At 39.7% G+C, this 72,089-nt stretch overlaps 1 long non-coding RNA gene across 1 annotated transcript; it reads right to left on the bottom strand.

Moving 5' to 3' along the window:
• Nucleotides 1–43,913: 43,913 nt before the first annotated feature.
• LOC127479154 (uncharacterized) lies at nucleotides 43,914–47,869 on the bottom strand. The gene is made up of 3 exons (XR_007907475.1): nucleotides 47,804–47,869; nucleotides 46,178–46,284; nucleotides 43,914–44,136 (listed from the first exon to the last, which is right to left on the bottom strand). It is a non-coding gene; the product is annotated as an uncharacterized LOC127479154 (long non-coding RNA).
• Nucleotides 47,870–72,089: the final 24,220 nt, after the last annotated feature.

The following is a 72,089-nucleotide window of genomic DNA, read 5'->3' as shown; positions in this document are numbered from 1 at the left end:
GTAAAGTGGATAATAATCTAAATCAGGTGTAGGGAAGCATCTCTGTTTCCCTGAGGAAAGATCGCTGCATCCTTGGCCAAATGGGGGCCCAGCCTTTGGGTCTGCTCTGCTCCTGCAGGATGAGGTGAGAGCCAAAGAGCTTTTTGGAGAGTTTCTGGAAGTTGCTCATGTATTACTCTCCTCTCTTTTAATTAATAAATTAATGAATTCAATGTTGATTTTGCACTGCTCTTTTGAGAAGGCATGATAAAGAGTAATCACGAATGGGTTGGTGGAGGGCTGAAAGTGGATTAGGATTCACAGATGATGAGGAAGGTGCCCACAGGTGGGAGGTGACACAACCGGGTAGCAGAGCAGAAGTGCTTCACTGCTGGGTGCATCCCTGGCCTTCTGGGCAGCTTCTGGTTTTATCATTGCACCCCCCTAGACTGACCACACTTGAACAATTCTGTTGAGCTTTTTTTCTGTGAACTGGTTGGATTTCCATTCTGGACCTATTTGAGCCCCTTTGTATTTTACATCACTTTTGCTACAAGTCGTTTGAGCACAGCTCCTCACATCCTACCCTTGCATTTAACATGAACGTAATTTAGCATAAAGGTGAACTTGATTTTATCATTTCATCAGGGCTCTACACTGAAATTTAAACATGATGTGTGTTTTTGCTGAATTCATTTTACCTGTATAATCTCTCATTAGAATGGTATTGCCTTCCAGAGGGTCACTGCAGACTTGCACTGAGATCATTTTGTCACTGCAAGCTTGTGTGATAATGGGATTACCATAGGCATGTTTTGAAATTGTTCTAAGATTGCTGTGAGGATGTTAAGTCCATGTGCAAGAGTTTGCCTTGCTAAGAGTAACACAAACCAAGCTAGAAAACCTGAGAAATGTAAATGTGTTACAGGAAGGAATACACTTGACATATCTTGCTCATGACAAGAAGCCATTTGTGTTTCTAGAAGTTTTGCAACAGGCATAAAAGTAAATGAGGAATATGTGATAGAAATTAAATATTTATTACAGGTCAGATTTACATATATACATGAAAATACATACAGAGAAATGCAAATGGAGTTACTATCAGTGTCTATAGAAGCAAATGCTCATATCAATACCTACTTAAACAGCTGCATGTGGCACCACATTTCATCAGAGCAATAATGGTGTCTGTCTGCTGGGGCTGGCCAATTGGAATAACAGGATAATTTAGGTTGGAAAAGGCCTCCAAGATCATTTAGTCCAGCCTTTGACTGATCTCTGCCTTGTCAACCAGACCAGAGCACTGAGTGCCACCTCCAGTTGTTTCCTGAACTCCTCCAGGGAGGGTGACTCCACCACCTCCCTGAGCAGCCTGTTCCAATCTTTAAACACCTTTTCCATGGAGAAATTCTTCCTGATGTCCAACCTAATCCTCCTCTGGTGCAACATGAGTCTATGTTCTCTTGTCCTGTTGCTATTCCAAAAATTGTGTCATTTTTTAATTGCTAAGTAAAAATGTCCCACTACCATCATTAGCATCAGTATCCTGGTATATATGTAGTCATGTATGATTTCTTGTTTGAAATGCTGATAACTATCATGTGTAGAAGTTCTGATCAAATAGAAAGTGAAAGAGCCCATAAAATTAATGTCATGGAAATAAAGAATTATTACAGCATACTCAAATTTTAAACAAGTAATGGAAGTATTTAATTTCTGCTTATCATTTCTGATGCTGTTTGTATTCTTAAGGCCTATTTAATTAAAGAGAGCTTGTGTCTCCTTTTGGGAAAATAAAATAACTCCACCCAGAGAGGTGTATTATATTCTATTCTAGTTCTGTCAGCTCCTTGGTTTGGTTTTTTTTTTTTTTCCTTTTGATTACAGGGCATATTTGCAATGTGATGTAGTGTAGCAGTATTATTTAAAATATGGCTATTAAGCTTACCTACCATTCTGAAAGCTAGGCAAACCTCAGATCATCCTGAATGCTTTCCCATCCAAACCTTAGCAGTGACAGATTAGCTTAGCAAAGGACCTTGCCTGGCTGTCCCAGCTGGCTTCTATACTCATTTCAAAAATATGTTTTCATCAAAAGCTCTTCAGCTGACAGCGGAGTTGGGGGGCAAATAAAACAGTAAAACTCCTGGCAATTTAATTTTTCAATGAAAGCTTTGACAAAAAAAAAAAAAAGTTCATTGTTAAATCCTGCTCATCTTCAGCGTTTTTTCTGAGTAGCTTTTTAAGGAACCTTTAGCTTTTATTACCAGTTCCAGCTCAGAAACCATCAACCTTTCAGAGAGCTCAAGGGAATTCTCAGCTGTCCCTGAGGACACTCCAGTCTACCATGGTGGGTTAGGGTGGGTCATCACAGCATGAGATACATCTGGGATGTCCATACATGGGGATGGTGAGTCACTGCCTGGAGTTGTGGGACAAGGGCTTGGAGCAGCAGGCACTTTAAAAGCAATGCTGCCAAGGGTTGCAGTCATTAAATCATGGAATAATTTAGGGGGACCTCTGGATATCACCTACTCCAACTGCTTGCACAAAGCTGTGTTAAAATTGTAAAATACCTGCATCACTATTTATTGTCTGATCTAATTTCAAAATTGTCTCACCTTTCATTCAAGGGTAGAAATGCACCTTTGAAAATGAAATTTTGTAGTGGGTTTGCAAAAGGGCAAGTTGGGGTAACCCACTGCAAAGCTGCTGGTCAGATCCACAGATTTCCTACCCGGTCTTGCAGCTTTGTGCTTCCCTTTTAGGAATGCTGCCTGTCTACAGGACAATTGGTTATTATTTACATGGAGGCACAAGATCCTTGTAAAAAAATGCCCATCAAAGCACCAAAACAGTCATCAGCGTGGGCTCATTTTTTCTCTTGGTATCATTCAGAGCTCTATACAAGTGTTTCCCATGTTGACCCTTGCTGCAGAAATTAGAAGAGCTTAGTTATTAAAGCAATGTGGTTTGAAATTGCCTTGGTAGTTGCTAAGCACATCTGTGATTACAACAACTTAGATTTGCCTAAAAACATAAAGCTTTGAGTGAAATATTAGAGAATCAAGGGAAAATAAGGCTTTTATGTGTAAATGACATATGCTGGACAACCAAAATAAAAAAACCTGCATGTGGTTATGTTCTGGGCTCCCTTTTATTTTGCAGCTCTGAGTGTACTGGATCGAGGTCTACAGTTGCTGACCACTGCTTTGATTATCTCACTGTAGCACATAATGCTTTGTACCCGGAGAATGTATTCCAGCAAGCTCCTAAATTGTATTTGGACAAAGAATAATTGAACACTGGACAGAATAACAAATGCTATGGTCAAGTTTGCTTCATGGGTTTATCGTGTTGTATTAACATGATAGAAATATGAATACTTAAATCTTATCTCAGGTATAGTTTATAACTGCATTAATCATTTACCGTATTATATATTTTTCATGTCACTAAGATTGTGAGGAAAAGATTCAATTTTCCCAGTGCAGTCAGTTGAATGTGGTTTAGATAAGTTAAAGGCATTGCATTAAACTGTTTCAACATGGCTTTCTCTTATAGATCCTAGAAAAGGATGGAGAACATATATCAAACAGTAATAACTTATATTTAACTTTTTTTTTTAAAGTCATATAGCAGTGCATTTTCCATTTTCATTAAAATCAGATAAATGAAGTTACTAAGTTTGCCACTTACAGGTAAACGTATTCAAATTGATACAGGAATTTTACCTACTATATTTGCTTCAAATTGTTAAGGGGAAATGCTGTCCTATCAATTAAGGTAGCAGTTTGATAGACACTGAAATTATCCAGAGATATCATAAAGAGCAACAACAAATACCCTCAATACACCCAACAGTGTTTCACTTTCATTATATTTACTGGTGACGTGGAATATGAACCTTCCAAATAGGAGTGTGACTCACCTGCCCGCATTTCTGAGATTTCAGCACACCACAAAGCATTCCCACATCTTACTCCACATAAAAAAGGAATATGTACCAGCATATGCATTATGCACTGCTAACTGCCTTTTTAGATCGTTATATGAACATTGCACATTCATTGCCCATGAATTATATGCAGATTTGAATTTGCAAGAGAGATCCTGATTCATTTCCTCGAAATCAAGAGGTGGCCAAAGGAAAAAGGAGTGGGTGAAGTGGTGAGGGATGTCGGAGAGGCTGCAGGTGCACTGACCTCTGCATGGAAAGCCATAAGTGGAGAAGGCAGCACTGTGTGCGTGTTTGTAGGAGCCACTCATCAGTCTGAAGGTGTTTGAGACAGATGAATATTAAGCATTTGTGGTGCTTCTTATTCCCACAATGACATTTGGCCCTGGGGTTCCCACCCTGAGCAGCTCCATCCCCGTGGGGAAAGGGAGAGGGGTTCATGTCTGCCAGGCTTGGGGTCAGGTTCTGCACCATGTCTGGGACCCCCAAGTGCAATAGGCACACTGAGGTGGGCACAGGCTTTGGTAGGCACTGGCAGGGCATGAGGTGTCTGCAGAATGCAGGTATGGGGGTCCCTGCACAGGCTGGGGGGTTCACAGTCATGGCACAGGATTGCTGTGACTGGAGATGAATTCATTGCATTTCAGCAAACTTTCACAATTGCTCATAGCCATGGTTTGGAAAGTCCCATCTAATACAAAAAAAAAAAAAAAGAAAAAAGAAAAAAAAGACAATTACACTGCTCTAGCTGTCATGCTTTGCCATCATTCATCATTATTGCTTTTCAAAAGTTTTGTGCCTGGGAAACCAATTGAAATACCAGGGTCCTTATGCCGTGACAGTTCTTTTGCTACAAAATTCCCCACAATCATTTGTATCTATCTGATGCACTTCAACATCATGCTCTGTCTGCTTTATGACTGTAAAAATAAGTAGGATATTTTAAATATGCTGTACAACAATAACAACTTATTTTCTGTTCAGATTTTCTCTAACTGAGAGCAGCTGAAAAAATCTTAAAGAAGTTGTATGGAAGATTCCCTGCTATGGAGGATTTATATGCCTAGACTGTAAGTGGTGACTGAAGTGTTTGCCAGCACTCAATTAGTAGTTTCTATGTCATTACTGGATTTTTAGAGGGTTTTCCTTAAACTGCTTTGAATTACAGTGTCACAAAATGCTAAATCAATTACATATGTGTCCTTGTAGCTACCCCATAAGGATACCTGCCATGATTTTTTAATGGCACTTTTAGACTTCTTGTTTACTTCCATGAAGTGAAGTAAAGGTCATAACACAGTGCAACTTATTTCTTAAAGTTTAGAAAAAAATCAAAACAGCAGGCCATAGAATAGAAAGGTGAGATTCAAAGACACAAATCACTTCACAGTCACAAAAATTGCCAAAAAATAGCAGCTTGCAGCTGTGCACAGCAGGGACAGAAAACATTAAACACATGTTAAATAACAAATAGGAGACTTAAATATAGCTAAAAGTGGACCTTATTCTGAATAAATCATGTAAACTGCATCTTAATGGTTCTAAGGAATGTAATGGATCATGTGAAATATGCTAAATTTATATTGTTAAAAAATCAATAGTTAAACCCCTCCCTTTCAAAAAGGGGACTATTGAGTCCATGAGTAAATATTTTGTCTTTCATTTTCTTTCTCTATGTACAGCCGGATTTGTGAAAATTCATTTCAGTTAAGGGCAAAGCAGGACTTGCATTCAAAGCAGTTTGGGTTTTGGGTAAGAAACTATTTAACATTCTCTTTACAGAGGCTGGACTTTTAATGAAATTGTCCTTTTTCCCTTTCTTCTGTTACAAATGCAAAGAATGTGGATTATCCCATTTTTTTATATACTCCTGGTAAAGTGTTTGAATTGGTCCATCCACCATCCTGCATTCATTTGTGGTGTCTGTGAAAGGGCAGCCATTGCTCAATGGGCACAGAGAGCCTCATCCTGCCTGGGAACGAGCAGGAGAGCGAGGGGGAGAGGAGGGGAAAGAAAGGCTCTCTTCTTTTTATGAGAAGCATGAAAAATAAATCACCAGTTTGAGTATTCAAATCAATCCTGCTGGCAACTATCTTTCCCTTGAAATGTTTGTTGCCTTCTATTTCTGCCTTCTGAATATTTTCAAGCCTTTCTGCTTGCCTTCCCCACTGAGGGTCACGTTTTAGTTTCCCTGTATATATTTTTCTTGAGATTAATGTACCTTAATGACATCATTGTGTGCGATGATGGGAAGGTCCCCAAGTTTGCTTTTCTTCCCATCTCAGTTGCACTTCTGAACAAATCAGCTCTCAGGCTTTGATGTTTTTTCCTTTAGGGCTATCTTTCTTATAGGCAATATAGCTTACCTATACATTTAGCAACTCTGCAGCCTCTCATTAGATGCATTTTTGTCATCAATAATAAGTTCCCAAGGAGCCTAATGCAAGGGGTAACGGATGCAGTGTGGAATGGAGCCATTGTTTGATAATGCAATATCTCTCATAACAATGTAAATAAGAGGCTGAATACATTTCAGGGTTCCTTTGTGTTCCACGTTATTAGATGGTGCTCTATTTCCAATCTGAATATTCATAATATGCTCCTAGAGTGCAGCATCGAAGTAAGTGGCTTTGAGGAAAAATTATTTTTTTTTTAAGTGGAAGGGAAAAAAAAAAGAAATGAGGAGTGTTCTAATGAGGAACAGTTGAGTACTATGATTTAACATACTTCTGAGGTTTCTATCAGCCTGGAGCCGTTCTTTCTTGGCTTGTACACTGTGCATTTACATGGAGCTCTGTTTGGATGAGTGCCTTCCAAAGTACTAAATGCTCTAATGTACTGAAAAGCGATAAATATGGAAAATGCACACATGCATACACACACACAAAGTGCAGATACATATGCGAGCACATATACACACCTCCTTGCAGGCACACTCACCTGCCCCCATGCAGATGTTTACACCACCTCTGTGGATAGATGGGGGACATTTCAAAGGCAAAAAATAGTAAAATTGGACACAGTTTATTTATTTATTACCTGGCGTTGCATAATACTGATGTACTGCTTAAAGGGATGTGCTCCCACCCCTTCAGCGTGGGGCCAAAGAATAAGAATAGAGAAAGGGAAAGGAAAGCTAAGGGGAATAAAACCCCATGGATAAGACCCATGCAAGTGTTGTCACTTCCTCCCCGACCTGCCTGACCCCACTAACCTGAAACTGAGGCAAGGTTTAGGTTTAAGCAGCACAGGCTGTTTGTTGCTGGGTATGGGGCACTGTAAATGCAGACAATAAGCTCTGGAAGTGTGTCACTGTTTACCAAAGGGCTCTCTGCAATGACCCCATGAGCTAACGACAGTGTTGGGAGCAGAAATGGTAATTGTGATTTTTATAGCACAGTCTTTGTTAATTTCAGTTTATTCCTAAAAAAAAACTTGGACCACACAAAAAAAAAAAAAAAAGGAGAAATAAAATCCTGAAAACAAAGCTGAATAGGTTAATGAAACGACAATAGAAAAGTGTCCTTAATGGGGATACAATTGCTGCCTGAAATATTTATTACTTACATTTATTTAGATCCTTCATGAAAAAATGTGTCTGTTTTCCTATACTTTGATTTTTGCTCTGAAGTTTCGAGGAGTTTTTGTGCTTTTTCATCTAATATTCCTCCTCTAACTCTCCCAACGTGATTCATTTCTTTAAGATCTTGTTTTATTTTTAAGTCATCAATTACTCAAACTTTGTTGGCCTATCTATTCTCTGCCATCTGGACCCCATACCTTATTTTAAAGCATGTTCAAATAATGACAACCTTCTTTTCTCAATTAATTTATAGGCTGTGGGGACCATTTTTCATTTGTTATCATGCACTTCCATTTGATCTCTCATATCTTTCTTCTGCATCTGCAACCATAGTGTATAAATCTTCCTCTCAAGCATTGTCATGGTGCCCAAGATATATAGGTGTAACTCCCTATTAGTTCCACAAAACTGACCTTAATTTCTAAAAATGGTATCAGATGCGAATAAAGTTTGGTAAGATGATTTGTTTTGATTTACTTTGTACCACTTATCTTGGAGTTTTCTTCCTACTTTTCTTTTATCTAATTTAGACAGTATAGTCTTGCAAGCACAGTTGCATGTTTATCCATTACCTCCCTGCCAATGCTGCTCCTTAGAGAGATGGTGCTGTAAGATTTTGGATGCTAAGAATAATAAAATGGCATTTTTCAGTAACCTGTAGTAAGTACGCAATTTCTTTTTGCATTTAAAAATGGTAATTTAGTTTCCAATAAAATACCAGGATTTTGTAGGGCTGATTGAGGTGACATTAGTCGGGTAAAATGAACAGAAACAGACAAATCCAAATAGCTTTCATTTTATTCTGCTGTGTTGACAAATGATAAGACTTAAAAATCCAATTCTCCCACCGAGCACTTACAAGAAGCTGCTTTGGGCTGCTGAAGGGCTGTGGCTCACAAAACAAAAACCCCTTTTTTTGTTAGTGTTATGAGGTGGGGGGAGCAACAGAGAGTGTGTGTGTGCCTCTGTGTGTGTACGTGTGTTTTGTTTTACATAAACAGACCTCAGTCCAAACTAAGGATTGCTAATTAAGCAAAAACCATGACCAGATGTTTATTAACACCTCTCAGGTTCCTGGGATTTGGATAGTGTGCAGTTTTCATGGACTAATTTGAGAAGGGAAACACCTTTATTGGAATAATGGCCAATTATAATTGCCTACTTTGCCTATTTTTCTTTTATCCGGTGTACAGGGGGAAAAAAATAAGCCTAACCTATCATCCCTGTGCCGTTGATATTAATTCTGCACATTATTGTGTACATAATATTAATAATAAATACATAATAATGTACAGATGAAAAATTCCTCAGCCATTTGCTTTACAGCAACTTTTTTTTTTGTGTGTGTTGTTATTAGTTTATCACACGTCAACATTGTTAACCTATTTATATGTAGCCTGCCATGAGGTTTGCCTCTGCCAAAGCAACGATGCGTCACTTTGATGCCAAAAAGCACTGAAACAGGAAGAGTTGCTGTTGGGTCCCAGCATGGTGACTTCATCACAGGCCTCAGCTTCAAACTGTGGAGTAATAAAACTGAATAGCACAATATAAAACTCCATGTTTCATAAGACAAATATTGCTTTACGCATTCATGTCCCTTGTACTATGTTAACTGTAGGAAGAAATGGAATACAGTTTTAGTGACCCCCTGGGACCTATAAAGGCTATTTCTGAGTCTGAATCTTGCTGTTTAATTTAATCATTTATTATATTAATATTCAAATGGGCTGCATCTTATTAGCTACTGCAAAGATGTTAGTATGTCTGAAATAAATACCTAATTATGCTTTTGAAGAGAGAGGTTCTAAAGACTTTTGTACATTTGTGCTAATAGAACAGTTCATTTGCAGATTTTTTCTGCAGAAATCAGCAGTCTGAGCGTTTGTTTTTTTCTTCTCCTTACTTTGAATAAAATAAGAACACAGATCAAATATACCATTGTGATGCCTAAATAGCACATATGAGTTTTCCCCTTTGTACTGCAAGACTTCATTCTCCAAGCGAGTGAGTTATACAGTAGCAAACTGACCAGTGCCCTCAGCCTCTAGCTCAATAACACATTAATAAAAATAACTGCTTTAACCAAATGACCATGAAATTAAGTATGTTCTTATTCAAATTAAACAAATGGCTATGCTTTTCAAAAACATTTTTGAGCCTGACATGGTCATGTTTAAAATACATTGATATTTTATTGTTTTAAAAGCCCATTATTTTTTTTTTCCCTTGAGTGCAAACCGGAAAAGGCGAGACTTTGAATTTCACGTCTTCAAACAATGGACAGCAGCTTTTTGCAGAAACATATTGTGACTCTGCATAAAATGGGTGGCAGGACACAGGGACATGGAGGAAAAAACATCAGTGGATTTCCAGTGCAAGTTCATCTGCAGGATCTCCAGAAGAAACCTTTTACTAAGTCTGCACAAGGATGACTTGAACTGCAAATACTATGTACGTAAATGGTACTAACATATTTTAAAGTAAATGTGCACAGTGCACTTAGACCAGTGCAGAAAATTAGTAATAAATGCAAAAGTTACAGTCTACAAAACTCAGAATGACAAGTTACTATCTTTCAAAGGATCACCACAACCAAACTTTGAATATTTTTTTCCAAGTCTCTAAATCCAAGTTTCCCACTAATACAGAATTATTTCTTTCATAACTGTTTTCTGGATAAATGATGATGTTAATAACAGGCTAAAGGACAGAGACTGCTGGAAGCTGAAGTCCTTATTTTACCCACCAACAGCCAACCTAGTGAGCTGCAGGACAGGGTCTTCCAGGCTGACCTGCAAATGGGCCTTCCCTCCCTTAGCTGTGGCGGTGTGAGAGCCTCTCCAGAGCATCTCCTGCAAGTGGGGACAAAAATTGTCACCCTTTCTGCTACTGGGGACATTATCAACCTTCTTGAACCCAAGAGGGAGAGGTGAGTCATCCTCCATATTTGCTCGGGCAGGTTTTGTCTAATGCTTTTAAGTCCCACTACTGCTCGTGGGAGTGTTGCCTGCAAAGGCTGAAACCAGACCACACTCTGCAGCTCATTCCTTAGTTCTCCCAGAGCTGTTGGGGCTGCACCTCATCCCATTCACCTCTGTGAACTCCTCACTGTATCCAAGTCATCCTTAAAACCCTCTGTTTTGCTACGGAGAACCTGTGAGACGCCCCCATTGCAGGGGATTTGGATGACAATTATTCGGTTACCTGAAACCATTGGCAGGAGTGCGAGGAGGATCGATGTACATTAGGGCATGCAATGCATAACATTTTATAACCACTATTACCTTAGTGACCAACTGAAATTATTAACAGTGGTCATCTGAACCACCCTGCATAAAACAATAGCCTTGGTAGCGTCCTAATTAATCGCAGTAACGTTTCCCTCAATGAGTAGCTGACGCATTTCTCTGCTGAAAAGTATTTAAAAAGATACATTTTTATCCACTTTTGCCTCTTTTTTTTCCTGCAGAGTATGTAAAGATTAGATTTTCCCCGTTGATTTAACGAGGAGAAGCAAAGCTAGGGCATCAATAGTTAACCTTATATTACCCTCTGCTGAACAGACACAGTATCAGTGTAGGGGTTTAACTACCACACCACTAAAAACACATATTCCTGCAGTTTTAGACTAGCTGTAAGAATGCTGTGTATATGTTTTCCTCATTATTTGGATGTGCTGTTTGAATGTTGTGATCAGTGATTCAGAGCACATGATTCATCAGGAAGACATTTGCTAGGCAGACATGTGAGGAGCTGTCTGCCTCTTCAATCTCACTGACAGAGCAAAAATGCTGATTTATAGTAAATCATTAAAATCTGCTTATTATTGCACTGCTTGTTCCTCTTCTCCACTTCAAGCCAGCATCTTGATCTGCATCATGTCTCTTACAATTTTATACTACAGCAAGCAGTTATTTAAACAAGAGAGAAATGATCCTTAGTCTTTATTAGTGCATATGAAAGGATATTTTGTTTAAAGAAGACTAATTAAGAAAGCAGACTCTATTTTCTTGCTCAGTTTAGGGAAAAATAAAGATTTAAAACATGTAAGTGCAAAGAATTATTGCAGTAAAACATTATTTTAAAAGGATTATTGAATAGCTTGCTTTTTAAAAAAAAAATAATTGTGAAGCAGCAGCTCAACCACCACCAAAAATATTTGGAAGGAAAGAGATATTGGATGATTATTCAGTTTGTGATAGCTCTCAAGGAAGACACAGCTAAATATTATGTGATTATTGATGGAAAGGGAAAAAAAAAACTTGAAACTAGAACCAGGTTCCTGTTGGGTACAATGACAATGGGAACATTAAAATAATCTTCAAGAAGGGGGGAAGTTTTTGTTTACTTTGAAAGAGGTGGTTTTGTGAAATAATGCAATATGTAAATACGTTGTCTGATAGAAAAACAAAGAAACAATACAAAAAGGTCTATATTGTGTATGTGTTACTTACAGTAAAAATTTTAATTTGATGCCTGGGGACAGAAATTCTTGCCACTGAATTACAAAGAAGTGAATAAACTGACTCAAAATTAATCCATACAGATCTGTCCCCTTAATAATACTAATTCCAGAGAACAAAGCAGTGCATAATGCATTTTAAATTAACTTGGAAAATGCATAATTTATATTTGTTTTATTTCTTAATATTTGAACACAGGTACATTTTAGAATGCTAAGGACAAGAAAGGAGAAGGCAGATTTTGTCCATATATGCTCAATTTAAAAAAAAAAAACAAAACCAGATAATATTTTTCAAGCTCTCTTAGAAAAGGACTTCAGCTGTGAAATATTACAGAGAAAGGATAAACACAGTTAGGAGAGAGAAAATGATTTTTAACATGCTGTGAAATGAATATGTTTGGTTAAAATATAAAAAGGGTCCTAATTCCTAATAAAACATTCTGAAATAGATAATTACATATTAGTTTGGATCAAAAATAATGTCCTTACTCATGAGAAGCAATTGAGAGATACACGGCGGGGTGCCCCGTCGGGCATGTCAGGCAGCTGGAATAGGGGATGTGAGAGGGCAGGGGTAAGGCTCTGCAGGGAGACACTCCATGGAAAACACACAGCCTGCATGGGAAACGACAGGACCTGAGCCTGCTCCTTTATTAATGGTTTTTGCCTACACATGTAACGTTGTCACCTGCCCTTTATAGACATCGTATTATTTACCATATGGGTGTGCAAGTAGAAAACCAGACATCCTGTGTCTAACCTAGAAAAGCCATGCCTGTAAGTCAGACATGCATTGATCCTTCAGCTGCTGGAGTGGCTCAAGGTTTTCTTCACCCTTTCCAGCCCAAAAGGTGAACCTTCACTTCCCTGGGCACTACATTACCTGAGGAAGGGGAAACAATTTCTTATCCTGGTATATCAGTCTCCTTCCAGGCTTTTGGACAAACTCATCAGTGTTTCAGTGCCCTACTGGGCTATAGCTGAGATGCTGGGTTTGGAAGTTAGTTGTTCAGTTTCAACTAAAGAGAAAGGAAGGAAAACAAAAAAGTGTTTTCTGCTACACTACAAACATAGGTGCAGATGGTAATGTAGTACAAGGAGAGAGCACCTGGATTTAGATTCTTAGTCTGGAAAATTAGTCCTCACTGTTTTCCTCTCTCCTCTTCCATTGTAACTTTGGGTCTAATAAATTGGAAGGGTGTTTTTGGAGAGGGCCAAAAGGCAATCTGTGTGCCTTTTGCCTATGCATATGCAGAGATGGGGCATGCCTATCTGGCATCACTTCCCCTCTGGCTTAGCAGTCTGGGTTGCTACTGAAAAGAAGGACCAGCTTTAATAGAGACACGAAATTTTGCATGCATTTCCATTCCTGTATCAAAACTATGATGCTGGGTGAGGATGGAAACCTGAGTGAGAACTGAAAAAACTGGACCTGCTTGACTATATTTACTTGGGGAATGTTGGCTGACCCAGATTTAAAACAGTGGTGGTACATGTGCAGCTGGTAATCAGTAAATATTTTGAATAATTTTGCTGGTGTAAATGTCAGTAATTAATACTGCTGATTGTTAACTCTGTCTGAGTGGTTTTTGTAGGAGCAAACAAAGGGTAAAAAGAATCTTTTATGGAGATTTTTCTAAATAAACTTTATGACGTTCAAAAGAGGTGAAATTTGCCTGAGACCAGACTTGCTTACAACACAGAAATTTAGCCCCCAGTTGCTAAGTTATAAATCTTTCTGCCAGATTGGGTAGAACATCACATTACCTTGAACTAAATTTGTAAAGAATGACCATTGTCCTCACAGCTGTAAGAGAAAAATGTAGAGCTTGTCCCAAACCATGGGTTTTAATAGGCTGTGCACATGAAACTAAAAAGTGAGGAGATAAAACCCAGCCAACACAAATTTATCCAAACTGATTACTTCCATAGTGACAATTTGTTAAAGAATGACTTTACTAGAAAACTAAATTGATTACATTTTGCACACTTTTAATATTTTAACTACCTGGGAAAAAAATCAGCTTCTGTTTACAGAACAACATTCCTAGTTAATTCCTTCCTTGGTGCTATGGTTGCGAGTTATTTTCAATAACTCAATTTACAGGCTAGCCTTATCGTGGGCTAATGCAAATTAATGCTTTGAGTCATAAGTGTTTCCCTTGGAAACAGTAATTTCAAGTTAATGTCTCTTGATGTGAAATGGAGTGCAGTGTCACAAGCCCTCTCTCACCAACCTACAAATTAACTTCTGTTTCCTCTGTACAAGAAATATGGGTGGCATCCTGCTTTGCTTCCTGTAAAAAGTTATAGCCATACACACATGTGTGCATATGTTTTTATGTGTGTGTGTCAGGTCACTCTCTAATGCTCTGATTACCCTGGATTTTCAATGGTGCAACCAAAACTGTGTGAAAAGGCCATGCACAGCCATTGGAAATAAAACAAAACCCAAAGCAATAAAATTTACAGCATGCTAATAAAATGATGATTCATGAAAGACAAACATTGATCCCCAAACCAGCCCTATTTGGGCAGGTTGGTTTGTACCCAGGGATTGGTAGGAAAAAATTTGTAACTAGCAACTATGAAAAGTGAATAGGGAATTAAAGTAAGAAAGAAAACAAAGAAAGAAAAAAAATAGAAGAGTAAAAAAGGTATTGCTTCACTGTGACCTTAATGACAAAAAAAGTCATTAATTACTTTTTTTTGGTGACACATTTTAAATGAATCAACAGTTGAAAAATTCTGCAATCCAGCATGGCTTTGTCTCCTGCATATATATTTGATTTTGTATTTCAGTCCAATCTTAGCACATCCTGCAGAACTGCAGCCTTACAATATTGCACAGAGAGAAATCACAGCACTTCTCTCCATCCTTCCAGCCCTTTGCTCATGTTGGAACATGGGCTCTTTATTCTTGTAGCTGAGTGAGACTAAGACCACGGTAAAGTCTGAACTTACTAGTGGTGAATTCAGTCACCATAGAGTCAAACTAAACTAATTCTGTTGCCTGGGCAGTTTGATGGGGGCTTCCCCTAAAGCTCTCATACTATTGAACAGTGATTGGGACTGCTGGTTGTTTCTTCTTCTTGTAAAAAAAAACACACCTTTTTTTCTTTGCCTTCTTATTAGTCCTGAAATCAAACCCCTGATTTTATTTGAATCTACCTTCTGGTATTTATTTAAAAATAAATATTAAAACCCCAAATCACTATCCCTTCACTTTTCCTTTGCATAAGTTAAGTTAAACAAAACAAGTTTTGTAGCAGAGAAATTATAAAATTCCAGTCTTAAATACAGAACATTTTTTATATTTGTGTGATCCTGAACTTGTTTTGGAGATACCCAGCTCTCTGTCCCACCATTCTTTGACCTCCACAAAAATCTCACAGCCTTCAGCAAACTCAGTAATGCTACTTCTTTTCTCCCAGCAAATGGAACTAGTCTCTAGATTTCTAAGGAAAACAAAACAAACAAGTTAAAATAAAGGTGGTAAATAGCAGTTAATGCAGGGTGCCTATTGAGCATCAGCTGAGACAGTCCCACCAATCCTGAGCTTCAGACAGCAGACGGGTCAGCAAACTTTGGGACAGCAATGAGGAATTACACGGTGCTGCCTCACAGCACCAAACCCTGCCCAGGCTGTGGGTCTCTAATGCCCAGAAGAAGGAACTTGGCGTCCTCTGAAATTCATGGGTAGGATGTACTCAATGAGAAGAGAAAAAAAGTCTAAATTGCATGCAGCTCTTGCTCCTGAGAGAAGTGGCTGTGCAGGCTTGGAAAACACCTTCCCTCATCTTGAGTACTGGCAGGAGAATGGAAGCAGAAGTGCCCATCAGCAGCCACAGGCAGATGTGGCATTTCAGGGGAAGGGGAATCCAGGACAATAATAAGATCTAAGATAGAGAACCAGGTAGAGTCCTGGAAAATTAAAGAGAAGGAAGAAGATGCAAGAATGAAGAATGGAAGGCAGCTGAACAAATACGGTGGTAAAAACTAGGGAGGAAAAGGAGCAGTTTGACTGATTTTTAGAAGCTAAGGTGCTGATGTCTATAGGAGGAGGAAAGGAATCAAGACAGAGGGGAGGAAAAAAAAAGGAAATAAAGACAGTCTGGGCTGATAGAAATAGCAGATACACAGAAAATGAAGTAAACAAAGTGTGTCTGAAGAAACAGCAGCAGGAATGGAGAGCACAAATTCCTTCAGGAGGAGGTAAAAGTGAGAATAGCTGTGTGCTCTGGACAGAAAGGGGATTGCTTGAGAAACCACTGGCAAAAGACAACAAAGTTCCTACGCATTAATGCAGGCTGCTTAATGATTTTTTTCCTAACGTTTGAAGGAAACTATAGGACTCAGAACACTAAACAAAGAAGCAGAAGAGAGAAAAGCTTTAGTTTAGGCTGTGCAGGTGAGCTTTAGTTTTTGGAGTGTCTTGAAATAGCTTATACTAAATAAAACAGCAGAAAGTATAATAGCCTGTTTACAAGATCAAGGCCCAGAAGCAAATCGAATGAAAGGTTAATAAGATCAGAGTTCATAAATTAAGTTTTAAATTCTCTTTTTCTTAAAGAGAAAGATTTAGATGAAAGATCATGCAATCTATTTTAATTGTAGAAATAATTAGACGTATGGAAGAGGAGAGAGGATAATATGTAATCAGTGAAAGGACCTGGTCCTCTTGACCAAGGAAACGCCCTTCCAGACAAAGTCAAAGACATTGCATATTCAGGAATCAATAAATTTTTCTTTAGTTAAAGAAGTCTCCTATTGTCCATATTCATTTATGTCATCCAACTTTAAATGGTTTTACTTCACCAAAAGAAGAATTTTTTTCCTTTTTTTCTCTTTCATATTGTCACAGATATTTCATTCTGACCAAAATGCAAAGATTCAGATATGAGTAAAAAGACCAGAAAGGCTACTGGGGAAGATTCCATTTAGTACTTTGATTTAGAGACTTGAAAACAACTGAAAATATTTATTTTTCTATTTCCAACATAAATAGTGTAAGGCTTAGAATTATATTCGCAATCAAATTTATGAAGTGCAAAGATATCACTTTAATGCAGAAGCATCACTTCTATTTTTCTGAAGTGTCTCTTTTTTCGTTGCATTTGATTTCATAAGAGTGTGCAGAAAAAGATTCTGCAAATTCAGCACTTAAGAGAAATGATAATCAGACAGTATCACATTTAAATCATAATGTTGGATTATATTGCAACACCTTGCTTTTCTCACAACTCATGACAATTCCCTAGGGACCTTCACTCTTTAGAGAAAGTAGATTTTATCAGTAACAATCCCAAAAGATTCTTGCACTTTGGAGCATTTTTTTTAAGACAGTTTACACACAAGAATATGGGTGCTGATGTGAAGATTGAGACTCAGCTAGCAAAAATGTTTTTCTTTTCACAATTATCCTCTTGGATTTCATTCTGCAGAAGGCTGAAACAGAAGTCTTGGCAAAATTTCCATGATCTAACGGGAGAAGAAAAGTGGAAAAGTGACTGCTGTCAGAAGGGTGGTGTTGGACCTGCACAGGGCAGAGGGACCTGCCCGCTGGTCACTGCCACCCTGTGCCAGGAGAAAGTGCCATGGAAATACCAGAAGCAGGCTGAAGAGCAATATTAATGGGCAAAGTCGCCTCCTTCCTTCTTTGTCGATGAAACTGCTTGTTCGAGGGGTTTTGTTTTTGAACAGAACAAACGGTAACTAATCGGTAAATGTTGCTTTGCATGTGCGTATATCACTGGGTTGCTCCAGCTCCTGTAATGTGATATCATACATCAGAGTCAAGAGGGATTAACAGCTCTGTCAAGTGTCATCAGTAAAAACTCTCTATGTACAGTCAGCTCCTGTGGAAACACTTCTGAGCAGGCTAAGTTTAATTCAAAGAATTTTCAAAAACATCTCCAATTGTCATAAATAGGAGAGTCCCTGGAGAAGTAGATGTTAGTTCTACCAAAAGCAGTAAAACATCTTGAGAAAAAAAAAAACATAAATATGGGCAAACCTTACTCATAGAGGATTTGCTAGAGGAAGATAAAAAAATTTACAGTGGATGTCATTCGATATTTTAAAATACTATCATGTGTGTCATTAAAAAAGAAGAATATTCCCTTAAATGTCTGTTATTTAGTTTTGAAATGAAAAATATCAAATAGTTAAACTTTATTATGTGTAAAATTGTTTTTAGATCATGATGTAAATGTTACATACAAGAAAGCAAACCTTAAAAGCAAGGAAAAGCAGCTTGCTGCAGAAAGATCCAAAACACCAAAGCCAAACAGATGTTTTTAAGCTAATCTGATGGCAAGGGCCACATGCCATCATCTGTAAGTGAGCCCTTATGGACGGAGGCCAGGATTACTGGGGGTTATAAGTCCTGGTTTGCCTATTGAGAACCACGTGGAGATCCTTGAAACGCCGTGTGAAAAATGCAGATGCAGTTTCCACCTAACGAGGAGCCCTGCTTTGAGCTGCTCAAGATCCTGAGCTGCTGAGAGGCCCGAGGTTGCTGTGGCTTAGGGAGCCCCACAGCCTCCTGCCCAGCCCACCAGCCTTTGGTTTTTCCTCTCCACGTTACACAGAAGCAGGACACAAACCAGAAAGCATTTGGGTGCAACTGCAGGACAGCCCTGACCCTCTTTGCACTCGCTCTGCTGCTGGCTGGGGAGGGCACTGTGGCCTTCCCCCAGTGCTGCCATGTCCCCAGCCATGGGAAAATCCACCCTGTTTCCAGGCACACTTCAGCTCCTTCTACTGCTTTCCAGAAGAGGTTTTCAACCCACACTGCACACAATATATGTCGGGACGTAACTTCCTGAAAATGGAAAGGGTTTTCTTTAAAATACTGAGGTCATGCCTCTTAGACTCTCAAAGGAGTTGAGCAGTACACCTAATTAAATGGTGTAAAGTAGTGTATTTGCTTACTAAATTTCTTCTTTCAAAATAAACTAAGAGAGCATTAAAAGGAAAACACCCTGTGACCAGTTCTATATTTTTCTGGACTATTTTTTTCTGTTATTCTTGAAAATGACTGGGGTGGGCTACACTGCTGTAGACATATGTGCATATTCAACTTTAAATATTATTTATAGCATCATGGCAAAGAAACATCTCACCATGTAAACAAGTCTCTCTATAAATCAGACTTTGAGCAACCTGGTCCAGTGAAAGGTGTCCCTGCTCATGACAGGGGGTTGGAATAAGATGGCCTTCAAGGTCACTTCCAATCCAAACCAGTCTGTGATACTGTGGTGAGACTCGGTAAGATTTATCAGGATCTTGGATTATTATTTATAAAGAGAAAAGATATTTTCTTACTTGGGAATAAACTTTTAATAACAGAGCTGTTGTTGCTGAGCAGTGTGAGAGATGCCCTCAACTGCAAGAAATTTGGACCACCTGGTAAGGCCCTAAGGTTTGGCTACACTGGGCTGAAATATTAAGTATCATCTATCAAAGTCCATAATTAACTCATCTGCAAGTTTTTTTCTAACATCCTGTACTCTGTTGAAGTTTAAAAAGTCAATCTCTATGTTCTTATTAGCTTCAAAGAGTTTAATTACTGTATAAGGAATTAAAATAGTATTGAAGTTTTAGCTTTCAGAAGATTAATTAATCCAATACATAATTAAACTTTAGGTGTATTTTTAAGGGAAGACATTGCTTAAGCTACATGAATTCAACCTTTGGCACCAACCTCGTGGCCCTGTGGACAGAGGACAGAAAGGCTCTGCTGGAGAAACTGGAAAGCACTGGCTGGAGGACAGGATTGACACTGGATACAGGAGAGACATCAGGCTAAGTTTCCAGTCATATTAAACTAAATTATGGGAAAACCTTTCTTTGGATTTTTGTTCATATATTGGCACTTATTAGGTTAAAAACCATCAGAGGTGACCCATGCAGTCTTGCCTGTGCTACTGAGCAGTTCAGTCCTTCCTGTGCTAGGTCCTGCCACTGCCGAGAGTGAGGAGCTTTGGTTTCCACTCACTAAGTAATCTGACTGTAAAATCCTCATAGGAATTGGGTACTGAAGGGTCTGCAACTCAGTTGAGCTGTCTGGGGGCCTAAGCAATCAAAATGTCCCATTTGCACCTTCTTCTTCACACACTGGGGTCCAGTATGTGTGAATGCCCTTGATAATATTCAGGGAGGTGGGCATAAGCATATTTTCTTTAAGAGGCACATATCCATGGTCAGAACGGTGTTAAAATGTTTGTTTAGCCAGGGGAGACAGGCTCCCTAAATTGTCTTTGTTTCACAGCATAATGTATTATTTCAACTTTTAATGAAAACACATGGGTTAATGTTATTTAAAATGCATTTAGGATAAAGGCTGCATATGAAACAATGTCAAAAGAAAAAAAAATTAAAATCATCATAAACCCCAGCTTTCGCTAAATTTATTTAAGAAAAAAAGACTCAATATTTTCTGTTTGGAGGATTTTAATGAATAAATGTTATTCCTATTTATTATTTACAACTTTCAAAATTTAATGAATAGTCCTGGTGATAATTTCTTTATTTCTATATTTATAGAATTACAGAATTTCATACATACTGAACTGTGTTATTATCTACACATGTTCCGCCTTTCTGTAAATACAGAAATTTGGTGTTTGCCAGTAGAACTATTCATTACAATTTGAAAGTGGATAAATAATGAATAGTAATGCCATTTCTTCATTAAAATTCTACAAAAGGGAAATACATACTCGTTATTCCTTTCATGAATTCGGCCCATTGAAGGTTCATAAATAATTGTGCTTCACAATTGTGTCTAATTAGCAGTGAACTTAATCCAGTGCATCCAAAAGCCTGAAGCAAAGGGAGGGATTTTTTTGTTGTTGTTTTATTTCTCACTCTTAGTGGCAACTGCCTGATTTTTGAATGCACCTTTGCTGATAAGGCAAAACGGTGCATCTTCAAAGATCAATGTTACACTTACTTTTTGTTTTACCCCAAATTTCCCCTTTTAAGTACCAGATTCATAAACACTGTGCCCATCGAACTTGAGGTTAGCTCAACAGGAGATCAGCAATTAGCAATACAGTGTCTAATAAATGAATCTCAAAAAATACTTCTCTACATCTAAGTTCTCCTAGAGTGCTTTTGTTCCCTAACATGAGCTTCCCTGCAGAGCTGTGCTACTGTAGGCATGTCTTGCCATGAAAGAGTTACTCCTGGAGTGAGCTCAAGCCTCGGCATCTGCTGTGGAAACACCCTTAAGGAAGGGTTGTGCAAAAGGCACAAGGTTGAGTCTTCCCTGCCAGGGAGGACTGGTAGTGTTTCAGCACATGGACAGAATCACAGCTCTTTCTTTCCCTGCACTGGCTTCAAAGTCAATATACAAAATAAACTGATCGCATTGTTAGCAAGTGTTTCCCAGCAATGTGCCCTGAAGAACTGTTACAGAATGATTTATATTTAGCCGTCTCTCTTCTCTATATAAACTATTTTACTGTGGAGCTAGACATACTAAATGTCCCATATTCTTCAGCTTTCACTATCTCTAGTTTCTCTGATGCTTATCACATGCCTCACATTGAGATTCTTCGGCAGGCTTGATAAAAATCCTAAATATATTCGTTGTTTTCTTCTCCCCTAACTAGTCAGTCATCAGTAGTGCTGTTGGCTTTGTTCTTTGTACATTTTCAAAGGAGCTGAAGCCCATACTCCAAGTGATTTGATGTTATCTGAATCTTAAACCATCACCAGCTATGAAACATCTAAGTCTGTTATGAATAGTCGTTTAAACAACCAGTACTTCTTTATGAGACACCAGCAGGTTATTTGATTATATTACAATCACATGTCTTGCAGTTGAACTTTACTGTTGCCAATGAAAAGCAGAGGAGAGGAAGAAGGAAAGGGAAATGAATCTTTGCTTTTCTTAGTGTCCTTTGTATCTCATACTACTCATACAGTGAGGACACCAGACAATGTCTTTATTGAATTTATGCCATCAAACTATTTAACACAAAACTTGATATATTTTTAACTGACCTTGTCTTAGAAAACAAAGACAGAACTCCAACAGTTTTCTTAAGTGAAAGCCTCTAATATCATAGCGTCAATAAAATAAACATCTCTTTTGTTTTTCCTCCCTATCCTTTATAAAGACTAAAGGAAGATCTAAAGACAAATTCTTTGAGGGAACAAATTTAACTAAAATAACACTGTAGTCTGGTCTTAGAATTATCTCAGCTCTTTCCAAATATAGAAAGTAGAAAAATAAATGCTGTTTTGTCATCATATTTCACCCCAGAGAAATTCATATCCTCCAACAAATAAAACTATGAATTAAAATGATCCTTCAATACAACTGCTGGAGAAAGTTACCTAGGGAGGAGTTGAGGATTAGATATATGGACTGGATTTTTTTCCTAGTTCTGCCACCAGACATGCAGAATGACACTGGACAAGTTGGAGATTTTTTAGGTACCTGCTCTTCCAAAACAAAATCCATAGCCATGAGTTAAATCCTGGTGACTTATAAAATGCATTCAGAGAGCTAGGCACAGAGAATAATAAGTGAAAAGCTGCCTAATATAACATAAATCTAAAAAACATACTCACCCTTGGGCATAATAAAATGGGCATAATAGTATTCTCCTACTCACTGAGTGCTCTCAGCATCCATTTCCAAATGCATAGGTTTGTAAAGACCACAGAAATAGTTCTGGAGACCCTCCTTTCTCATCACTCTCAACAGACCTGGACATTGCCTGTCCCTGGCACAAGGTGTGGGTGGGGGCACAGGCCACAGAAAGTGCTGGCAGTTTATTGTTCTTGCAAGTTATTGTTTGAACTGAAAAAAGTCAGTACTTCTGTCTGTAAGAATGCAGGAATATGATCTTATGAACGAGTTGGGATGAGAAGCTTAGTGTTTCCCCACAACTTTTCCCTTGTTTCTCACACTACTGTTTTTTCTAAGTCTGGGAATTGTCTGGAGTACCTCAGAAAGCAGAATTCAGCAATACTGATACAAAGATGTTTGTCTTTCTGTCAGGCCTCTGAGCAAAAAGCGTTGACTAAATGCTTGGCGATGTCTAAATTCTCCGAGCAAGAATGTGTATGTCTTCCCTCACACGTCCTTTGTGCCCACAGGCATATACAGCAATACAGTGAGAGACCTGCAGAAGTGATTTCCCATTTGAGCACGCTGTGACCTGGATGCACATGGAGGTATATTGTTACAATTTCTGCAACCTAGGTGCAGAGGTTTGAAAATATGCCCCCAGTGACCAGTCATTAGTGAAACTGAAATGAGGACAGCTCCATGGAAGAGGCTTTCTGAATGCCTTGAAATATACTCAGCATATTTTAAATGGCTTTAATTCTACAGTACTTTTAATATAACCCTTTAAACATGAGGGAACACAAAGGGAAGGTTAATTGGAATGGCTAATTAAACATAGTGAAGTTAAAGAACTGGAACACTGGGATTTTGTTTTGATATTTAGCAACATCTCATAACCCTAAGGACATTGATTTAGCCTAAGGTCTGGTATCTTTATAAATTGCAACATAGCCTGGAGACCCAAAGGAGATACAAAAGGGTTGAGTGCTTGTAACAACAGATTCCCAAAGGAGCCCTAATAACAATTATAACCAACATGATTATTTGCATTAGTTAAAAAATAAATCCATCTCTCAGGTTTTAGTCATTTTGTACTGATCAACTAGGATATGAAAACAGTGAGACAAAATTTGCAACTAAAGCACACCCGATCCTAGGATCCAGAGGACAGGAATTCACATCTCACAACTATCCCTGTAGATGTGGATCTGCAGCCACAAAATACATTTTGCCCTGGAAAATCCCATAGGAATTCAAAACATTCCCCAAATCTGCCAATGAATAATAAAAAAATAGTGATTTTCTAGACTTTTTTAGTGTTCTTCACAAGTGTTAGAATAACTTACAGCTCGGAAAATAAACAACATACTCAAGTCATAGCTGGCAGAGGGAAATACAAAAGAGGGGATTTCGTGTCCAAGCCTGTTCCTCACCATAGAAAGATGCCTGTGCCTTGTGCTCTGCCACGCTGATGTGTCAGAGACAAATCCAGAAGAGCAGAAACTGCCAAACAGCACTGAATTTAGAAAGAGTGGAGCATCACCAGCAAGATCCTAAACCTTACGGTTTTTCTGGTTTTGGCAACAGGATCTTCTCTGCACACTGTCTGGTACAGGAATGTGTGATGGAAACCTGCCTGGCCAACGTCATAGAATCATAGAATGTTAAGGGTTGGAAGGGACCTTAAAGATCATCTAGTCCCAAATGCCCCTGCCATAGGCAGGGACCTCCCACTAGACCAGATTGCTCAAGGCCTTATCCAACCTGACCTTGGACCAGGGTTGGAGCATCCACAACCTTCCTGGGAAACCTGGCAATATGTCTCATATTATTAAACTGGAAGTGCAAACAAAAGCTGTTGAATCTCTGATGCCTTTTCTTGGTGAGCTCTCTTTCCATGAGGGCTGACCTTACTAGGCAAAATAAACCCTTGCTTCCATGAAGGTGTCCAGATGGCCTTCAAGACACAGCTACAGACTGCTGACTGCTAAGAACAAATCAATGGGGCTGTTTGGGTTTTTCTGCTATTTTTGTTTGTTTGTTTTGCTTAGAATTGTCTTCCACGCACCTATTGCAGGGACATGAGGAGCTGGATGCTTTCTTGAAGCATTTTCTTTTCTTAGCTCACAGAAGTTCCCACAACAGGGCACAGCTGACTCAGAGTTGTTTGCCTGCCCCATTCCTGATATCACCATTCAACTGCTACAGTCTCCTAACGGTGCATGGATTACAATGTCTGCTGAAAAACATGATGTCTCAGCCTTAGCTCTGGTGCCTGGGGAATTAAGAGCACTCTTAAGGATTAAAGTGAGATCCCAGCCGTACTTGCATTACCTGCACGAGGAAGAATTAGGATCTATGCTACTATTAGTCACATGGCTGATGCAAAAGTGTATAATCTTTTTAGGAATGCTGACTTCTATTAATTTAAGGATACAATGATCAGATTAGTAGAATATTAATGGCATAGATGCATATAAGATTAATGAACTAGATGAGTGTGGTTTTAGTTTAGTAGCTGGACTGATGGAAAACAAGCAGAAATACAGCGTGCACACATAAAACCCCCAATAAACAAACCCCAAGCAATTACCTGCCACGTGCTACATCCTTGCCCCACAAACAGGATGTGTATATTTTGCCCAGACTCAGGAGTTAATTGTTTAGGGTTAATTTAGGTTTAGCCCAGATTAGGGTTAATTGTTTGCACAGGACAGAAAGATCTAAAGAAATGAGGTAGTTTCTAAACTAACAAGGCAAGTGGGGGGTAAGGGCATATTTAAGTAAAATTTTATAAGGATGAGCAACCTTAAAACCAGCAGGGTTGTACCAAGTTCCTGTTATGATTGTCCACACAGCAGCTCTGTGGTGCCATCACACCACACCAGGGCTGTGCACCTGATGGCCAGTAGACCCAGGGACTCCTCCTGCCCATCAATGTCACCATGTTCACCCAATACCTGATCCACACACTTCTCTTTTTGCTCCTCGCTCAAGGTGGACTTGAGGCATTCCTGGATTAACTTGTAATCCATTACAGGTTGCTGTCTTTCCAAAGGCCTTCACCCTCAGGAAGAAGCAGCCTGGGAGCAGGCAGGTAAATGCAATCTCCAACTGCAGGTTAAGCACATGCCTCAGATGTGTCTGTATCTCAGGGAACGCAATAATAGCTGCATACCTGGTTTTATCCTGCAAATGCTGGTGCTGACCCCCTCCCAGCTGCCCTGTCAGCCAGTTCCACACCCTTCTCTCCCCCGTGAGTCCCAAGTGTGACGCTGTTGCTCATGGAGAACAGAAGGAAGTCCACGTGGGGTTTTGTGGTCTTGGAGAATATTTGGATTTGGGTCATATCTGTGAGGCTTGGCACCATCTCTCCAAAGAAGATTTGCTGTCAATCTACCTACATTTAGATACATAATTCCAATTTCATGAATATAGAGGCAACATTAAATGACCGTGTAAAGCCGCAATCCAGCTCTGAAACAATTTGCAGCAAAAGGTATTCAGGCACCAGATAAAGCTACAAATCCACTGCTTTCATTAATACCTAGAGAATGCTCGAGAGCAGAAGAGGCCTTTATGCACTGTATGAAATATTTAACTGGAAACATATTACCAATAATCAAATATTATGCTCGGAGAAACCTAAATGCAGTCTAAGAATTTGGAACTTACTGCTGAGATAGCAAATAGATTGTTCTTTGTTTCTAAAGGTCTTGCAAAGTTTTGTCATCGCTTTTCAAAAACATCTGAGGGAAATGCGAATCCTCCCTGGAAAATCCAGCAGCAAAGGACCACTTCCCAGCTGTCTTCGTTGCCCATTTAGAAAAAAACAAAATGGTTTCACAATGATTGCTTTCACTTTAATTCACCTCCCACCCCCCTCAATTTCATCAGGAGGAAATTCTGCTCCTAAAAGGGTGGTGTAAACCCAGAACTACTCTGCTGACTTCACAGAGGTGTAAATGAGAACAGAACGGAAACAATTGCTTTTAAATGAATTAATCAGAGCAAGTTAAATAAAAAGCAGAAAATTCTGTCCCCATTTTATATTCAGGTCAGAATTTTGGGATTTGTTCTCCTCATTTGCCAGCGTTTCAGAACTAGGAAATAATATCTGAGAATTCTTTTTTCTTTCTTGACAAAGAGCGCTAGTCAAAAATTGGGAACCAGATGGCTGCTTATATATTTCTTTTTTTTTTTTTATTTACTGCAATACTAAAGCCACCATAAAAAAGCAAAGTTGAACAGACAGAGCTAATAATATAATCATTCAAAACACCTGCAAACAGTGCAGATGGGCAATTTCTGTCTGCAAAATCATCAGTGAAAGACCGCCTTCCCATATGGGCAAATCTAGCTGCCTTAGAGCTTCCTAAGCTCTGTCCCTTACCTTAAGAAAACCTGCATTGAGCATATGCAGTCTTTTTATAGCAGAGCAGAAGTGTCTGTATCTGCCTGTTTATTTTAGTTAAATATAACTTACAGCACTTATAGCCCTCTATCAGTGTATTGGATTTGCCCATTGTATGTCCCGAAAGGGCAGAAACCCTGAAGTAGTAAAGCAAACAGCTTTTATTCAGGCAGAACGTTTACAATTGTTAATGTATATTAATGAACCCCAAACACACAAGTTTTATTCCTTTCTGCAAGCAGTTACAGGACCAAGGTTGCTGCTGCTGGGGTGTGCGAGCACATATGTCTATCTTATGTGTGTGCACGTGTTTAATATCGGGTTATGAAATTATTTTCCCCTCTCATTAAAAAATAAAACCTCCTTCTGGCATCCTTCCGGCATGTCGTCTCCAATGCTAGCATACATTGAGAGATGGGCAGCAATGAGACCTGGGGTGTTTTGGAGCTGATGCTGGTGCTGCCATTGATCACCAACCAGGATGGGCTGATTATGTGCTGCACAATCCTTTTTGCTCCCCAGCTCCTCGTCAACTGAAGTGTCAAACCCGCTTCAAGTCTGGCCACGGCTGAGCTCCCCAGCCTGATGGGAACCCAAACCTCTGTGACCCTGAGCTCCTCATTTCACCCATTTAGGTGAAATACTCACCTCTGATGTAGTGTTATTTTTGAGCAAGCATCATTAAGAAAACTCCCCACCCAAACTTCAGTGTTTTACATGAAAGTCTAATCCGAAAATTTGATCCTCCTTTGGGATGCATGATGTTGAAAAAAAAAAAAAGTGTAATTAAGCACTGTGGCAAGGATGTTCCAAGCCAAGCAAATCATTTGCACTACTACTTTATTCAATGAATTCACTCTCTGTTGTGTCTTTGCTCTCTACAACATAGAAAGAAACCACAGACCTAACACTTTTTTTTTTTTTTTTAAATACTAGCTGTGGACAAAAATAGAAGGCTTAACTACATTTTTACACTGCTGTTCCTGTTAGGTGTGGGCACCCACACCAACTGCTAAATAAAAAATGTTTCTTATTCCAGAATATATATAAATTCAGTTTGAAATTCCCTGTTGTTCCTTACAAATATTGCTTTTCACATATTTCTTCTGCCCAGAGCGATCTCAAAAGCAAGTCCAGCTGAAACACAAATGGTCAGGAAATCATAACATGATTAGTGTGGGGGTTTTTTAACCTCCTAAAAACTCATCATAAATTGACTGCACTAGTGAGTGACCACAGCCAGGACATGGTGGAGGGGGGTGAATGCAGCTCTCACCGAGGCACTGACCTTCTCCAGGCATTTTCTGCATTCAGGGTCCACACATGAGGTCTCTCTGGAAGGAGCTCATTGCTGTGACAGGGCCTTAAATTTCATTTTCTTCAAATATGTGCACAACTTTGAAATTTGCTTTGTATAAATACTTCCTGGCAGTGAAATGCAACTTCTCAAATAGCCAGTGAAGGAACGCAAAAGGAGCAGAAACCAGGCCACAAGGAATGCAAACATTCACAGAAAATATTGTACATTATGTACCCAGTTCTGGTGAACATCATCATCAGGCCATTTCACCGGGGTGCACAGCCTTAGCTGCTCACGTTGGTGTTTTAACACAACTATTATAAAGGTAATATGTCATAGGAAGGGAAGTAGGGGGGAATCCAGCTAAAGAGAGTCTCAGTATCTGCATTATATATGAATATAATCCTGCAGAAAAGCCAAATCTGCTCTCCTAGCAAGAGCTTGGGAGAGTACAGCTTTTACAATGCCAGCTCATGTAGGAGGAAAAGGAAAGATGTAAAGCCTTTGCCAGGGCTTCCTATAGCGCAGTAGCTCCATTATTATTATTAAGTATCTTCCTTTCAAAGTTTCCTGGATTTCCTAAATGTAACAATAATTTTAATAATTACAAACCCGAGAATACTACTTCTATGGCCAACTGTGTCCCCTGTTTTCCTCCAAGCTAAAGCTCTGCTTTCATGTAATACATAAAAGAGCAATATTGCTCTGATGAACTAAGACACATGAAATATCTAATTAACATTAAAATATTGTCTCTTGTCATTAGCTTCATTTGCACTTTAAGTGTCAGTTCTTGAGAGAGAGGTTCAGAAGCAATGACCTGGCCCTTGAATGAAAAAAAAAAAAAAGGCAAGGCAGAAAAGAGGAAAAAAATATACTGTAGTTACATACAAGCAGAGCTGCTTTCCTTGGTATCCAGGCTCAAAGGAAGGCTCTCCATAAATAAGAGAAACTCTTTTCTCTCTTCTTCTTTTTGTTTCCTGACTAATTGACCTCCTCCAAAGTGCTACCGAGGAATGACTTTTGGCCACAAGAGGGGGCAGGGGCTGATGGGGTGACAACCACCCCATCCCTTTCCCTGTGTACCCACTTGCCCAGCACTGGCCCGTGTGGCCCAGCCAGCCCTGCCAGGGCTTTGCTGTTCTGGCTGAGACCTGGCCCTGAGCCCTGCACTCACCCCTCTGGAAGTGCCCTAGCCAAGCCACTGGCTGAGTGGCACCTTTGAGGGGAAGACATCCTGGGAAGCTGCCCTTGGGTCACAAAAACCAAACCCTCCCCTTGGCAAACAAGCCAGCTTGATGACTCTAATTTATTTATTCAAACAGATAACCTTTTGTGATCATCCTGATGGGAGCAGGAAGGCAAAGGAAGATCATTACTTTCATTTTAAACTGACCAGTTTGTTAATCAGGTTTTGATTATTTATGTTGCTAGGAGGTTTGTGCCAAATGAGAACTGTGTTTATTTATTTATTTATTTGCTTGTTTGTGTGTTTGTTTTGTACCTGGCACCGAAACATGCCAGATCCCTTCACAGCATTCCTTCATTGCAACATCAGGACACAAGCCTCTCAAAACAGCATGGAAGTGGATGTGGACAGTTTCCAGCCTGACAACTCGAGGTCAGGTGGAGCTGCACGTTCAGGGCTGGATTTTTTGGCTTTCCTGCACTGTGGGAAGTTTGTCTCATTAGAGGGGAGGGCTTAGCTGAGATACTTGGAGCTGAGATACTTGGAGCAGACGCTTGCCTCCAGCCGCCAGCAATTAACGTGTACTCAGACAGGGGGGTTTATCTCTGGTCCCTGTCTGGTAACAACTTTTTAAATTAAAATCTCAGGGGTCTTGGGCAAGCAGGGAATTTTTACTGTGAATAGAAGGATTAATATAATTTCTACAATACAACACCAACACCATAAACAAAATAAACTTTCCTTCTGTCATCTCCTTAGAAAGACCTGCTAATTCTTTTGGACTGTGATTACTTTTCTTTTTGTTCTCAGGTTGGTTTGTGCAATCTATGAATAGCTCTTCAAATTACTCCTATTTTTGGTCTTCCCCGTTCTTGGGGAGGCAGGAGTTCTGAGAAGAAACACTGCCCTGTCCCCATTTCCTTAACCAGGAGAATTCCCATCTGTGCTCATCCTTAGGGCCAGGGTAAGCTGCCTTTAGGGGTGTGCAGCCCCCTGCACCTGCCAAGTACTGCCACCCTTTCCTTCCCAAAGCTGGAGGAGAGCTGTCACTGCTGCTGCTGAGGGCAAGGGAGAGCAGGAGGAAATCTGCACATCATCTCTTACTATAATTTGTAATTTCTGTGTGCTCTCCCTTTTGCCTGGACACCACGATTAAATGCCAAAACATGTAAAACTAATTGCATCAAGGTAATTCCCTTAGTCAGCACACCTCTTGGTTGCGTTGCTGTTATTCCTTGCCATTTGTAGGTCAGGATCTAATGGATGAGCTTCACCGGCCTGCATATTTCTTTTTGGAGTTCATTAAAGCCTGAAGCAATTGCACCTTAACATTTCCATGCAATTGCAAATTTGACCTCTGGCAACAGGCCTCGCGAATCGATTCATTTCCAAACCGGTTATGATTTGTCGTCACTGAAAAGTTTTGGCGGGGGGAGCTCCCACCTCGGAGCCAGCCAGGAAAGACAACTCCAGAGCAGGGCTCTGCCTGAGCCACAAGGACAAATGGAAACCAGGAGACAGTTCTGACACTTATTAAAAACAGTTAATTATTTAAGAGACATCAAGTTTTTCGCATGTTAAAAACTGATGGCAAAACAACCACACGCACCCTATGTTTGGTTAACACCTAAAATTTGACTTTCACCCTCTGGTACCAAAGCAAAGAAATTCACAGTTAAAGCTACATGTCTGGGCAATACTCTGTGCTTAACTCACACTGTTTTTACAAAGGGTCTGTGCACAATTTTAAGTGCCATATGTCCAGGGTAAGGAAGAAAAACAACAACAAAAATATAAATATCTACTACTTTTTTTTTTAATAAAGGGATTTAAATCTTGCAGAACATAATATAGAGTAATGACTCCGTCTGATTATAGGTTTTCATTTTCCCTGGTGGTTCAGTTAATGCTCTTTTAAACTATTATAACATGAGTTAAATGTTGTTGAGCTTTGTTTCGTTTTTTTTTTTTAATCTGTTGAAATACATTAAATTTGTGGAACACAGACTCCTAAATCAATGATGATGGCATATCTAAGGTGCAAGTTGGATATTTAAGGGATTTCTTTGGTTACAAATAATTAAAATTAGGCATTTTTACATCTTTTTTAAACTGAAAAGTCCACTTCACTTGAAGTCCTGATTGCAAGTCTATAAGTGCAAACATCTAAGCTGAACAGGAAATTGCATTTATTTTTGGGTATAGCACAGCTGAAAATCTGCCTCAATCACAGAACAGAAGCAGACTGAGAACAACTGCAAGAGCAGATCATGAGTTTGGAAAGACTCTTGATCTTAAAAGTCTATGTTATTACTGCTCCAAATATGTGAAGATTCAGCTCTCTGCCACAGGGATTTTGCTATGTTTTTGTGTGAAGGACCAAAGGTGTCTTTAATACAAGATCACATTCCTTGTGTAGGAAGGTGCTTACAGAAGGTGGTCATCTCAGGTAACTTCAGCCAGCACAGCACCAGAGAGCTTTCCAAAATACAGATATATCCTGATCAAGATTTTATTATTTAAAACCAATGCTTTAGCACCCTCCAGAAAGCAGCCAGCTGCATATGCACCATTCACCCTTCTGCCAAAGTCCTCCAAGAAGTAATTTACTCCTCACTGTTCAAAATAATCAATGACAGTATATTACTACCTTCCTCCACATGTATTAGTGCTGCCCTGCCTTCAGTTTCTCAGGCCTCAAAGCATAATTCCACAAACAGCTTCCAAAAATCTGAAATGTGTTGAGCAACAGCAGATAAAAAATTAATAAATTCATATACCTATTTCTAAAACATTCACTATGTCTGCATTTTACTGACCAAACAAGCTCCCCAAATGAAGTTTTTGCCCCTTTTATGTTTGTTCCAGGAGAATAAATCAAGTTTCACATGACTGAGTAAAATAGTTCATCAAGAGAAACTTCCTTTAATGTGCAGCCATGACAGCATTACAATTATTTGAAAATGATAAAGGCGAGCCTTGGTCCATGTCTGTGAAACCACAGAGAGATCTGTCCTCCCTGATCCACAGGAAAATTATCAGCACTGTGGCTTTTGTTAAGTCTTTTCATGCAAGATGTCATTTTTCAGGAATGTACAGTAGTTATCTTGTAGTGAATGCAAACAAAGTTATGAAGTCTACAAATTAAAGTAAAGATGAATATCTTGTTCTCTGGCTAATGTAATGTACAACATTCTACATCTCCATATCAAAATTTCATCTATTTTAATATAAAATAATTATACCAGATAGGATTTCCATCTCAGGCTGTGACAAATGTCTTATTGCTACACAAGGCAGCACCTCTGGTGGTTCCCACCACCATTCAATGGGCGAGAGGAAATGAACCCTGCAAGCTGCTGGGGCCTGGGCCATTCAGATTCCCTCCTTTCAAATTAGTGCATGGCAGCTCTTAGGTGCAAAAACATGGCATAGATGAGGTGGTTTCAACTGTTCCAGCCTGGTTGGTTTTCATTCTCCTGCTGCCCCCACGTGCACTATTATTTTGTGATAGTCCTGAATGGGGACCTGCTGAGGAGAGATTTCCTCCTTATTCAGAGGGCAAAGAGAAACTCCTCTGCAGACTGCTCTGTCAGCTGGGCCTCCCTCCTCCCAAAGCCTCTGGGTTTGCCATGAATCATTGGCATGGAACGAAGGCAAGACTCCTCATGCAATTAAACCTGTAGCTGCCCCAGGACAAAGGAAGTGTTGCCCTCTCTGTGAACATGTTGTGCTGCCGCTCCTGGGAGCTCCTGGCTGCGGACCAGCAGAGATTTGGGTGCATACACGGAGCATGATGCAGTGCCATGAAATCCTGGCACTGCCTCCCTGAAGCCCTGGAAGCAGCACAGCAATCTCAGCAGGGCAATCCACTTTGGCTGGCTTCCTGGATGCTACACTGACACTGCAGATACTGCTGTGCCTCACTTGCAGATCCTGCTTGTTCAGAGCCATCCTGGGATCCTCACCTGATGCTGTCAGGGGTTGTAGAGGTGTGTTTTGCACAAACAAAATCACTGTATTTTGCAAACTGTCATTTTTGGACATTTTATGGCAAGAAAACTCGATTTTACAATAACACTTATGATGTCAGGTAGACACCAGAATCCAAATTCCTATTGTCATTACTACCCTTTCTGACTTACTGTGCATCCCTTGGTCAGTGACTTAAGGAACTTTCCCCATGTCCAACGGAGTTGATGCCAGCCAGCTCCAAGAGAGACCCATGGGTGGCCAAGGCTGAGCCCATCAGCAATGGTGGTAGTGCAACAGCAGTTGGAGAGAGGAGTGAGAACATGTGAGAGAAACAGCTCTGCAGACTGCAAGTCAGGGAGGAAGGAAGGGGAATAGGTGCTCTGGGTGCTGCAGCCCGTGGTGAGGCAGCTGTGCCCCTGCAGCCCACAGAGGTCCATGGTGGAGCAGAGATCCACCTGCAGCCCAAGGAGGACCCCACTGGAGCAGGTGGATACCCAAAGTAGGCTGTGACCCTGTGGGAAGATCATGCTGGAGCAGGTTCCTGGCAGGACCTGTGCCCCATGGAGAGATCTGTTGGCTGGACTTGTGACAGCAGCCTGTTCCTGAAGGACTGCACGTTATGGAAGGGGACCCATGCTGGAGCAGGAAGAGTGTGAAGATTCCTCCCCCTGAGGAGGAAGGAGCAGCAGAGACAACGTTTGATGAACTGACCACAGCCACCACAGCCTCCATTCTCTGTCCCCTTGGGCTGCTGTGGAGGAAGAGATACAGAAAATTGGGAGTAAAGTTAAGCTGGGAAGAAGGGAGGGGTGGAGGAAGGTCTTTATTTCTCATGATCCTACTCTGATTTGATTGGTAATAAATCAATTTATTTTTTCCAAGTTGAGTCTGTTTTGCAGTTGAGGGTAATGGGTGAGTGATCTCTCCTTATCTTGAATCATAAGACTTGCTTTATATTTTCCCTCCCCTGTCCAGCTGAGGGGGGCAGTGACAGACTGGCTTTGGTGGGCACCTGGTGTCCTCCCCAGGGTCAACCCACCACAGACTTGTAAAATGGATATATCTGTTATCACTTACATCAAAGGCAACATGTGGGGCAGCAGAGGGATTTAGAGACACTTAATAACTGTACAGTGGTGACAATACAGGAATGGTGCTAGGAAAGAAAAAAGTATTACTTTGGCAGGTGAATAATTTGTGCCCCAAAGCCATTGAGAGCAGGAAGTGACCTCTTGTGTCAGCTTAGCTATCTCTGTTCACTGGGCTCTAAATACCATGAGAATAAATAAACAAATGACAGGTAGAGCATTTTTAAATTTCAGAAATTTCTGCCTCACTTTCCCATGGACATGAATTGAGCAGTTTAATCACAACTTGAGCAAAGGTAATACCCCCTTTCACCAGCACTACCCAGTTAGCTCTAATGACAGCATTTTGAGACTACGTGCAGAGAAGCAACTCATTCATCTTCAATCATTATTTTGAGTACCTCTAGTGCATTTTCTCTCATTCTCTTCCTCTTCAGTATGAACCCTCAAGTGCTCAGCGCTGGAAGTGCTCTTTCCAAAGGCAGCACAAATGCCATGCAATCTGCAGGATGTGGTTGTGACATTGGTCCCCCAAGAGAAAGCACCAACTCATGAAGAGAAGTCAAGTCAATGCTCCCGTCTCTGAAGGAAATAACTAACTCACTGTCATGTCACTAGCAAAATCTGAAGGCACTGAGATTTGAGAAGTGGATTTCTGAGTACCCTGCTTTGCCAGTACACAGTATTTCTGTCTTTCTTTTTTATTAACAGCAACTAAATGAACCTCAAAAATTATCCGGACTGAATGACAACAAAACAAACTAAAATTAGTAACAGCATACTCATTGCCTAGGGCAGCACCGAACTGATGGCTGATGTGATGGTGACAGACAAATCCTTATTCCCATTCTAAATTCTGTCTACTAAATAAATAAGTAATGCCATCAATAGCATTTCCAGCAACTGCATTCACCTCCTGCAACTTTTACACTATTATTGTATTGCTTGACTAACTCTATGGCATAGTTGGGTACCTGGGCTGACTCAGAAGTAGCACTGCAGCCAATAAACTCATGACAAGAGAGATTGGATCAGTTAGTGTGAAGCATTTGATGGATAATATCTTATATTAATCCTTAGTAGCGATCCAGTACTTGTCGTGTCTTTTATTCTTCATCCTTTTGCAGTGTGGAAATACTTTCTGGATATTCCTCCTGTATCTCCTTGTTTCTCTCCCATTTTTATCACATCAGCCCTGATAACGAAAAGAAAAAATATGTATCTGAATAGCAACCTATCTCTACAATAAGACAAGCAACAAACAATGTAACAGGTCACATCAGAAATAGCTAGAAGGAGAAAAAATACGTCTGGATCTAGGCAAAGTTACCTGAACCTTTCAAACTTTTTAGGCAGAGAAGCTGAGTTGTCTTTTTTTGATATCTTTGAAAGTCTCAGTGACTGAAGCCTTGTTTTCTATTTTTGTATATTAGAAAACCCTTTTATAAAGCAGGGTTCAATCAGAAGTGTTTGTACACAATATGCTTCTTCCAGTAACATGAAAAATGCCACTTGCCACCCGACAAGTGCTGCAGAGGGGCTTCAATACCACTTCTGAATCATGCCCTATTGTCCCAGAATAAAAGCCACTATGTGTTACGTGACTTGATGCTAGTACTTCATATTTTTAGCAACCTTTTCAGTACTATCCATTTAACTTCCCCTCTTACACCTCTGTTTTTCTCTGGTTTCAGGCTCACCAGTACCAGCGTTGTTCATCCCGGGAATTGCTCCCCGAGTAGCAGGAGAGCTGAGATCCAGTCTCACAGCTTAGCTGTGCTCCCTCTTGCTCAACATCCATCAGGATGCAGTGTTGGGATCCATCCCCTCTAAGACTCTCCTCACATAATTAGGCTGCAGCACAGTCCCCCTGGGGCATTTGATGAGTACAGTCTCCCTCTCTGAGCTCCCTTCTACAGTTGCTACTTCCTGGAGAGGTTTTCTGAAACCCCACAGCGGGGGTTTAAGGCTCTAAGGTATTGCAGAACTTCTTTTCCCAGACATTGAGCTTGGCACACTGTCTGTGAAAAAAAATAGTCAAAATTAATACATTCAAATCTTACAGAAAGTGATTTAAGTCCAGCACATGCTTTGTAGCACACTCAGAAATAACATTTCCATGCAGATATGGAAATTCCTCATAAAATCCCCTTATGTTTGGACAGAGCAGTGCTCTCTGTGATGGAAATGCCCAGAGCTCTCACCTTCTAGAGTCTGACTGTCCTGGTGAGACTCAACAAATGATCACTGTGTTCTTTGTACTGCAACTTGGCATTGTTTTCTTTTTCTTTGTCCAGAGCCGCCTTCCAGTGCAGCCATACAAGGTTGTATGGTAGATACACCTGTGATGTATGTTCACGACATCTACTACATCAGAAAGAACTCATCAGCTGTACATAAACAGCTATATTCCCCAGGCTATCAGGATTTTCAGAAAAGGTTAACAAGTTCCAAGGCCTTCAACTCCTGGTGCTTCAGCTAGGATTATTGAAAGCAAACTGGCTGGTGTCCAGAACTTCCTGAGCGCACAAGGTTTTGCAGCTTTGCAAAATCAGTTTGCAGCATAAAAAAACCTTCACTGATTGTGAGATCACACCAGGCTGTAAGTAGGCTGCATGGTATTTGAGAATTTAGCAGCTGTATTAGCCTCACCATAAAAACTTGAAAGTCTTCATCTAGACACACTGTTAGCACAGTTAGATGAAACACCCTTTCACAGTGGATAGAGATGTTGAGTTTGTGTCACAAAAGTCCTCAGTTAGATTAGAGTCCAAGCTGGTGTTAAAGATAGATACAGATATAGATAGATACACACACACACTCACCCTCTCCCACTCCTTTTCTGCATCAGTTTGCACAAGTGTTTTGGATCACCTGTTTTGCAATAACCCTAAAGGAAATCCATGAGGGCCACACAATTGATAATAATAAAATAGAAAACCCACAAAAACATACACCTTCTGAGAAGAGCCAATGGGTAATTCACCAAATCAGTTTATTTTAAGATTATGTGAAAACTCCACTTAAAAGCTGTGCTGTAGAAGATATCTCAACTGCACTTACTTGCACCCTGAACTTGGAGATAAAGGAATACTTCCAGATACAGAGTTCAATTCCCAGTTGCACATAGAGATGATGCTTTCTGGTTTTAGTAGTATCTTCATTACATTCTTGTTCAGCATGAGCTTATCTGCTTATATGTACCTGTTTGGTCCTGGAAAAATAAGTTTTGGATTTTGTTTGTTTAATTTAAAGGGAAATTAAAGGGCTTTACAAACAATGAAATCAACTAAAATGAGATTAAGGTGGAGACCAATTAGAAATTACTCTGCCAAAAGACACAAAAAGATGCCTCTATGTTTCAGTTAAGAATACTACTTTTTCCAGACAATGAAGTATTAAATACACAGATTTTGTAAACCTTCATGCTACTAAACTTTTTAATGCTAGGAAGTCAAATCGATAGAGAGCTTTTACTTTCTCTTCACTCCATTCTACAAACATAGCCAGATGGATTAAGGTGAAGGAATAAAAACATGCCATGAGGATGTCATTACTGTGACTCATACCTGAGTTACCCCAAAAATGAAGAGTTTGGAGGAGTTGTCCTTGGAGCACTGCCTTGGACCTTCCCCAGGAATAGATCTGGTGGAAGAAAGTCACAAGTGAGAAGTACCAAAAGTTGATGTGGCATTGGGATGAAAAATGGACTATTGCTTCTTCATGCATGGTCCTTGCTCATGGGCCCCAGGGGTTGCAGGGGTGTTTGCAACCCCATGCAGGTTGCCTCTCTGACCAGAAAACCTCACAGGACTTTTTTCTTTTCCTAGTAGAAGAAATTGATTGAACCCATCCCCTTTTCTCATTCCACTTTTGGAAAGGGAAAGAAACACTGAACTTTTCTAGCTCTTATACCACTGCTGACAAATGGCAATCGGAGAGTTTTACCCACGGTAACTAGAAGGGTGATGAGGCATGAGTGGCCACTTGTGCATATCAGTAGTTTTGAGATAGCCTAATCAATGTTTATTTGCTTTGATTCTCCCTAGTAGTGAGAAGAGGTTACATGGGTAGACCAATGAAACAATTAAAAATGTGTTTAGGCATAGAATTTTGAAGATTCATGACTTTATACTGGCCAACAGCAGAAATGAACAATTATTTTGATATTTGGGGTGGTTGCATTGGTAACAACAATATTTAAGGTGAACTTCAAAAGATGGCTTTGTCTTTCTTGTCTTTGTGTTATATTTCATTATAATGTATGATTACCTCTCCATAGCAGATCTCTTAGAAGGGAGCAAGAGCTATTGTCAGATTAACTAGAGCCATATGTATGCAGCACAAATCTGTATTATGGAGGGAGTCATGTACATGGGAGGGTGGATGGATGCCCCAAAGAAGAAACAGAGTGAGAAAACAGCTGCTGAGCTGGAAATCCAGGAATCTTTTTACCAGCTGAAGTATTACAGTGTTTGATAACAGAGAATGTGAGTTTGCATTTGGGCAGAGGCAGGCTCAGTGTCATGCTTTTGGGCCTGGATCATGCAGAGTGATGCAACAGTCCACAGCAGTAGACCAGTCCGTGGCAGTTTTAATCTGTAGGTTTTCACATGCTGTCAGGAAAGCTTGTGCCTTGTACAGACTGTGTGTCAGGGCCACACATCTCAGAGGGCTCTGATGGGAAATTGAGCATGACCAATGTGCCACTGGACAAAAATGGTGCCCAGGACAGCTGCAGTGCACATCTCAGAGCCCTCCTTTTGGGGCAGAGTACTTACAATGAAACTCTGTGGACAGGCTTGCCCTGAGAACTGCTCAGCCTCCAAGGCACGTCCTGGGTGCAAGCACTGCTCCTTGTCAAGGATCTGGCCCTGTCTAAACCAGGCTAATTATTAAGTCGTCTTCTTCCCATTAACTTGTGAGGAAAATTACCCTTCTGAGTTTGAATGACAGAACAGCATTAAGAGTATGCACCTTCTTTTTTTTTCTTAAATCAACCAAACAGAAAATTCACAATGAGGATGATCTTGTAATTACACACACGTCAGAACAGAGAGCATGATAGTTTGCTCAGATTTCTTTGAACGTTTCTTTAGAAGAATTTGGGAGGAGAGAGGGAGGGAAATGTTCATTGTAAATCAACTTTGGCACGAAACTTTTGTAAAAAGGTGCCCAACATGCATTACATTCTTTGTTCTGTGTTTTTCCTACACATAAAGCCTTGACAACCTGCTATTCTATGATTGATGCACTTATTTCTTCTAAAGTATCACTAACCAAGCATATCATTTTTATACAGTAAGTGTATATTCAATTTCCTACAGTTTGACTGCTAAACAGGCTCAGTGGTAAAACAAATATATACTGCCGCAGTGCACTGTTCAGGGGGACCAATGGAAAACCTTGGAATACTTTTCATTCCTGTTCCCTTTGCTTTTAGTGGCAATGAAATCACAGCAGGGGCACATGCTAACTATCCATATTTTTATAAAAGTTGTATTGTCATTGGGTGAAGTCTCCAACTACTGCAGACTTTGTACAATGTTAATGGGAATATTATGATTCATATATTCTTGCACAATAAGGCAGAATGACATATCAGGTTTGCAGGCTCTCCTGACAAGGTATGAGGTATTTATCTGGGTTTGTATACCACAGGCTTATCAGCCGAGTATCTGAACGACTATTGACATCATTATCATTCATGTATTCATAAAATGTGTAGGGGTCTCCCAGTTACATTCTACGAAGTATAGAGTTGCTCCTTCTTAGTGAAAAAGCAAATATAAACTGAAGAAAAAGAATTCAAACTCCTGTAGGCTTAGCATTGGATCCCTGGCACTCCTGGACCGGGCGGGAGGATAATGGATCTATGAGAATTCCTGTATGTTTATGATGTACGAGGCATTTCAGCTGACATTGAATCAGGTCAGTGGGTCCATTGGACAGGATGCAATGTCAATGGAACTGTTATGTATTATTGATGTCAGTCACAGAATAGATAAAAACATTAGCAAAATAGCTTCCATTGCCATTTCATTTTTTTCCCCTGAAATGACAAAAGGCACCAGCCCTTATTAACACAAGAGGCCTCCAGTGTTTCTGATTCTCAAACAGTTTTGACTTGGAGCAAATCTAGAAAATGTGAATCTACTGACAAAACAATGTTTTTACTTACAAAGAAAGGTTTAACTTCTTTTGCTTACAGTTTGATTTGCAGAGTAAGTTTTGCCTGCAAAAGAGAATGCTCACTGTAGGTCCACTTCTGCAAATTGTTAGGCATATGAGTCTTTTATTCTCTACACTTTTGCTTATCTCTGACCATTTTTCAGTAACAATGTATCACTATACCAATGGATTTATAGAACTAATTCTTATTTACATTTAAAGCAACTTAAAACTGCCTGGTCTGTGACACTAAAGCACATATTAGCACTTTTTCACATTGCCAAAGATGTGAAAAGACTGTCATGCAAATCACACCCAACGGACTACGCATATACTTACAGTAAGAGGACATGTAAAAATTAACTTTAAAGCTTTCAGCATGGATTATACCTATTTTACCTAACCTTCATCATCTCATGTTTGCATTGTTCCCTAGACATGCAAACCACTTGGGCTGCTACCACAACTGACCCTTTCTTAAGTTAGAATCCTCAAACCCCACCAAAATCTGAGCTGCATGTGAAACTCCATGTTAAAAATAGCTCTGTATGAATAAATATTTATAGGGTTTAACACCTTATGAGGAGGGAAATAAGTGCTGTGGGGCATGCCACACAAAGACTACACAGTTTCTTTGCATTCCGGATCCTGCCGATCCCTTTAGTGACATTTTAAAACTTTAAGCAAGTAAGTAACACCATAAATTTCAATAGGGCTGTGCCTGCACTTAAAATGTTTCACAGCTTCAAATCACGAATCATACACGTGCATTTGCCAATGAGCTCCATAGAGGGATAGGGAAAAATGTCTTTACCTAATTTACATGCTCAAAGCTGCTTTGTGTGTATACCTTTGGCAGGGTCACCTGCAAAGACTTACATCTTTGCTCCTGCGCCCATGGAAGAGAGTTTTGTTCAGAGCAAAATTTAGGAGAATATAAAATCAAATTTTAGTAAAGATTATGATCTTAAACAAATATGATAAAGGAAATGCACTCAGACAATGATGTGCCTCTTTGTTATTCCTTTCTAATGAAGGGTTCGTTTGATCCTTCACTGTGGTATAGATTTGTCCTATTGTTTGATTTCACCATGATGTTTAGAACACCCTGTGCCAGTTGGAACTTGTGGGTACAAAAAACCAACCAGAAACTCCAATGTTAGACACTGTCAGTAAGGTCACTGGCCTCACCTCTGAAGATGCAGGAACTTGCAGTGTTAATGATACAACCTGATTGTTGCTTTGTTGATTTTCACAATAATCCTTTTTAAAAAATATTTTCCTTGCTCCCATTCCTGCAACTTAACTTTGCTTCCCAGTGCTTTGTTTTGAACTAGGAATGCTTATAGGGTCATTAAATCTATAACTTGTGTACTGAAAGTGTTGACAAAGATAGGCTACCACTATTTGTGTTATCTTCAGAAGTGAAAGCATAGTTATAATCTTTCTCTCCTCCCTCCCAAAGAGATATCACTAATTAGTGATTCTTTGATTCCACCATCTCTGAGCAGAGACTACTACAAGAAAGGTCATCAGGCCCCTGGCAGAAGCATTCAACCTCTTACATGTAAGTGGACTAGATTTTACAAAATATTGTGTCTTTTCTTTGAATAATTTACTTGAATGGTTGCTGTACCCATCTTGGGTACCCAAACTCTACAGTTTATTAAATCGGGTGTCAATCCCACAATTCTCTACTAGCTCAGAATCAGAAGTAAACATCAATCAATAATTCTTTGGATTCAGTGGGCATGTGGCAGTGCAATGTGCTTGCTCTGTTCCCGCAGTCAGAGCTTGATTGAAAGGATGCAACAATCACAGGGGTGGTTTTTGTTTTTGTCTCATCCTCCTAACAATGCAGAAGCTGAAAGAAACTACAATGGGTGATTCTTCTAAATCAGTTCAAGACTGTGTCCCAGGTGGGTAACACTTGCCTCTGTCTGCCCTCTCCAGTGATTCCCCACATCCCCAGCAGCCACAGACAGGCTGAGCTCATCCCTCAGGAGTCAGGCTCATCCCTCTGGCCCCTGACTGGCAACACAGTGAATTTCACATGCACTTTCTTCAGGAACATACACCCCTATTTAACAGAGACTGCACACTGTTCCCTTTCCCAGGTCTTTCCTTCTCTGATAGCAAGTGCTTGTTGCAGTTAATCTAAAGAGATTCCTCCTAGGCTCTCTGCTCACAAACCCTCTTGTGCTGTAAAACAGATAACTGAAAATTTTTATGGCTAGGTTCTTAAAATATTTTTAAACTTCTCCTTCCTCCCTGCCCCAAGCCTTTTGATGTAAGGACAAAAATCTCACACAGTGCCTACCCTTATCTCCCCAAGAGAAAACAAAGAGAGTTAAAGGCAAATGTCTTCTGCAGAGACTGCCTTTTCTGTGCTGCTCTCCCCACTGTGTGCCAAATAATGGCATCTGTTCCTGCTGTTCTTTAGTTCCCCCAATCAGCGTGTTTTCAACTTCCTGTGAAAATTTGTGGTTCTTAAATCCAAAGGTCATGTTTAACACTTAAGTTCAGTCTGGAAGGATTTGGATTTGTTTCTCTTATTTATTTATTTTTCCAGCTCTGCTTTGAGAGTTGACAAAAGGCTTCCACCCGCTCTTTGCATTGTGTGTGTTTTACAAAGTCCTGCATACATCTCTGCAATTCAGATTAATACTCTGGGAAATATCCATTCATGTATTGATAAGCATTAAAGGATTGCTGTTTCTTTGCCTTCTGGTGAGGTTCAACATGCTGTTAGCAGCACAAACTCCTCTCACACTGGCTTCACTGTACGATCAGTCTGCAGTGTATAGGAATTCCCTCCATCAGATCTACAAAAAACTCAAGCTGCATGTAAACAAAGCCACACTTCTTCTAAGCAGAGGTGGTCAAAGAGCCAAAATTCTACAGTTATATATAATGGTTTTGTGAAAGAGGAGCTGAACCCAGATCACCAAATTAAAAATTTTTCTTATTTTTCTTATTGCTGAACATTTTTTCTGTGCCAAGGAACTGGGTTGCTCCACAGAGCACTGGGCAAGAGTCAGAGAACAGGACTTGGGGTCCATGCAGCCTGAATCCACCACCCCTTCAGCCTGAAACTATCTTCTTCATCTGAAAATTCATCCTGCAAATGCCACTTTGAGATAAAGAGAAAAAAAAGTCCTGAGAGGAGTGAGGATTTAATGATGCAGGTTTTTAAAATGTTTTATGTTTCATTTCTGTTCATTTGAGAAAGGGAATAAACCTCACCAGTCTGATGCTCTGTGCTGGTTCCCAAGATTTTCTCTGCCCTTGATTCCCAGGAGTGGAGCCTTCATGTCCTTTAGTCTGCACACCCTGTGGATCTGGCATGGTCTCTCTTGTTTGGTCCGAGATTCAGATGCTATTTCTGGCCTGAAGACATTTGTTCTCAATTGCCTACACAGTTCAATAGGATTTTAAGGTACATTTGTTAGGGATTATAAAGCACCTAAAGATGTATCAAGTGGAAGGGTCAATACAAGATCAGGCTGTATTGTGTTACAGCGTGTTGCATTATGCTGTATGTCTCAATTCACTATTGGAAACCAGATGTGGCAGACAAGCCCAGCCTATTTTTTGAACATTTGTAGATATCTTTGAATTATGTCATCAATGTTTAAAGATTTCCACAAAGATTTCAAGAAGTTGATTTTCCTAAGTCTTCCAATCACTATTGAAACCTCGAATTCTGTTGGGTAATTGAAACACTCTATCCCAATCCAAAAAATCATAAGTGTAAAAAGAACACTTACATCTTTCATTTGTAATACACACAGAGAGAGGAAGGTATGAATTTGCTACCTGTAAGGTGTATTGAATTTTTAATCATCTATATATTTATGGTAAAGAGTAACACATTACTTCTAGCACACAAAAGCTTATGGCATACGATTATCCTTAATTAATGGGTAAGTGCAAAGCTTTATTATTCAATGAAACTGATTTATTATCTTAATTCTCCGATGTTCTGCTTCTATGTTTCCATTGAAACCATTGTTTGCACCATGGTAACCAGTAACCACCATATGTACGTGATCTTTTTTATGACCTGTACGTAATTAGATTTTATTATTTTCTTAAAGCCAAAGTGCTGCCTGGGCTGTAGCTTCCCACACCTACAAACGAGGTGCTTTGCTTCTGCAGGAGTCGGGTCGTGGTTCGGTGTGTCATTACAACCCAGCGTCTATTTTTTCCCCAGAGGTCCCGCGCACATCCCTCCTCTCCCTTTCCCAGCACGACGCTCCCCTACCTGTCCCTGTCTCCTCTGCCTGGCACAGCTAGTTAACTGGAAGGACGTGAAGGGAGCTGAAAGCCAGTGGGTGTCGGAGCTGCCTAGTGGAGAGATCCCCAGCTAATTGCTAGTCCTAACAGGCACAATTAGCTGCTACAAGCCCTTTGAGATGGCCCTGGGCTTCTCTCAGGTAACAGCCATCACTAGATAAAGGCTGAAGTACGCTGCATTTAGAGAGACACTTGCAGACAGGGATGTCACAGGCTGCCAATTATGCTCTGCCTGTACACAGTCACTTCCAAGAACCAGACAAGACACATACACCTGAAGTTAAAGGGACAAGATGTGTACTATTTTGAACTACACAAGTGTGGGGCACGTGAAGATATAACCCTTCTCAAATTAGGTCGTGTCATCTTTTCAATTATCAGTTCTTGATCAAGTTCTGCAGTGTTTTTGAACATTTACTCCCAGCAGTAAGTCCTGGAAAGCTCAGCAGGAGTGGGCTGCTTATATTTTTTGCTGTATGTGATGTTACTTTAAGCAAAGTTTCACCATCACCACACAGACAAAAATGGCTTGACAGGCCTTTGCTCACCAAACAGTGATGCTCTGCCCTGTTGGGACTGCAATCCATCTATTCCTCACAGAGGAGGCAAGACACATTAGTGTATGTAAGGATTTCTTCTGAAGTTAGTAATTGCCCCACACTTCATTAAAAAAATTACCTTCTCTGAGCATCTCTGGCAGTACATTCTTCCTCTCAAGCAAATGAACTTCTGTACTAAACAAAGCAGCCTAGAAAGATACCTGAAATTGCCCATTTCCTTCTAATCATTCTCAAAACCTAATATGGTTCTTTTTTCAGAGTATCTACCACAACCCAGGCCACCAACAACAGCATCCTGTGGAGAATCATTATAGCTCAGTGCATAAAAATTCACATGTTTCAAACTTGGAGACTATAAGAATTTCAAGATCTAGATCTAAGTTGTGGTGAGTAATATTAAAAAACAATTTCCAAGACATATAACAAGCACAGATCCTCGACCAAATTTTCATATAATAGTAACTTGTTAGTCACCCAGTTCCAGACTTGAATACTCATTTTAAAAGATATTCAGAAAAACTGTGTACACACAACTTCCCTCTGAAGAAAACTTCTTATTTTGTTGCTCTGAGAACTGAAAACATTCCACTGCTTACCTTGAGAAGGTCCCATATCTCCTGCTGTTCTGTTAAAACATCAGAACTCCATCATGTTTATATTAAGAGCACATTCTCATAGTATTGATCAAAATCTGTCAAAATACCTGCAGCAAATAAAAGTAAAATCGAATATTAAGAGATTTCTATTAATTTCTTATTTATTTAAATAGCTTAAACATTTCATATTTCTTTCTTTTTTTTTTTTTCAGTAGCATCTTAAAGACCATCTTCCAAATCATATCACATATAGTAAAGCAGGTTAATATTCAGAAGTCAGCTTCCCCAATTTCAACTGATACCACATAGGAATGGCTCTTTCTGTTTAGGAAGCTAAACCAAAATTGAAGACATTAAATATAAATTTCTGGTTTCTAAGACTCCGTTTAAATTTTCCCAAGAGCTTTTTGATCTTAATATGGAAAGTATGCAAAGACTCTAATTACTAATTATGGAATAGTTAAATTCTGTTAAAGGATAAAAATTACTTGACACCGTTGATTTCACCTCCCCAGATTTAACAATGAAGCTCCAAAAGAAGACTCATGGGTTTTGTTGAGTCCTATGTCCATCTGCTTTCCTACATGGAAGGAAAGGGAGACCACTGAATGGTTCAACAAAATATGTCACCTGCTCTTAGGTTCTTCTCTTAATGATCTTCTGATCATTGCAGTGGCAGATTTTTGGATCAGATTTCAGGTAAAAGGACCCAAGTGTTGCTTCCAGTGTTCACTTTAGATTCCAGATGCATTTTATTAGTTTGTTTGTTACAAACAAGTTTGTTTTCCTTATAAGAGTGGATGTCTTTGAAATATATGCAAAACCAACATGCTAATATTTGATGGCAAACCAAGTAACGATCAAAAAGCTAAAAGGGAAGAATGAGTGCTCTATTATTAAACTAGCAAAATAAATAGATATACATTTTTTCCCTTCTTACAGATACATTTGCAACCAAATTAGTCACAAGATCTCCTCCAGTATAAATAAAAAAGGCTTGCACTTACCTATTAATTAAGAATAATGGAATGCCATAAGCTTTTGTGTGCTAGTGGTACTGTAATTTGTTACTCTTCACTACAATAAATATATAGCTGATTAAAAATGCTGTGCAGCTTACATATATTAAATTCATACTGCACTGTGTATTGATTCCCTCTGCCCATCCTGGTAGTCCACTGAATTCAAGGAGGGTAAGCTTTGACCCTCTCAAGCAAAGTAGAAAAGCCTCTGGGAAGGCAGAGGGGTTTAGGAGCACAAATCTCACAGGCTGAGCTCCTCGGTTGTCCTGATCCAATTCCCCCAACTACTCCTGCAGCCTTTCTCCACCACAAAGGGACAACAAACCAGACCCAACTGCTCTGCCCTGCAACAGGGTTTTCCACCTCACTCTCAAGCCATCAGCTTTGGGGGTTTTAAGGACCAAACACAGCTCTGAGAAAGCAGATTCTCCTTCCCAGCTCCAGGGTTTGGTGCATTGCTCTGGTGTCCTGTCTCAAGCTGTGAGTTATCCAAGGGGACTATTGCCTCCAGCTTCCCCCTTCTTCCCATCCTCAAAAGTCATGGAAAAAGAAAAGGCATGGAATACATCCGGTAAACTGCACAGAAGTGGGGAAGAAAACTTACCAAAAATAGTGTCCTGGTGAAAATGAATTAAACTTCTCAAGCAAATTCACTGAACTTGTGATCTCCTTGTGAGAATCACAGGGTTTATTCATGACTGTGATTCTCAAACACACCCCTACCTACAGCTTTGTGTAGCATTTCAAACTTTGGGATCTTACAAATTGAAGAATTAGGCCTCAATCACTCCAAGAGTTATTACATCACAGTAAACAATCCATTTGTCCTTTCCATGGTGACCACCCCTGAACTCAGAAATTTAAATGTGTAATTTAAAACAGATGTTTTTTTAAATACATCCTAATCTATACCAGGCCATGTATATGGCAACAACCTAAACCATTCTGCCATTGTACCAAATTAAGCCCATCCAATATATTCACATTTCAGATTCCATAGAAATCAAATTCTCGTTTTAAAAAGTCTAAGTCCTCACCCATGTGGCAGAGAAACCTCTATACATCATCTTGCTATAAATGAGTATTTGCTGGGCTTTTCTGTCTGAAAAACCAAATACTTACAATACCACCTGTGAGAAACTGAATTTTTCACCCTTGTGTAGCCCTGTTCATCTAATTAGGGTCAATTATCACTCTGTACATGTTAACATTACCTATTTAATTGCTAATAATCTTAGCAGATAAGGAGAACTGAAAAGTTGGCTCTCCTGAGAGAAATCAGAATTTGCTCCCCGAGGGAAATGTAGAAGGGAAAAAGATTGAAAAAAAGGAACTAGAAAAAGATATGGTTAAAGAAGAAAACAAAAAAACCATATTGTCCCACAGAGTGATAAGAGATGTAATGATCACATACTCCAGGGATATGTTATGCTGATGATCAGAAGTTCAGTCCCATATGCTTTGGGCAGTACTGCTGTGGGTTGAGTGTATTGCCTGGACCATGGTCAGCCACAGTTATCAGGATCTGGCTCTCTGGACATGACAAATTTGCCTCTCCTGACAATCACAGAATCCACTCTGTCAACTCCAGAAGACTGTGACATAGAGCCAAGTAACTTTCAGCATGACCCTCTGTCACAGCGCTGAACACAGAAAATGCACCACATGCAACTGCATTAAATGTAGAATTTTAGGTGGCAAACAAACAACTAAAATCTCCAAAACAACAAAAAAAAAAGGTAAGATTTTTAGATTAACCATCTCCTTTTATAAGACTGGTCATGTATCTTTACAAGTCAAAATGCCAGTTTTACGTATTAGCTGTAACCAAGTGCCTGCAACATACAGTGTCTGATAAGAGTGTGATGGAGCATCTGCCCAGTACAAACCCTAAAAGAAGTGATACCCACCTATTCTCCAGCAATCTGTCCTACACTTGGACTTGACGGGTGTAAGCACTGACCGTTCTGGATACAGTGTGGTTTGTGACACCTGATAGGATCTGAAACCAGAATGGTATGGCTGTAGGCCATAAAATAAGATATCAGAAAATAGAGAGCCAAGGAGATAAATTTTGTGAGTCCACCTGATCAATCCAGCTGAGCAGAGTGCTGGTTTCCTGAATCCCAGGAAGCAGGCATGTAAAATATCTGTTTCTTGATGGGCCTGGCAGATGTGATGCCAGAAATAATTCGACTCTGATTTATTTTTTGTAGCTTTATCTAGTTCCCTATATTAAACCTACAATCCTAAAATAATTTTAGGGCCATTTATTTTTATGTCTACAAACAGTAGAGTTACCCAAATGTTAAAAGCCTATGCTCATAGGCCCATAAAAGCACTGTTGATTAGATTGCAGTATTTCAGTTTTTAGTTATCAACACTGACACTTTTGGAAAGAATTGAGTACAATATACTTCTGTACACATTGCAGTGTTTTTAACCATTTAGTCAGTACCACGTACATCAAATAGACACCATAATAAAACAGAAATACATTAAACATACATCTGGAAGCACTTTGTAACTGACTTCTGCTTATGAAAATGACTGTACATAATTTCATCATTCACTTTAATTCAGTCACATGCTGCAGTCAGAGGAGTCAGATAACATGCTGCAATAAGATTCAAGCATAGATTTCTCCTCGTGCTAAATTCCATGCTTTCTCTGTCAGCCCACACGTGCCATCACTTTTGAGTCCATAACGTGGCACCAGAGCCTGCAGCAGTGGTGCTGAACACAGCAGGGACCTGGTGGGATATCACAGGACTCACCCTCCAGAGTGTCCCTGCCCTGAACAGCTCAGGACACATTTCATGGGGAGGTACTAATGGCATTTCCAGCAGCACTGGGTTATCCTGAAGCTGTAAGACAAAGCCAGATCCTGCCTCCCATTACCAGTAAACGGGAGGATATTTGCATGAGACACCTCTTTTCTTTTTATCCTTTATTACTTGTTTGAACCATCATCCTAAATGCACTGCAGGATGAAGAGCTGCCATGTATGTACAGCCCTTTTCATGCCGTATATTTTTCAGTTTCAGCCATGAAAGGTGTATTTGCAGCAATAACAGAGGGGATAGCAGTAGACATTGCAAAAAACCCACCTTACCACAGTATGACCAATAGAAAGCTTGCTCTAAAAAGGATATACATCTTAAAAACTAAAGTCACCTTCATTTATCTGCTGGTATTCCTTCACAAATACCCACTAAATTCCATGGGTGGGCCCCAGCACTGATGAACTGGCATGCTGGAATGCTTGGCCACTCTTCTTGCAACTTTTTAACTACCATGCCAATTACTCGTTAAAGCATGGGTGAAGTGATTAGCACAACGGGCATATTATAGGTAAAAGAAGCAGACAGAACTTAATCTACACCCATCTACACTGTCAAAATCACCAACAAAGCCCCAGCAAAGCATCTAGTCTCCATGACAGTGAGATTTCAGGGACACCATTGGTTATCCTATTTTATTGGCTGCTGGCTGGGCCTCAGTAACATATTTCCAATCTTTTCTTAACTTGTTCAATTGTAAAACCAACCTAATACAGACTAATTCATAAGCACAAAGCCACAAACACTTTCTTGTTTAAAATATGAAGAGACTGACAGAAAATAGAGATTTAGTTAAGATTCTGTACAATAGAAGTTTTCCAAATTGTCTACTACTCAATGATCTGAAAATACTTCATAAATATTATATTACCTAAGTTTCAGTGCAACAATCATTCCTGTAACAATCCAGGCAACTAAATAGAGGTATCCTTTTTTAAGTTGAAGAATCCAAAGCACAGAAAGACTAAACAAATACTAAAAGAAATACAAGATTTCTGTTCCAATACTAGAAACAAACTTTTTTTTTTTTTTGAGTCAAAATCTATGTTTTAAATTTCAGCTATGCTGACTTATTGTTTCCCTTTGCTTTGCAGGAGAAAACAGAATATTTAGAGACTTCATCTAAAAATCCACTGCATTAAATATAGTCTGGCAAGCTCTTGAACAGAAGAGCATTGTCCCTTACAGACTGACTAGCTGGCCAGTCCAGCTGGCCTGGATGAAATTTCTTTCTTGATCATTTTGTTTATAGAATATATTTCGCTTTGGCACTTCTGCCACCTGCTCCTGTTTTCCATTACTCCATGGCTGTGTAAGAGCTTGCCCACTTCAGTCTACACTTACCCTGAGAATGCAAAAATATTCTTTTCTCATAAAATAAACTTCAAAACCTTCTTTCATTAGTCAAATTCGTTATTTTGCATTGTTGTGCTTTAAGATGAAGACAGACCACAGGGAAGCTTTGTAACAGGATGGGTCTCATGTAAGCCTAACTGGGACAAAATCATGGACATCTACCTCACCATCTATGAGCCCAAATAGAGGCTTTTTGCTTTGTCAATGAAGATACCTCAAGATGGCAATTCCTCATTAATTTGGGATGGTGAATGGATGTAGGTGGGTTAATACACTCAGCAAGTGATGGAGTAAGACCAGTGACTTCAAATAACACAGAAGAACAGAGCATCCTTTACTCCACCCTCCTGCAGAGCCTTTACAAGTTGCTGCCCCAGCACTACAGAGACAAAATCCCATTACCTGTGGTGGTGGCAGGAGACAAACAGGACAACTTCCTTCTCCTCTCACCCCAAGCTCCAGCTGCCAAAGGAAGGGAACTGCATTAAGGCTCGATGCAAATCAGCTGAGGGAGCTGCCTCCTGCTCCACAGCTGCAACAGAACTGCAGCAGCAGCAGGAAGACACTGGTTCAGTAAAACCACAGATTAAGAATGATTAACCTTTACTCGGGTTTGCAGCGATCAGCAAGGTTGTAGCCAAGAGGCGACGTCCTTCCACCATTCCACAGTTCCCTAGGTGGAACCTGCTGCTGCTCTAGATGCCAACGAAGCAAACTCACTTTCACACTCATTTTCAATGTGGCATTGAGGTTTACTAAGAGATGCTGGTCAAAGCCCTGTTATTGTTTGCCAATAGAAAAAAAAGAATAAAGTTCTTTTTCCTTCTCTTTAAACGCAGCTGTATTTTACTGCAAAGGAGGGGGAACTGAAAACAATTTTCTCCATCGGTATTATCAATTATCCAAAGCCCATTTGCACCATTATGACTTTAATGTTCTCCCAATAGATATATAATTCTCATTATTTTTATTGGGTTTTATTTTTATATTGCTATTAAATGCATATCACCAGGTTTTCTGTTTTCTTAAACTATGTGGGCCAAATATCCGACTCAGTATGAAATTCTGATGTTGAAACTGTGCCCCTGGGCTCAGGTGTGTGTGCAACATGCACAGTGGTGATGCTGAAATTGCTTAGGTGTGGGATCATTTATATAAATAAAGCTATGCAAACAAACTTAGTGCTCTTGAATTTTACCTTAACCACCAAAACATACTTGGTAGAAATCATTCTTCCAAACAATTCCCTTTCTTGACCCAAAAGGACTAGTATTAGGGAGAAGGTAATGATGCCCTTCAGCACAATTCATTAAAACATACTAAGCTCTTAACAGAAAAATTCTGAAAGAACAGGAACTGTTTGAGGATATGGCCTATTTGATATTTTTCTATAGATGTTTTAGAATCAAGACAAATTTAATTCCAGCTCCCTCTTCTCCAAAGGTAGAAAGGGAGGGAGTAAAATTGATGTACTCCAACAAGGGACAAATTACTGTCATGATTCTGTTGTAAGAGGTATTTTAGTCTTTTCATGTGGATTTGCATATTTAGTAAGTAGGGACACCCTCTCTTTCACAATCCAGTTTCTATTTGTTATATTTAGTACTAAGATGGCATTCTTTTTAAATATTAAATCAAAAGACTAGACACTACCAAAATAGACCACACTTTTTCTTTTGCAGGCACAAAAGAAACACACCTCAAGCCCCAAATCCAAAGCAGGTACTGGGTAAGTATGAAAAGTTTTCCACCGCGCTTGCCTTGCTCTGGACACACTCTCCAAAGAATTCCAGAAATAATGTGTTTGAATGCAAAACTTGTCCTGCTTCAACCCTCTTATTCCTGATATTTCTGAAAGAATAATTTACCAAGTAAATCCCTCCCTGAACATTCCCTCTGGTGCATTTTGTGTCCCCGCCCAAAGCCTTGGTGCCCGCAGTGGGCACTGCAGTCCTTCCCTTGCCCATCCAAGCTCTCCTGCTTTGGTCAGCATGAATAATGGACTGCCTGGGCTGAGCTGGGGCTGAGCAGGCTGGATAAGCCCTCTCCCTGGACCTACATGATGGTCCTTAAGCAGGCTCCCAATGTAATTTTAAACTTCACTTCATCATAATGATAGGCTACAAACGAGCCTCCTATGAACATAATAAGCACGGTGAAAAAGACAAACTACTTTGAGAAATGCTATGGCAAACACCAACTGGAGCCGGGGCACAAACCAGTGAGGCCACATATTCAGCTGCCACCCTGAAACTGCCCTCCAGCATGCCCATGTGCCTGGCAGAGAGACTCACATACCAGCAGGTATGAAAGGCTGGGTATAGAGGCTCCTCTGCTTGTTAACTCATTCCTCATTTTCAGTCTTACTCATGATCCAGTGCTCTTCCAATATACGGATTTATAAGGTTTCATTGCTTCATACAGTAGGAGCTGATGTGTCAACCCTTTTTTTTTTCCTCTTTTCTGCCTTACAATTCCAGCTCAGAGACTTCTGTTTGCCTTAATGAATTTTGTTTGCATAGTTGACTGGCATCAGGTTAAGCAGGTATTGAAATGTGATATAACAACCTAATCAACCGTTAACAGGTATAGAAGAAGCCCTGACAAGGAACAGGCTGAAACCTGTTCATGATGATATTTTTTCTGATAAGGGAAAAAAAAAGAAGTATAGGACCAATTTATGCATAAATTGGTCACATTTTCACACCTAGCCCCCAATTATCTAAAAAGGGTTTAACATTATATTTATATTGATAAGCTTAACAATGTTGAACCACGACTCTGGGATGATCTGTTACAATTCACATCCAAAGCGACCAGAAGGAATAATTGGAAACCCTCCAGCATTTCAAGAAATAGAAGCAGCCTTGAAAAAGATGAAAACTGCCGTACAAGGTCTGGCTCTTGCTGAAATTACAACATAAATTCCGAATGAAGGATGGCCAAGAATAATTCAACAATTACAAATTCCCCTCTAAAGACAGAGGGAATGCTAGAAGATTAGAGAAATTGAGTCATCCCAAATGTCTTCAAATGAAAAAAAAGCCAACATAGTAATGAATACAGGCTGACTAAGACATTTGATAGACTGTATCACTGATTGATTGCACAGGGGTTTTAGCTGAATAACCAGTTTTTATGCTATGAATATCAATGGTTGGCTACATAAATAGAGAGAATACTTGCCAAACAATTATGGAAATCCTGATACTCATCATCAGTGTGTAAGTTAACCTCAAGGTATATTAGACTGTCTTTAATGGTCTACAATCATTTTGACATCTTCTCCAAGGCAAGAGCATCCATAAATGCCTTACTGATTTCCCATGTAAGCCAGGCCAGCAAGGCCAACCTGTCACATGCAAGTATCTCAAACAAGCAAAAAATTAAATATCTACCCTTAAACCCTCCTATAGCTCATGAGATTGTGATTCCTCCTATGAACCATTTCTGTTTTCCAGAATCAACTCACACAATAAGGAGGAGGAAGCTCTCCCCAGAGTACTGCCCACAAGCTGCTGAGAGACCAAGGTGAAGTCATACATAGGCTCTTAAAAATGTATACCAAATGAAGATAGATAATAACACCCCTTACAAGAGGCACAGAGATAATTTCTTTCTCCTCTCCAAATTTTAGAATAAAAGTACAGGTGTCAGTGAAGGCTGGTGCTGGTTACAGCACCTCGGGTTTTATGGTCCCACCATCGGCCTTTCCTTTTCCATCCCCAAATGCTGGGAGGGCAGCCCACACTGCTGACCTCCTTCTTCAAGGATCTCTCCTTCCCAATTCCCTCCATTCCAAGGGACTGTTTTGGCCCAGGTTTTGCCCTGAGCTGGCATCCTTACCCAGCAACATTTAGTTTTGCATATGTAGCTGAGAAGCCTTGATGTCACAGGTCAGGTCTATACAGAACCATGCTTGTAAATGAGATTTTTTTACTCCATGACAAGCCTAGAACAATAAAATAAACTTCAGCTGAGTGAAGACAATCTTTTTTTCCCAAAACCTGTTGGTAAACTGCAAGAGTAGAAAAAAAAAAATCCTTAGAGGATAAAGACACTGTATTTATTTCAAACCATTTTTTCATTTAGATTAAAAGTAAATGAAAAAAATAAATAACCAACAAAAATAGAAGGAAAATACAGAACAAAGTCAAGTGAAATAAAACAATATTATCTGTTTTGAAAATGTCTGGATGAAACAGTAAACGAAGACAGTGAAATGACATTGTTGGAAAATATGGGTGTGAAACAGTAAGAAATTTTCTGGATGTTTTTGTTACCTTTCTTCCTTTATGTGAACAATCTAGTTCAGCCAAGAAGAATTTAACAATATTTTAGCATTGCTGATCCTCTTCTTTTCATGCACAAACATGTAAAAAAGGATTCAAATGAAAACTTTTGCTCTGTTCTTCATGTAAACCAACACATAGGCACTTACACAGCTGATCTGCAGATGTTCTAAACACTCTCAATCATTGATGACAAACTGAAATCAGAGCTCCTCTTTGGAGATGGGCTTAGGACAGTGCTGAGCCTCATCCTGAAGCCAGTCTCTGAGGTGTCTGCTATGTGAATGGCCAGCGCCCTAAACCAGAAATAGTAAGCCCTAATCAAAGCTATAAAGTTTCTTAGATTCTCGTAGCCATTGGGCTCCAGTCCTACCAGGATGTGCTGGTTGACATGAACAACATCTGTCATCTCTATTTGCTCTCCCTCAGGTCTCCAAGGGATGAGGAAGTTGGAGCATTTTTCTCCCATGATCCTTCCTAGTCCTGGAAGTCCCTCAGATCCCTAGTGGGCTAAAGGGGCTTTGTGAATCATCCAAGAACTAGATATATTTTAAATCACAGCCAATACTCCAGCCTCATTTTAGAAGATAATTTTTTTTTTGGGGGGGGGGGGGAGAAATGAAGATTCCTATTTCTGTAAAAGCTGGGTTTATAATTGACAAAATCTGCTGGCTTAGTATACAAATAGTCAACTTTCCCATTAAAGACAGGTCACCCCATATACATATATATAGAGAGAGAGAGAGATTAAAAGTAACACCTGTGTATATATATATATATATATATATATATATAAGTAGCTGAGTGCCTAAATGCTTATATTTTCAGAAACCAGTGTAATTTAAAACTGTGGTGCACCTTATTTCTAAGGGATTTCAGGGTGTGAATGTGTGTTAGAGAGCAGGTCAGAAAGAGAGAGTCAATAATTCATTGTATACTTCCACAGGATACTCCTTAGAGGATCCCTAAAGTACATCACTGACATTTATTAACAGACCCTTAGAAGACTCTCCTTGAAAGGCACAGAGACAGTATTATTGTCCCATTTTATAGAGGGGAAATCTGAGGTAGGAATTCAAAGATATGTACTATCTCACCGAGACACTAAATGAACAAGCCAAGGCAGAATCCAAGCATTTTTCACTCCCAAGGTAAAATTGCACTGGAGTGCACTTCTGTGCAAGCTTTTACTGATGGCCAGCAGGAATGAAGAACAAAGGTGTAGCTCAGGCCATGTGCACTCAGAGACCTGAGTGTGACCAATATTATCCCCACAGAAAACACTGTTATCACAAAGGGGGGGGTCTACATGAAATTAATCAGAAATTTTTATTCCGTAGACTTGGTAGTCTACAGAATGGGTAGCATCTCCCTTCAGTGGAAAAATAAACAAGAGACCATCCTGAGTGACCAGTCACTCTGGTCAAACAGAGAGAAAAACCTGCAAAGGTTACTGAGCTCGATGCCACAACTTTTCAGGGTTGCAGCTCTGTGCTTTGGAGGTGTTGCTGTCCCATCCATCCTTGGTGATTGGTGGTAAACCCCAGAAGCAATGCATCTTCCCCTAGAAACACCACAGAATTATATTTATACTTTTCCTGTTTCACTAAATGTTATTTTTTTTTTCCATGGACCTAGAGAAGGAACTATCTAACTTGGGTCAGAGCTGCATATATTTTAAATTATTAAAGCCGCTTGAAATCAAGAAACAGAAAGGGAGAAAAGAAGTAAAAAGAAGCCTGTGCAGTAAGAAGGATGGCTGGCAGTGTATGGACATTCCCCTTGCAGGAATGTTGGAATATACACTTTGGCATCTAAAATCTTCCAGACCTCTTAGTCACTGACATCCTATAAAGCTGACAAGTGGCCACTGTGCCGGCTCCCATCTCACTTCCTTCCAGCCAAGCAAAGTGCCCGACCCCAGCCCGGCAGGAGAGACCCGCAGACAGACCACAGCAGCCACCCAGATGGAAATGCAATGCTTCTGTTACCCATGTCTCAGGACACAATTAAGCCCACAATATTTAACCCCTGCTGCTCACCTTTGAAAGACAAAAACACAGTGCTGCGCTGCCTGGACATGGAATTAGTCTCACGTGGTGGTGTGGCAGTGAAAAATCAAAGTTTGCAGAACCAGGCAAAATCCTTTTTTTTTTTTTTAAGTATTTTCATTATCAAGTAAAGCATATAAAGATTTAATGTACAGACAAACTCGGTAATTTCTGCCTGATGATGGCATACAGCAATGAGTTTCTTACCCTTGCAAAACACTTGTTGGATCTTTGAATAATCCAAAAATATGAAGTAGGGCGAGACATTCCTGTAGTTCATCTTCACAAAACATGATGTCACTTATGTACAGACTCTTAATCCTATTCCTCCTCCTATTTTCCTTTCAAATATGTGTTTTGTATGGAGTTATCCATCAGACAGCACATTGTCAATGAGATGTGTCATTGCTGTGTGTGCATTCCGATAAAGTGAACCTAATGCATATGTAAATCTGCCTTCTCAGGAAAAGTGTGCAGAAACACATTTGACTTGAAATCTCTCACTGCAAAAAGATTTAAGAAGGGGAGAAATGAAAAATCCCCAATTGCAAGAGTGAAGGTGAAGAGCCTTGAGATCTGGAGCCGCAGCCCATGGGGGGACCTAGGCGCCCACCTGGGGCAGCGCTGCCACTGCACAGGGGGCAGAGGGAGGGTGGTCCAAGCTCCTGGGGTCCCCCACATCCCATGGGAAGGAGAAGGTCCTGGTCCCACTGCACTGGGTGTGAGCAGCGCCCGGGGGCAACAGACATGTAACCTTGTAAGAGCGCTGGGCAGCCGCGCTAATGGAATCACAGACAGCCAGCACACGCTGCTCTCAAACACCGAGCTGCTGGAGACTGCTCTAAAAGGGATCACAGAGACCTGCACCAAAGCAAGCTAAATAAATCCTGATCCTGGTAACACAGATTTAGCTAATTGCTGCGGGGTTTTTGTAATCTTTTACTTTTTTTTTTTTTTTTTTTAAAGGCAGCTCTTTGGAATAGACTCTCGAATATAACAATTTACAGTAATTTGTACTAGAAACAATTTAGGGAGAGGATTTAAAGATATCATCTGGCAAATTGCTTTGTTGACAACAGATATTAAGTGCAGTTTATCCTGTCCGCAATTAGGCACCATTTCCCCAGCTTTGTGATCGTAACAGGTTTTTTTATTATTAAAGAGTTTACAAAACACTGCAATGTTAATAGATATCTCCTGAAAAGAATAAAAATAGGCATGTAAGGAAATTATTGAAAAGTTCATGTGAAACTACAAAAATGCATCCTTCTTACAAGTAGCTCTCACTCAAAATAATATTTATAACCTATTTAAAAACAAGCCAGTGAAGTTACTAGTGATGCACAAGTGCACATGTATATGCACCTTGCCATCTGTACGAACAGAATTTGCAGGAAAAAAGATAAGGATCCATAAGGTGGAAGAAAATTTCCTTGTTATACCTACATGTACCTGCTGCTTTAAAAAAACCAGTATTTTTTAGTTCTTAACCCAAACCCCGAGTTTCTATTGCATATCTTAAATGTTATAGCCCGCATATACAAAGAAAGGTAAAAAAACCTGCTTTGTAGCAGCAACAGTTGATGGCCCTGTGGAAACCTGCTGCCTTTGAGAGTAGGAGAGTGTCCTTTACAGAAGAAAAGTGAGAACCAAAGCTGTCGTTTATAAAGTATTTCTATGAAAGCAAAACTGTCCCTTCAGTTGGGAAGTAGAAAATTTATATACAAGATTTTTGTGATCTGAAAATATGGTAGTTTTTAAGCTGCACCTCTTAAAAGAATGTCTCACAGCCTGAAAACCTGCTGCTGGATCTTGCTGTTTAAAATAACAAGGTGCATCCTTCTTTACAGCAAGTAATACACTGAACCACTTGTACCACATATCTCTCAGAGTATGTTGTGCCTGAGTTCAGTGAAAGGCTTTGTTTTGGTTTCTAAGTGCTTTCTTGTTTATTTGAAATGGCAGTATTTACATCTCATAGCTTATTAACTCTAATCACCCAGTTCAGTAATTAAAAAAAGGCAGTTGTCTACTGACATTGATCACAATACAAAAAGCTGTAGTACAAAGACTCTAATGAAATATTTTTGTAAGTTATAAAAGAGGATAATTATGAGAACAGGAAAAAGCAACCTAACTGTACAGCTTCTCTTAATGAATCAATATGATATCGCTCAGTTAAGGTAGTGAAGCAAAGCTGGGAGATTGTGGAGTTTGATAGGACACTGAAGAACATATTAATGCTTTTGCAGCTTTCAGGTGACTTCATGGGATGACACCTGACAGTAAAAAAAAAATAAAAAATTGAATTTAACACATCCTTTTATATAAAGAGTTGGAAAAGAAAAGGCAAAATGAGCCACTTGCTGAAAACAGAGCAGGTGACACTGAAATTCAGGAAAAGGTGACTTTTCTTCTTATAAAAGAACTTCTCTTTTTAGTGGTAACCATCTGTTGATCATTTCATTTTATGAAATTATTTTCAAAATAGAAACTCTCTATATTATGACTTTTCCTCCACAAATAGCATTGTTCAAGTTTCAAAAGACACTATATTTGATAACTAACACTTAATGCTTACTGCCCTTTGCAAAATATTCTTGACAGAAGGTTAGAAACTGACATTTCCAGTTGAAAATAATACATTGTCAAACAAGAAAACTGCAGGCTATAATTTTTAACACATGTATCTATTATTTTAAGCATGAAACATTGCATCAGTTTGACATTAATTTATATAATAGGGACAGAAAAGGATAATGCAATTTTCAGGGGCTATCTACATTTAATTAACTAGCAGCAGTCGCCTGTAACAAAAGAAAACTCCACTACAAAAAACAAAGCCTGTTTGTACACCTTCTATCATGCATTATTGAAACACACAATGTCATTATATGAAATAATAAGTGCTTAAATAGAGCCAGCAACTAATAAATGCAGACACAAAACTTTTATGAAAGTTTGTAAATACAGTATTGTATGGAAATTCTGATGCATATTAGCTCTCATATGCACTGTAAAATGTTTTATTATGAAAAAAGTGGGTAAGATACTTATCTTTTAAATTGGAGTTTAATATTTTATTAGTGCCAGGCACATAATTCTCATCAAATGGCAGGAAACTCTTTTTTGTACGGATATAAATGTCTAGAGTTTAATATTTCAAAGATAAGTACCTACTACTGCATCTATCACACTGCAGCTTAATGGAATTTACTTTTTCTTAAATATTTATACTGTATGTGTGTTTGGTTGTCAAATGATTGTATAACTACTGAGACAGAGCTGATAAGATGGGCAACAATCTTGCAAATTATTATTCTTCAAATTTGAAATGTTTAAAATCTTGAACACAATAAGGAATACGGGACTTGAGAACTTTCAAACATGCAATTTTCTTGGAAAAATAGTATTCTGTAATCAAAAAAACAAACAAAAAGTTCTTCCAAGTGAACCCATGATTGCAGAAATCGTCTGACTTCCCCCAAACAAATTACATTTAAAGAAAAACAGAATGACATTAGCGAGAAATATTTCCTGAGAATCCAAAATACACAGTAGTGAGCAAATTAAAGTGAGACCAGTCTCTGATATTTCCAGTGTAATGTACAGAAGAGCATCATTCAGGTTCTGCAATACCGCAAACTATTTCATCAGTTCTGAGAAATGCTTTCTGATCCATGCTGATACAATTACCTAGCCTTTATTGGCAATTTAGACCTGCTTTTAGGGACATTTTAGAGCAAATGATGTTTTCTTGATATTTTAAAAAAGCAGCACTATTTGCTATACCTTTGGGATAAGGTAGAAATGGAGTTAGAGGCTCATTAAATATCTGATTGGTACAATGTGGTTTTTGTTACTGTGGACTAAACTACCAAAAATGAAGATATGTTCCTGGAGGTTCTGCTCCCCCTTGCAATCAAAGAGTATTTTTATTTAGAATATTTCTGTAAAATATCAGCTGGCATTTACTACTACTGTACTACTTACAGAGCCTTAAAATCTGCCTAATAATTGAAAGATGTTGAGACTTCCCTAATAAATTTTTAATATGAGCATGTGTGAAGGGCACACCACGTCTTTCTTTGTTCCTATAAAAACGTGATGTCCAGACTATGACCAAGGGAGCTTGAATTCCTTTTGATGTTTCCATAAGTAGAAAAAAAGTGAAGCAGTTACAGAGATGAAAAAAGTAAAATGAGATACTCTTAAAGGTTTTTTATGCAGGGATTTAACTGAAATGACATCTGAAACCAGACAACAGCCCACTGAATGGCACAAAGCCCAAAGGCTCCTACCAGTTTGTCTTGCAACTGGTATAGCTTTAATATAGAGCCTTAACTACAGCTGAAGTGCCTTAAATTTTAGACTTTTATTCAAACCCTGCTTTCCTCAGCACTGGCAAAGATGTTAAATTAGGTCCTCTTGTCCTGATTGCTGTCAATAGCATATACAGTCAAAAGTAGACTCAAAAGTTGTATCAGTTAATGTTTCTTTGATATTTTCAACTGTTTTCAATTTTCCCCTGCTTTCAGGAAATTCACAAGTGTTTCTGAGTTCTCTATAGTACACAGCTATTTTTATGCCATATTGGTCTGAGTAAATAAGACACAGGGAAGTGTGATAAATCAGGAGCATACCATTGTGATAAATAAAAGCTGATAATTTAAAACCCTTTTAGATAGAAGTGAGATGCCTCGTGAGAATACTGGTGTGGTAAATAAAATCTGCTAATTTAAATCTTCTAAAATAATGCTTCCTGCTGTTAGCATCCAACACACAACGTAGCAAGAGAGTTATTAAGCAGCCACATGGAGGGGAGGATCACATCTCTGTCAGCGTCACAGGGAGGAAACTTCTGTACTGCTCCTTTCTCCAAGGAGAGGAAGCAAACTCTGACAACACTCACATATAAGCAACCTGGTGTAAATTAACATACAAACAATTAGATTGATCCTGAAGTCATAGGTATTTGTAAACCTACAGACCTATTTCTACAGTTAGAGCTCTCGTGACTGAAATGCTTGGAGTCAGGCAAGTTGTGCTGTGGATTAAAGCAAAGTGTTTCACCCCGAGTTATTAGTGGACAGGTAGGGAAAATATCTGAAACTTGCTTATTCTGATTCAGACACTCAATCACCAGATTAAGAAAGATTTTAAATACAAACCACCAGATTAAGAAAGATTCAGAAACCAGCAGGACTTCTCATTGCCAGAAATCTTGTTTTGTCCTTTCACTGCCCAGGGAAGATTTTCTAACTGTGAAACAATAAGCAGCTGGAAAGGAGTTTGCATCACTAAGAGGGGAAAAAAGCCCTCAAAAATAAACAACAATAACAACAACAACAAAACTTCTGCCATAAGTGCAACCCTGCTACGTTTCTGGAGAGGTCCAGGGGCTGGCTGAGCCCAGGACATGCTCACCTGCCCTGTGCACTGACAAGCAAAAAAAGCCCTCCAAACTCCTGTCCTCCCCAAAAGGCAAAGTCAGATCAGCAGTCCCACCTCCTTCATTCCTCTTAAGAAAATGTCACCTGTTGCCACTACAGATTTAAACTGGTGCCCAACACTTTGTGCTTCCACGGCCTCTCCCTGTGAGCCCCCAGCCGCCCATGCTGACTGTGGGGTGTGACAAGGGCTCCCTGCACACGCCCTGCTAATTTCACTGGCACAGAGGGCTGTGAGATCCAGGACCTTTTCTCTACCCTAAACAAAACTTGGTGGAAGTCAGTATCAGGTATTACCTTTCAATTCTGAATTTTTGCCATTTGCAAGCATTTTCTCCTTAAAAAAAGAAACAGCAACCAACAAACCTTTTAGGTGCACCTCTGTTTCCTGTTAGTGCCCATTAGCCATGCTGGCAGGAGCACAATTACAGGTGCCATTTTTAAAAATGCCAGCAATACCTGGGAAAAACAGGGGTGTCTGACCATTCCAGTTATCCTGAGGAGAGAGCTCAGAATTTGGTAGCAAAAGACAGACTGTTCCAGGGGGAAACTGATCCTCTAAGTGCACATAAGCAAAAAGACCCAAATCTGCACAATTTTGAGAGGATGAAGGTAGATAGCAGAGCCAGTCCCTGGTGCAGCAAGTCCTGGGGCTGAAGGGGGAGATTGCAATGACCCCCAGCATAGCAAGTCACCAGGACCTGCCGCAGAGTTACAGCCACCACTGAGCTGCAGGAAGGAAGTTTTCCAGAGGCCACTCTGAGAGAGAAATGAGCTGGAAAGCCCAGTACGATACACACAGTGCTCCTGTGACCAGAAAGAACTGGTTTTTTCCCCTGTGCTTTTAAGCAAAGGACATTCAGAGGAGCGATGCCACAGTGACCGAGTTCACAGGGATTAACAAACAGTGCCTGCCCTGAAGAGCACAGAAATTATCTCATGTGCTGGGCTACAGAAAGGACAGAAGGACTGGGCAGCCCTTTCTGTGAGTGCCAGGGCACTCCTTCCTCTGAGGAGCATAAATATTGCCGCTGTATCCAAGGACCACGCAGTTCCCATCAGCACCTCTGCAGATCAGGGGCATTGTTGCTATAACCAGGCACTCAGCCTGCCTCTCTGTGCAGATATTAGCCCACTGCCACAGCAAAGTTTGACACAATTTGGAGACAAAACCAACAAAATAATTGTTTCAATGCCATACGGCATCTGTATTAACATGAGCAAATTATTTTGGTAGGGATTCAATTTCATAAATGTGGCTTCAAAGGCTGTTCCATAAGCACTATAATGCTTTTTTCCTTCTCACCAAAATGAATAAAAACTTTACGATAGGTTCAGCACAGTACTTAAGTATTTGTTTTGTTAATTTCTTAAAACAAATTGGATTCCCAGTAAATACAAAACTTGGACAGCTGCATTAAGCAAGCAGTGGGGAAGCAATCTCATAATGATTATCATGCAGAAGCACACTGCAGAATTCCCAGAATTTCATCCAAACTGTTATTTGCTCTATTATAAACCTTCCATAAAACCCAATATAAAAATTCCTGAAGGAAGAGAAAGCATTTTTAAATATTTGCAAATACCCTCCAATGATTAAAGAAATATGTAATGGATGAGATGTTAATGGATGACAACAGAATTAGGAGATATGGTCTTTCTCCCTACTATATTGCACTGAGAGGGAATCAGAGCATTTGCAACCATTTTCCTTTCAGCTGATAGTTTATGAAGCCAGGCCAGCTAGATTTTGACCATGAACTCTGCAGGGCACACTTATCCCAGGTTCCCACATGAGTCAACTCCACACACAGCAGGTCTGGGGATCTTGAGCCTGATGTTGGTCTCATTCGCACCACGAACCTCTATGACTTCAACCATCAACAGGAGTTGGGGTGGAAAGTGCCAGTCTCGTGGTTTCAAAGAGTATGAGCATGTGGGACTAATGAATCTCAATTTGGAGAGCCTGGGATTTTGCATAAGGATATTTGTGCACTTCTCTGTCTGAATTTCTTTATCTGTGGCTGGAGGACTGACTGATGCTTGTCTGATGTTCTGACCAAGTGTACAGGAACTGATGATGTACAGACCTGCACTGCCACAATAGCACCGTGTCTGTTCACCTGTTGTCTCTTACCTTTTGCACAGAATTTGTCTTTCAGTAACAAAATAGCTGTGCACAGCAATTTTCATAATGCTTCAAGGGGACTCGTGAGCTTTCTGCAGTGATATATGAACTCACTCCCCTTGGTGCTGACACGAAGGAGGTCAGTGAGGAAACATCCCATACAACCCATTGGGTTAGAACATCCTCAACTCTAATTATCATTTATTTAACCTTGAAAAAAAAATCCCATCGTAAAGCAGAATATTATTGAAAAAATTAAAAATAAAATCTGTCATCCAACAGAGCAGCCCTTTGCGGATTTAACAGCTAAGGCAAGCTCCCAGGAAGCAGGGGTTTGGGATCTTTCCAAACAAAAATGATTTGGCCAAAAAAACTGAAATCTCTCTTCTGTGAGCAACTAATTAGACTTTGACAAGTCTTACAGCCATTATCATCCCTCCACAGGCCTCTGCAGGACATGTTGGCACATGGAACGTTACTTTGGTGGGCTCTGTAGTCCCTGGGAAGGACAGGCAGTGTCTGTGTGTCGTGCCTTGGGCAGTGCAAAGCTGCTGCTAATGAAGCCACCTCCCAGAAGAGCTGCTTGGCATGGGTGGAACACCAAACTGACACTTCTCCACGGCCAAAGAGTTCACCTGGGATAGCTCAAAGATTTTTGCACCTTGCTGCTTTAACTTTTTGCTCTCGTCTGTACCAGTCCTATTCTGCCCTGACCCTTGCACTGATTTGAAAACAACTGATACATCTCTCCTTGTTACTTTTGCTCTCCCCTGTGGTCACTGCCCAATGGATTCCTATAAGCTCTTGGGAAACAAGCAGTGTCCAGCTCTCACAGACCCTCACCTGTGCATGGGTTGCACAGGGACCCCACAAGACACCACGAATGGCTTCAGAACCCCAATACTCCTGTCACCCTTGGAGCATCCAGCTGACACTGAAGGATTCAATTTTCAACACACACTCTGTTTTAATACAGATGATCTTCTGAGAGGGGTGGTTGTAGAGCTTGTACTCTTCCCTTGAGGATTTTGGAGCACAAACTACCACATGGATATGTTATTCAATCCCAGCTAGCAGCAGAACTAATTGTCCATAGGAGTCCTGCAAGACCCCCACTATGCTCATGTGCAGACCCTATAAAACATAATCCTAAATGTGTATATATTTATAAGTAGAAGGGGGAAAAAAAAAAATCTCATTTCTACCAGCATAGTAAAACATGCCCTTTTTTACACAGAGAACACCACAGAGAACACCACAACCAGTGATGAGTTTCCACATTTCTGAGCCTGGGAAAGCAGAGCCCACATTTCTGTGGAATAAAAATAGGCCACCAAAGGGGACATCCCTCACTGCTCCTCCATGCTGGCAGAGATGGAGAAGAAGGGCAAACCCTGCTCAATGACCACAGAGTAAATCCAGGGCAATGCCATCAAGTTAATAACTACCCACCATTATACAAGCAGTATACTAATTTACCCACAGGTTAGAAGTGTCTACTGCTGTTGCATTAAATAGTTATTCCTTTAAATTTGAAAGCATAACTGTAATCAACCCTAAGGGCATGGTGTTTCCATTGTCACTGTCATTAAACTACTACACTTATTTCCACATGGTACAAGGTATATTTAATATTCTCACCTGCTTACAACTTTGCCTTCTTACAAATTTATATCCAAAGATCAGGAGGCTGTGCTCCCTCCCAGATGTGGTTTTGTGCCTACAAACATGGACCAAGGCAGAAGATCCCTGTGGTGCTCCAAACAGAGGCACATGCTGGGGCTGCTCTCCTTGAGATCTGCTGCAAGATGGAAAACCACATATTTTTGGAAAGACTAAAACCCCTGAAGAGTGTTACCAGGAATAGAGACACTTAAAAAACACCTGGCAGTTCTGCAGTTCTTTTAATGCTGGGCCTGATTCATGGTTAGGCTTTATGCCTTGTTCAAGCTGATGAAACTTCCTTCATTTCAGCAAAGTTACACTACAATAAAATGGAAATACTAGACAGATTAATCCAATCCATAACCTGGTATGTTCTTAAAAGTAGTAGAATTTACCCCCACACTGCCTTTTTTCTTTTTTTTTTTCCACTATAAGCATGACTTAAAATACCAGCATGTAATTTTCACCCCTGGATCCCTAAGTACCACCTGTCTGCTGTATATCTATTTTTAAGACAGTAAATGCTGCTGTCCATACCCTTCTGGAACCCACTGGACTGAGTCAATTGTCAAGACTAACCAAATGAATAAACAAATAATAGTGACTTCAGTGATACCAGCTCACAGCTACACTAAACTATAATTTAAAATTATGTTTGATGTTTGCTACTATATAACTGTGGTTTCACACATATTGCAACGTGCAATAAAAATAATGCAAAAAATTAAAGGAAAATACAGCAGAGACGATGCATTTTTTTCACCTGAGTAAAATGTCTCCAAACTTACTAGTGGCAAAGTGAAAACTGTGTGAAGTAGCATAAGAAATCAAAAGGAAATGGGGAAATCTCATTTGTGACTGCCCTCTATCAATGCAATACTTACTGTTTGGGGATATATTAGCCACCAGTGAAAACTGGTCTTGTATTTGAAACAGCAACAAAGAAAACACACCATTAATGTAAAATTACACTGGTTTAAATCTCTAAAATATACTGAAAATACAAAAATAAATATTTTGCAGGATGTATCAGAATTATGTGTCTGGAAGTTGACAGAATAAAACAGACAAATACTCCACGAGGCACCGGTTTTCTGAGGAAGTGTAGTGCAGGATTGCTGTGCAGGTGTCTCCATCTAGAATGCTTTCTTTCCGTGGAGTGGTAGGCACCTAGTATTTTAAATTCCTTGCACTGCATCAGGGTTATGGTACTATGTTACAAAGTTATTCAGAAACCTGATTGGCCATGTTCCTGCAATACATTTTCCTAACCCCAAGATAAAGATCCATGCATCTCTTTACCCTTTAAACAAAAAAGCTATTGTAATAGCATGTAGTGTGATGCATGGCATGAATACCAAAACATGTACATGCACTGCTAAACTGTTTAAGTATGGAAGAAGTAGTGTCTAATAGCATCAGGAAATTGAAATTTAAAAATTTTTCTCACTCACTTATTTGATGAGAACTGGGCTGCTGACAGGTGAAGCAGAAAGTCATTTTTCAAGTTAAATGCCAAGTGGTTATATAGCATAATATTCAGTCAAAATTAACCACCTCACTGCTGCATTGACATACAGCATATTTAATGGCAACTGTTTCCGCAAAGAAAACTATAGACCCTGGGGAGTTCTAAGAAAATGGAAAGAAAATCTTAATAATACTTCAGTTACTTGCTAGAAACAAAGAACGATAGTGTGTCCTAACTCATGGCAGGGAGAACAAAATATAACTATTTGTCAAAATTAGAAAGACAAGATTTTACTCTCTTCCACATGCAGATTGTGTGTTTTAAGTTATCAGATGCGTGCACCTAATTTAGGAGCAGGTTTGGATCCACAACACAATTTAGGGACAGAAAAAGAAGCTTTTTGATGTTTTTCAAAAAGTTCTTTGCAGAATCTCAGTCTCGAGGTCACGGTCCTGCAAAATGACACCTTCAAGCTTTTGGGACTCTTACTGTCATCTCTGAGGACTTTGCACAGCTCACTTGAAACCTATGGATCAAACCCACAAACCTCTCTCCAGTGAGAGATTTGCTTCAATCTTCTGTATTTAATTTGGATTTTATCTGGATTAGATTTTTAAAGTAAAACATATTTTGTGTTCTGAATGCTTTCCAAAGTTATGGAAGTTAACAAAGGGAGCCCTCAATCATGGCACAGGCCCTCTGGTTGAGGGACCGTGCTCTTAACTGGAGGGTAGTTTTCATTTCTTGGTTTGTTTTTCAAAATGTTGTAACTATTCCTTGGATGCAAAAGTTTCTTACTGGGATAGACTACAAAGAACTATATTTCTTCTCTTTATGCCAAAAAAACCCAAACCCCTGACCCATACAAAGAAAATTTTATTGCTCAAATAATCAGAGCACATAAAAATTAAATTCAGAGATAAAGGAAGCATAAGGACAGTAAATAGAATTTTTAAATGAGAATAAACCCCTACGTGTAATAGCAAAACAGGGGAAATGACAGGCAGTGGCACACTAAAAAGATGCATTATCTTCTTTTGCTAGCCTTTTCTCATAAAAATTTACACTACAAGTGATAAAATTAAAAAGGAGCAGAGTAGAAAAGAACACCAAGAAAATGAGTTTTGGTGGGATTACAAGAACATTTAAGTGGTATTTGGATTTTCCTCCCCAGTGCCCTAAGGGAGCAGGCAGGGACCCCAGCATGCCCTGCCATCATCATCATCAATCTGGACAGAGGCTGGAGAGCAATCCCATTGGACAGGTCCCCGGTGATGGGTCCCAGAGTGCTGGTCAGTGGGAACCATGGGAAAGGATAAAGAGGGCACACAGGTTTTGGATGTTCTTCTTGTGCCTCCCTTGTAACAGAGGAATCAGCAAACTTGTGGCAGCCGGGCTGCCAGGAGGCTCAGGGAGCAATGGGAATATCTTGAGGATAAGCAAAGCAGGAAAAATCAGAGATCTAACCCAAAGAAAGTCCTCTAAAAAAAATTAAAAAAAGGTAGAGACAAACTCTTAAGGCCAAAGATCTGCCTGTCCCTTCTCATCAGTAAAGTCAGGCTTCATAAATGAGTATATTGTGAAGGGGGATTATTAAAGAGAAAAGCATAGATGGCTTTTTGTATATATCAAAATTCTTTCTTTTGCCTTGACAGGATCAAGCAAATAATTCCTCAAAAAGTCACAGAGCTATTCAACAGGTGAACAGCTGCCAAGACAATTTGAAAACTCTACATTATGGTCCATCATGTAACTCATGTTTGCTCAGTAAATATTATTCTCTTGGGACATCTCATGCAGAGAAACAGATGCCAGTTGATGACCCAACCTTTTCCTGGTCTTTCACTATTGTTTATGTGAAAGAAATACAGGTAGATATTTATAAATAGAAATTACTCAAATCTCACCAAAGTGATGTTTCCTTATGTTCCACTCCTCTTCTGTGCAATATATCTGAGGTTTTGCTGGTTGAACTCCAGGGAAGGGTGATGGGGGGAAGAAAGATTGTAGTTAACATATATGAAACTATCTTGAGGATTTATGGTGTATGAGAAGAGCAAAAACCATAGATTTGTATAATTTTTACTAGAAAAAGATGTATTGAGCTAGCAGCAGCAGTAAGATGAAGGAAAACCATGAAATTCTTCATAGTATTATATGAAAATTGTCAAAGTGTGGGGATGCCCTAATCATCCATGAGCCAGCTGCAAATAAAGTGTATTTATACTGGAATTTTTCAGCATCTTTGGACAGTAGCTTAGCTTTTTTATAAGTTGTAATGTTCCACAAAATACTGTTTATTTGATCCTGTCATAGAATACAGTAATAAAAGAACTGTAAATGTATCTTATTTATCAGCATGTTTGCACGTTTGGGTTATCACAGGAGACATGGGTTGTTTTTCCTTGAAGGAACTGAAATGTCTGGTGGTTACTTTAGATGAAAACAGAAACAACAAAAAGCACTACAGAGATATTTCTTCCGGTTGTTGAATGTTATGCTTCTTTCCAATTTTATCTTGTACACAGTTATTAGAATATGGTTTAAGGGGTTTCGTGACAAAAAGAAAATACATCTGAAAGGCACACCATTATTAGCAGTACCCAGTAATGTTCTATTGCATGTTGGAATTTATGTAATAAAAATGTTAAACAGTCAGAGATTGGATTTGTTTACAGGATCTAAAGAGGGGAATTGGGATGAACCCATGAATAACTTGCCTTGGAGGAGTCTTTTCTAACTGGATACAGATGGATTGGACCTGAAAGAAGAGACTGATGCAAAGTGACTGTAAAACATTATTCACTTATAGTATTACTTGGAGTATACTATCATGAGTAGGTTTCTTCATGGTCAGTCAATATTGCCCTGGTATTAAAATATTTTTAACATGACTCATGAAACCTGCTCTTGCAGAAAAAGTGGAAGAAAAGGAAAGGAAGCATAGGGAAAAAGATCTCATGATAATCTCTCCCCCAGAGAGTCAGCGTGGAGCCAAGTTACCCACCAGAAAGCACTGGCTGCAGGATCAATCCAAACAAGTGCCATGCAGGAGTGTTCCCCAGCCCTGGCTGTCCTGGTCCCATGTGCTGCTGTGTCCCAGGCCTTGCTCCAGTGCACCAAGGAGAAACCCTTCCCTAGAATTCAGATTTGACAGAGGCACTTCCCATTTTGAAGGCATCTCTTTTGGGAGGACAGAGTAGGGGTACCCACTGCTCCACCTTTCAGTCCTCCCTCCCACCATCTATTCTTCTTCCCTGGTACTTTGCTCAGCAGACATATCCAACTGTGGTTCCAAAACTTAAAGGCACCTTCTGTATATTAGCAATCTTGACTTATACATGTTATTTTCTCTGCTATGTTTGTAAGCAAGAACCCTCAGGATTTTCATATCATTGCTATTTCAGTTAAGCAGCTCAAACTAATTTCCCTGGGATTGATATTAAATTCTGTAGAGTGAATGCCTCCGTGCGTGGATATAAGGATGTGTATGCATATGAAGAATTTTTGCAGAACAATTAGCACTTATTAAAATCAATTATCTCTTATAATTGAATGAGATAACTCTAGAGATTAAATAACAGGGGAAAAAACTCTAAAAGGGTGAAAATAAAAACCATAGAGAGGAGAGTGT

This window comes from Manacus candei, unplaced genomic scaffold (assembly GCF_025592945.1).
Source record: "Manacus candei isolate 608988 ecotype Guabito, Panama unplaced genomic scaffold, ASM2559294v1 h1tg000065l, whole genome shotgun sequence".
NCBI lineage: Eukaryota > Metazoa > Chordata > Aves > Passeriformes > Pipridae > Manacus > Manacus candei.
Note: the sequence above shows the minus strand (reverse complement) of the source record. Positions and strands in the feature narration are given on the sequence as shown.